The 72,089-nt window shown below is 38.8% G+C and overlaps 4 protein-coding genes across 10 annotated transcripts in view; all 4 read right to left on the reverse strand.

The window, feature by feature from the left end:
• Positions 1-10,638: 10,638 nt before the first annotated feature.
• On the reverse strand, positions 10,639-28,940 carry dhps (deoxyhypusine synthase). Of its 3 annotated transcripts, none has more exons than XM_053610318.1 (10): positions 28,834-28,940; positions 25,783-25,982; positions 25,140-25,292; positions 24,783-24,904; positions 21,911-22,007; positions 20,252-20,338; positions 17,733-17,838; positions 14,962-15,065; positions 14,734-14,859; positions 10,639-13,365 (listed from the first exon to the last, which is right to left on the reverse strand). In XM_053610318.1, the coding sequence occupies exons 2-10, from the start codon at positions 25,975-25,977 to the stop codon at positions 13,270-13,272; spliced, it is 1,086 nt and encodes a 361-aa protein (XP_053466293.1). In that variant the 5' UTR covers positions 25,978-25,982; positions 28,834-28,940; the 3' UTR covers positions 10,639-13,269. The 3 variants fall into 3 exon arrangements, 2 of the variants coding, with proteins under 2 accessions (XP_053466293.1, XP_053466283.1); XM_053610308.1 differs by having other exon boundaries at positions 25,783-28,329; XR_008384345.1 differs by lacking the exon at positions 10,639-13,365 and having other exon boundaries at positions 14,824-14,859; positions 17,641-17,838; positions 25,783-28,329.
• Positions 28,941-43,291: 14,351 nt separating this feature from the next.
• LOC128599016 (WAP, Kazal, immunoglobulin, Kunitz and NTR domain-containing protein 2-like) lies at positions 43,292-46,988 on the reverse strand. The gene is made up of 2 exons (XM_053610336.1): positions 46,222-46,988; positions 43,292-45,141 (listed from the first exon to the last, which is right to left on the reverse strand). Exons 1-2 carry the CDS (start codon positions 46,417-46,419, stop codon positions 43,630-43,632), a joined length of 1,710 nt encoding a protein of 569 aa, XP_053466311.1. The 5' UTR covers positions 46,420-46,988; the 3' UTR covers positions 43,292-43,629.
• A 7,360-nt stretch (positions 46,989-54,348) lies between these two features.
• Positions 54,349-62,916, reverse strand: ankrd40 (ankyrin repeat domain 40). 2 transcript variants are annotated; one of them, XM_053610358.1, is made up of 5 exons: positions 62,377-62,911; positions 59,790-59,938; positions 58,787-59,344; positions 58,485-58,666; positions 54,349-56,367 (listed from the first exon to the last, which is right to left on the reverse strand). In XM_053610358.1, the coding sequence occupies exons 1-5, from the start codon at positions 62,508-62,510 to the stop codon at positions 56,224-56,226; spliced, it is 1,167 nt and encodes a 388-aa protein (XP_053466333.1). In that variant the 5' UTR covers positions 62,511-62,911; the 3' UTR covers positions 54,349-56,223. The 2 variants fall into 2 exon arrangements, with proteins under 2 accessions (XP_053466333.1, XP_053466323.1); XM_053610348.1 differs by lacking the exon at positions 54,349-56,367 and having other exon boundaries at positions 56,391-58,666; positions 62,377-62,916.
• Positions 62,917-66,224: 3,308 nt separating this feature from the next.
• Positions 66,225-72,089, reverse strand: part of tom1 (target of myb1 membrane trafficking protein) — a 16,444-nt gene continuing 10,579 nt past the window's right edge. Inside the window, exons 13-17 of one of the 4 annotated variants that reach the window (XM_053610387.1) lie at positions 71,855-71,923; positions 71,376-71,435; positions 69,034-69,070; positions 68,692-68,757; positions 66,225-68,395 (exon numbers count right to left, since the gene is read on the reverse strand). In XM_053610387.1, the coding sequence (XP_053466362.1) occupies positions 68,388-68,395; positions 68,692-68,757; positions 69,034-69,070; positions 71,376-71,435; positions 71,855-71,923 (240 nt within the window). In that variant the 3' untranslated portion in view covers positions 66,225-68,387. The other 3 variants (XM_053610378.1, XM_053610368.1, XM_053610396.1) reach the window with 3 other exon arrangements.

The raw sequence follows: 72,089 nt of genomic DNA on the forward strand, positions 1-72,089 counted from the left end.
GATTTGATATTTTATTTTTTATATATGTATTTTATTGTGTGTGTGTGAGAGAGAGTGTGTCCATCAAATGTAATCTTCTATTGTGACAATAAAAAAGCAGGGGGGAAACAAATGCATAAAAATCTATATGTGTAAAAAATGAAATTAAGTATGAAGCTCAATAATTGTAATAATAATGATAGTTATTACTATTATTATTATAAAACTTCATACTTAATTGTATTTATTTATTTATTTATTTATTATAACATTACACACACACACACACACACACACACACACACACACACACACACACTTTCTCCTGTCAACACCATCTTTGTCATCTTATCTACCTATCTAACAAGACTGGCACACTGGCTTTCTATTTTCTATACATCACTAAACTAAAGAAATTTAAAGTACTAACCAAATCTCATTTAAATGTAAATATTTTAATTCTGGCTGCTTTATATTATAATATGGTTAATCTCTCAACACAACTACACAAAGAGACAGGAGTTGTTTCTCTGTAGTGCAGTGAATTTGGAAGCTCACAGATTCTCTCTCTCTCTCTCTCTCTCTCTCTCTCTCTCTCTCTCTCTCTCTGTTACAGTGTGTTCTGGTGCTCCTTTCTCTCTGGTCTGTATCAGTGGGCTGGTCTCCTGTGCCTGCTCTGCTGATAATCAGTGTCTCTCTTCAGCTGGCTCAGTTCAGCAGGAACAGGGGCCTGGTCTTGCCAACATAACACCTTAGAGACACACATCTACATCCACACACACACACACACACACACACACACACACACACACACACACACAGATGCACGCCACCAGACGTACATTCTGGGAAAATCCACACTCCCGCACCTTCCACAGCTGGGATCCAGAGCGTGATGGATATATACAGTTGATTTAAGTTATGAATGTGATAATGTGTGATAATAAGACTATAGCCTACCGATTATGGACTGGCGCCAGTGACATCAATAAAACTGAGACATCAATAAAAGCTAAGAGGCTCTGAGTCAAATTGAGTCTGTTGTGTGTGTTTCCTTGTGATCTGAGATTATGTGAAATGAGTCCAAAGCTTCAAGGCGTTCACTGTCTCTTCGGCTGCTACAGTGTGTCCGCTTGTCCTTTGTAGAGCTCTGTTTCCACCATGAAAGCAGTTAAAAACTGCTGTTTTTTAAAATAAATAAATAAATAAATAAAAAGAAAGAAACAGCGGTGTGGGTGACCATGGAAACCGAAATACATATACACTCATTTGTGCCGGCTTGGAAAACAAAGAGGAAGTGACGGCTGTGTTTGAAAATCAATCCACATCCAATAATGCCTTGGGCTGGTTATTCAAAGATCAAAAAATGTCCATGTATTCATGTATGTAGAGTAGTAATATAGGCTATTCATGGACCTACATAGCCATTCACACAGAATAAAACAATTCAGAAGGGATTACATGTGGTTCTACAGTAGAACAAAAGCCCACTGGCACCTTGAACACAATAAATAAATGATGCACAATAAAAGGGCTGTTTGAAATGAAAACTAAATATTCCGTAGCAACGTTGAAAAGGGAAACCCATCCTCTCACAATGATTAGACGCATTATTGCATTTTCAGTAAAACACACCAAATTACACACCCTGCTCAATAAATAAATATCAGTCAGTAGGATTACATTTAGTCAGCAGTTTTTTCTATAAAAGAGTCTGTTTTTAGTAGTGACAGGAAACGTTCCTAGGAAAACCATTAACGTGCAGGTGTGTTCCTGTGATAATATAAATGGTTAAGTGTGTACGTGTGTGTGTGTGTATGTGGAGGGGGGCTTCAGGTCCGGATGTTTGCTTACACCGCAGCCGTTGCCATAGTGACAGAGAAAAAAAACTGGCCCTCAGCATGAGCAGTGGCTGCGTCAATGTGGAGAGTGACATCACTAAACTTCCTGTTTCGAAGAAAGTCACCGGTTGCTTGCTCGCTGTCATTCACAAACGTTCGCCCTGTTTCTTTCATTTTCAATCATAGACACGCACTTCCCCTGTTACTGCTTTGTGATCTCTTTTTACACAACAAAGATAGCCGAGAAGCTACAACCACATAAAAATGTCAGTAGTTTTTTGCAGGTTTACTATTCACAAAAAGGATTTTGCATACATTACAAATGTCCTGTTATAAAACCATGGATACAAATATCACATTTCTAAATATGGAATATAACTAAGATTAAATAATATAAATAATAAAACAAGATCAATAACACAACACTGCTCTGCTTTTATCATTGCGTACTTTATTAAGCCAGTTAAATGAATATGATCAATTATTAGGGCTCATCTGACCAGGTCTTCCCAAAGCAGTTGTAGCTACATTTACAAAAAGCCTAAATAGATGACACAAAGATGGCTTTGAGTAGTAGAATATGTCAAATGCCACCTCTTTCATTTTACTGGATGCTATAGTAGTATGGGATGGATTCCAAACACTTTCCAAACACTTATTTGAAATCGTGCATGGGTTTGTCCCAGAAAAGAAAACACGGAAGAGTCAAATTGGTGAGTGAAGGGATCGTTTTTGAGGAATCTGAGTAGAAACAGATTTCAACCCTGGCACAAACACTACTGGACTTCTAACCTAATCTCTCTGGCTCATACACACCTGCTGACACCTTTTCAGGTCTGTGAAAAGGCGGGAATCACCATGGGAACACAACAGGTAAATACAAGCTGCGATAAGGGTGTGAGGACGTCGTTCTCTGAGCAACACACACACACACACACACACACACACACACACCAACAGACGCACCACACCCCACAGCTGGATAACGCTCTACTTTCCACCTTTGGCTCTCTCTGTTTCCGCCATTATGAGATATAATTGCCATTACTGATGCAGTGGCAGACGCTGTACTGCACGACATTATGATAGCGTGACAGCAACTCACTGCCTCAGGCATTCAGTCTCCAAACACAACACAAGTAAGCATATCTCTTACAGTTAAACACACACACACACACACACACACACACACACACACTGTGTATAACCTCAGTTCTGTGACACTCTGCTAAGCAAGTCGAAAGTGATTGTAGTTCCACTTCACGCTGTACTAAGACATACTCTCCTCCACTACTTTTAATAAAGTTTTCCACAAACACTGGCTCTATCATATGAAGGTTAGGAAAAATCCATCAGCCCGGGTCAGCAAGCTAAGGCCAGGCCCTGAGCAAACACACGTTACTGTAATGCAAACAGTGGCACTAGGAGAAGCGGCCCATTAGTGGTAAACTTGATGCAAAGCCACAGAGAGGGGGAGGAGGGCGGCAGCTTACTGGAAACAGGAGAGCTGGGAAAAAATGAGCCGAGCCCTCCATATGCAGAAAGAGCTTGGTTTCAAGGGAAAAGGCTGCTAGTCAGTGACACATCCTGCAAAATGGAATGGGATGATAAAGGTATGAATCCAGCAGCACTGCAGGCCATGTAGTAAATAAAGAGCAATATTGTAAGCCTTAAATTATTTGGTTAGAAATCTTTCTCTAGAATATTATAGATTGTTGTTTCAGACTTATTACCAGAATTTTCTCCTGGGATGTTTGTTTAAGGGGCATGCCATTTTATTTGCCATTGTCAATAATGATACATCATTACGGACAGTGAACCCACTATTAGAAATTTCCTAATAATGCTACAGTATACGGTTCATACAATTTAAGTACAATTTACATAAAGATGGTGGGGGAGATATTAGCGCCAGAGCTGTACAACTGCGTGCTTTAAAGGGTACACTTTGTACGTACAACTGCCATACTTGATCAACAAGAAAAACTGTGTCTACACAGTTCTGATGCAGGTCGGGTAAAACCGCGGTTAACTCAGGTAAGTAAGAAGATCCAAAGCTGAGACTCGCACAACAGCCACTTGATCCGGGCTCCTGGAAGATTGGAAGAACTCCACACTTACATTCCAGACAGAACACACACACGCACGCACACCACACACACACACACACACACACACTTTCTCCTGCCAACACCGTCTTTGTCATCTTATCTACCTATCTAACAAGACTGCCACCCAAACACTGGCTTTCTCTTTTCTATGCATCACTAGACAAAAATGCACACAAGCCCACAAACTGATAACCGTAAGACTCTTTAATTACAGTCCCATACCTACTGTGCATATCTCCAACCAGTATTACTGAACAAAGGAAATCAACATTTGCTTTCTGGATACACACACACACACACACACACACACACACACACACATTACATATATATAATTAGTCACTGAAATATGTTTCCCTTTTCCATGTAAAAAAGGAGGAAAATGGCATTTAAAAATTCCATTAGAATTCCACTGAAAGACGCCCGCCTACCTCTACAATAACACCCTAATTTACTTACGGAAAAACAGTATTTGATAACCACTATCTGATTACAAACCAAATTCATCAAGCTTATGCTCGTTTTTGCTATGCGATGCAATTATCAAAAAATTTGATCAAATCACGAGAAAAGCACAAATAGCTAGAAAGGTTTCAGACTGACTGCATTTCTGGCTGTGCTTGTTAAGCTGGCTTCTTACGCAACATGACCTTTGCAGGCAGATGCCAAGGCAAGGTAAGAAATAGCCTAATTAAAATATTTGGTAAAATATAATTCACTTACAGTATAGATGTCAACGTATATTCTTGGCAGAAAAACTCAATTTTGTTATTTTTTTTTTGGTACTTTTTGTTGTTTTCAAAAATTTTGCCTCAGGTTTTTGCAGACCGTCACACACACACACACACACACACACACACACACACACACACACACACATATATATATATATATATATATATATATATATATATATATATATATATATATATATATATATATATATGTAATGTACTGTACATATGCATAAACTTGGGTCAGCCTCACTTCTGAGCTGAGGGGGGGAAATGGGTTAAAATGAGGATGATACATTGCGCAGTTAGTGTTACTTACCTACAAGCTGCATCTATATGATAGGTTTACCAGATAACATGGCTAACCTGGAGTGTAGCTATACAACTGGCTGCTGAGTGCACATACTGTATAATCATTTGCTATACTGAAACTCTCAAAACTGTGAACAATAAATTATTTCCGTCATGATGTTTCATACTTCAGCCCACCACTGAAGTGCCTCTTCAGGAGACGTGTGTCATGTGTGTTGTGCTCTAGAATAACACCTGATGCCACTGGAGTCTGTGCCCTCGAGGGCTTCCCATGGCTCAGAACACAAAAGGAAGATCACTGCTGACATGTGAGACAGCACAAACTTGGGTCACTTCTCATAATTAGGCCAAACTGGTTGTTGTAAGAATTTGCTGATGTTCTATGTTTGACATTTGGATGTCAAATATTAGAAACAGTTAGTAATGTGGAGGCCACATGCCTGCTCAGGGTATGCCTTTAAACCCAAGTCAGTCACATCAGAGGAAACACTCAGCAGAAGTGCTTGAGCTTTAGGTGTGACAACTGATCGTACAATGTAAGGCGTGTGTGTGGTGCAAGACAGTCCCCTGGTGGCAAAACACAGACACAGCCGGCTGGAGAGGGTGGATAAGTATAGTACAACTGCAACAACACAGTGGCCAAAGTTGAAAATGCAAATTCAGAGAGAAAACGCCATGAATCATTTTAAAGAACTATTCGCAAATATTATTTACAGTCAGGTCCATAAGTATTCGGACCGTGACACAATTTTCCTAATTTTGCCTCTGTGCCACCACCCCAATAGATTTGAAATGAAGCAATCGAGATATGATTGAAGTGTAGACTTTCAGCTTCAATTCAACGGGTTTAACAAAAATACTGCATTAACCGTTTAAGCCAAAAAATTTCAGCCATTTGAAGTCCCTCCATTTTCACAAGTTCAAACGTAACTGGACAAACTAAAAATCATAAATATTAAGAAATGTTTAGTACAGCAGAAATGTTCAGCAGAAATGTTTAGTTCAGCAGAAATGTTCCGCAGAAATGTTTAGTTCAGCAGAAATGTTTAGTTCAGCAGAAATGTTCAGCAGAAATGTTCAATAAAAATGAAACTGGTAGTTAAGAACAAATAAATAAATAAATAAATAAATAAATATTAAGATTATGTTTAATTCTTGGATGCAAATCATTTGCAGTCAATGATTGTCTGAAGTCTGGAATCCATGGACATCACCAAATGCTGAGTTTCCTCTTTTGAGATGTATTGCCAGGCCTTTACTGCAGCCGCTTTCAGTTGTTGCTTGTTTGTTGGTATTTCTGCCTTCAGTTTTGTCTTCCGTACGTGAAAAGCATGCTCAGTTGGGTTGAGGTCATCGGACATTTAAGAACATTTCATTTCTTTGCCTTAAGAAGCTTTTGGGTTGCTTTTACGTTATGTTGTGGGTCATTATCCATCTGTACTGTGATGCTCTGGTCCTATCAGTTTTGCAGCATTTGACTGAATTTGAGCAGAAAGTATAGATATAGTATTGTATAGATATAGTATGCAATGCATCCTGCTACTTCTATCAGCAGTCACATCATCAATAAACACTAGTGACCCAGTTCCATTGGAAGCTATACATGCCCATGCCATAACACTCCCGTCACATGTTTGACAGATGATATGGTATGCTTTGGATCATAAGCCTTTCTTTTCATTCTCCATACACTTCTCTTCCCATCATTCTGCTACAAGATAAACTTGGATTCATCTGTCCATAAAATCTTGTTCCAGAACTTTTTTTAGCAAGTCTAAGCTAGCCTTTCTGCACTTGAGTGTTACCAGTGGTTTGCTTCTTGAGGTAAATCGTCTGTATTTGCATTTATGAAGGTGTCTCTTGATTGTAGATTTTGACAATGATACTCATACCTCCTCCAGCTTGTTCTTGACTTGGCTAGATGTTGTGAAGGAGTTTTTCTTCAACAAGGAAAGAATTCTGTGATCATCCACTTTAGCTGTCTTCTGTGGCATTCCAGGCCTGTTTGTGGTGCTGAGCTCACCAGTACATTCCTTTTTTTTTTTTAAAAGAATGTACCAAATTGTTGATTTAGCCACTCCTGATGTTTCTGCTATCTCTCTGATAGGTCTGGGGTTTTTTCATCCTAATGATGGCCTCCTTCACTTGCATCGACACCTCTTTCAACCGCATATTGAGAGTTCCCATGAACCGCTACCAAATGCAAATTCAACACTTAAATCAACTCCTGACCTTTTATCTCCTTAATTTGTCATGAAATAACAAGGAAAGAGGCCACACCTGGCCATGAAACTGCTTATCAGTTAATTTTCCAATTGTACAATCTACTTTTACTGACAGAACCAGAAGCAGGCAAATAAATATTCCAAGGCAGTAATCAGAAACAAGACTCAGGCGGAAAGCCAGGTGATCAGCAAACTCAGTAAAATATAATATCTATCAGTACCTCTGCAGTGAAACCATTACAGCTGAGCAATGCATTACATCATGAGGTCCCAATGATGGCGTAATAAGATTATACACAACAGTAGCGGCACATGAACATAAATTGTGGTCAGGCAGGATGGCATTAATAATGACATAGCCTCAAACAAAATGAAGCTGAGAGGCTATTAAACTTGACTTATTCTATAGATTACTATATAATGAATTTTTAGTATAACCCCTTAGTTGAAAATCGACAACATGCAGCCATCCAGAATACAGTCTAGTAGCTTGTTTTGAGTGGTTTTAGACAAACTATTCCTCAACTTTGTTCAATATGTCATCATTGTCACATCAACCTCACTGGAAAAGGGAGACACATTTGCACACGCATTTATAATGTACTGTACAGACACTACCCACTGCATCCCCCTTTCCCTCTTCAAATCTTTCAATATATCTTCCAGTAGAAATGGTTCTGTAGAACCATTACAGAACCATAGACACACTGTCTGCACTTAGATATGTAGTTGATCTCATTCAGATTATTTGGTATAAAATAAGATCTTGGCTGCTTCTCCCCCAATGAGTGTCTATCAGCACTTGTTGCAGTTCTCCATTTTGACCACTAGGTACAATAATAACTCTATGAAGCTAAGTGGGGCAAGAAAATGCTGCCCCACGATTGCACAACATCTAGAAAGGGGAGCAAATCAAAAGAACATTGACTTTTGGTCATGCAAAAGAAGTATTTAAAATGTATGGAGTTGTGAATGAGTATTTTATTAAGATTAACATTTGTTGAATATCTGATACACGACCTGCACGACCCTACCCCACGTACCCCTGTGGACAAAAACCCACTGATACACACACAAACACACACTACTAGACATTTTGAAATTTAGAAATCATGTTGAAATAGTCTTGTTCTTTTATCAGATCATTTTTCTAAGTATTAATTTCTAGAATGAAGCAAAATTGTCTTCCAATAAAAGAACATTTAATGCCTGAAATGAGTAAAAGACTAATCTTAAATCTGATTTATAATAATCTCTTGTTAAGAAATATTAGATATATTTGCCCATAGTCAACATAGTTTCACTTGCTAAGATATTACCAAAAACCAAATTATGCTAAACAGAAGAGCTGTAACACTTTGGTTAAAAAACAAAGAAAAAAAAAATCACTAAACTTACAGTTTGGATATCTGTTCAAAATATGGAGTAGATCATCCAATTTGCTCACCTTCATGGTCCGTGACTGTACGTCATGTGCACCTTCTCAATCTATTGATGTGTTATGGATGCATCCGCAAAATGGGCTGGAAAATATCAGCCAAACTGTACATGAAATCTACAGGATTTTTCATTCTGTGTAATCACCTGACATGACTGACATCACTGAGAGGTTGCATGAATCTACTGTCTGGGCTACAAAGAAATCAACCCCAGCCTTCCTTCTTCACACCAATCTGTGTTGCACTTGCTTCCACAAAAAATTAGAAATAATCCACTTTAAACCATTTGCTAAACAGCAAATAATCTGAAATGGAGCCCCAAAATGAATTGATCTCTTTTTGTCTTTGAAAGGTAAGGGCTTAACCTTGCTGGCTCATTTATACCACCTGCTCATGTCTATAAATGGAATATATGCTGATGACAGATTATCTTCTGCTGCACTCTAAAAATGCTGGGTTATTTTTTTTCTACCCAAACGCTGGGTTGAGCTTTTAGAGTCATTTTATTTGGTTACTTTCTCAGTCTTGGATAGTTCTGGGGTAGTTTTGTGTAACCCAACCACTGGGTAAGTGGCTAGGTCATTATCACTGACAGTTGAAGCAATGTACCCCTCCTCCTCCCTGACACCTCAGCCCAGCTCCTGGGGTCAAATCAACTCAGTTTGAATTCGCCTCAGGTAGAGGTAGAGGTTTTCACACGGACAGACTGATAGATTTATTTGGAGAAACAAAGTTCATGTCAGTATATTTATCCATAAAACCATTACTGTACACTAGAAAAAGCAAAAATGTGCAATAACAGTCCAGTTTATGACCTTAAATGCACCGCTGTCTTTGTTAGCTTTGGCTTACTTGTTTGTAATGCCCACTGGATCGTAAGGGGTTTTTTTTGGGATGTTTTAAACATCTCCTTTGATCAGAATATGATGTTTTTGTCTTAAATATATGACCTATTTGAGACATTTACTTCAAAGTCTATATATAATCACCACTTTAGCAGATCTAGCAATACATTTCTGAACACCTTGTGTATAAATAAAGGAGATACCATGTTTACATATTTGTTTATAATGTGGTATATTTTACATTTTCAAAGTAAAAATAACCCTCAAAATATTAACCCATTTATGAAATAAAATTAACCCAGCGTTTTTATAAAAATGAAACCATCCTTTTGGTTGGAAAACAACCCATTTACTGGGTTAAAGTTAACAAACCAACTTGATGGGTTAATTTAACCCAAAATGTGTTCTGTCCTATATTTACCCAGCCGTTGGGCTAAAAGTAACCCAATTTGGGTTGTTATTGACCCAGTGTTTAATTTAATGTGCAATACTGACCTACTCTGTCCACTCGGCTCTTCAGTAAACCGGTGATTCCATGATTTAAGTGCTATTTAACTTTTGTAAATCTTACAAATGAAACTTTTTTTTTTTTTTTTATCAAGCTCATCTAAGAAAACCTGTATTTACCAATTCTAAAAAGTTTACCCCAGGGTTGAGGTGTTTTTAAAGCATAGAATTAGCAAATACACAGAATGTGATTAACTAGCATCCATGCTAATAACATATGTACATTCAAATCATGTACTTAAAATTTATTTAGCATTCTGTCGATAATTTGAGTTGTAACAGTTGAGTTTGAGTTGTAACTAATTGTACTTTTGAAAATGATTTTTGTCAGTCAAGATCACTGAAAATAAGTAAAACAAAATAATAATTGGAGAACTTACTTTTCTTCCTCACGTGATCTTCAGGAAAATCGGGTGATGATGCTTCCTGAACACGTGACATGCGGAATATTTCGCGGGGTGAATATCCTCCGCTAACAGGATGGAGTAAATGTTGTGGGACATAACTAAAATGTAGATTTTTCATAACTCATAGAAAAGGATGATTCAAGTATAAGTTAAATAGATTGACACATTTATGCAAAAATAATTTGACATAGTAAAGTTTTAAAGTAAAGTGTAATGATAGGGCTGGGACAGGCAAAAATGCTGTAGATAGATTTTATTGTTATTTTTTTAAGTCATTTACATGAAATACAGATGATATGCATACAGTGGGTTTGGAAGGTATTGTCCCTTTCAGTTTTTACACATTTAATTGTACAATAGATTTAATTTAAAAAGGATGACATTTACTTTTTTGGCCATTACCTATACCTATAATAAAGCGAGAACACGTTTTCAGACATTTTTGCTAATTTATTTGGGGAAAAAAAACAAAAACAAAAAAACAACCTGAAATCTTTCATTTAGCCAAGTATTCATACCCTTGGCTAAGGCACTCCAAACTGAGCCCAGCCCCACATTTTGGTTTCCCAGAAACCGGAGAAGCAAGCATATAGTATGTGCTAACATTAAAGATAAAATGACAGTTTTGCCCCTGCTTTCCTGATTTTGAAAATATTATCTGTCGTGTGCAAGTCAATTAATCTGAATAGCAAAAAAGCACCTACTGAAGGTATGAGCAGTGAGTGAGATATCAAGGTGTGGACAAGCCACCAACAAATAAACCTTCCTTTGGTTGTTGGTAAGAAGGACAAAAAAAAAAAAAGAACACTAGTGATTGCTAGATCAGCATCCTTCTGAAAGTACTCCATCAGGCAACTACAAACAATACAACTAATAACCCAGACACATAGTCTTTTGGTATTCTGAGGAAACATATCTTGCATGTACCTAGTAGAGTGTCTTGAAAAACCTAACCTTGTATATATGAGTGTGTGTGTGTGTGTAAGTAATAGTCTGCTCCAGATCATTCTTATTACACCATGAGACCTGGCAATGTAATGCATTGATTTTACCCCTTCCATGTAATATCACAGAACACCACCATAATTAGTATGACAGCACAAACAGCACCAACGTGATTGCTGTTTTGGAACCACACACCTGATCACAGATATTTCACAAATGTTTAAAAGAAAATGCAAATGTTTATCCTTATTTGGATATATTTATTTCTTACTCCAATGTTTGTAATCAAATGAAATCTGTAATGTCTCCTCAATGAGCTCCTCCAAACTTGTCAGTGGGCTCGAATGCTTTCAACTGTTTTTTTTTTTTGATTTGTTTTTTTTTTGTCTATGAACCTGGATGTTTATATCATGACTGGGGCCTTAATCACATGATGACATGTCATGCAAATACAAAGCAATACATATTCACCATGTCCAACAAAAATTAGAGATGCACCAATGTATCGGCCGATAAAGGCAATTTTTCCCGCTATGTGCCATCGGTTTATGGGCCATAGTTTAAAAACATCCGATGATCAGGGCCCTGTCAAGATATCCTGTCAATCAAAAGAGTGTGTTAATGTGTTAATGTTAATTAGTGTAATGTGTTTTCTGTTTATGAGACCAGTTATTGTGAAACAACTTGCTGAAATGAAGAGAATAAAGTTTTTATTTGCATTTCTTTCAGAATTGTGGAATTAATTTTTATTAATTTAAAAGAAGGCATAAAAGGCAGAACTATCGGTATCAGCCGATATCACTCTGAATAATCGGTTACCGTAACGGCTGAGAAATTTAGTATCAGTGTATTTCTAACAGAAATGTCAAATTCACATAATACAGGTGAATGGCTGAAGCAATATAACGTCGGTCTGACCAGTTAAAAATGACACTTTGTTCATTTTTTCTATCATTAAAAGAATAACAAACTTCAACTTAACTTATTTATACAGCACATTTAAAAACAACAGAGTTGACCAAAATGTTTCACAAGCAGAAAATCAAAGAACGGTGACATGACAAAACACCAACACACCCATGTACACATAACAGCACTACATAGACAACCGGAAACTCCATATACAAACCCTGAGAAAGACCATATTCTATTTAGGTTGACGAAGAAGAACAGTTTTTAAATGTTCACAGAAAATGTTCCATCAAGTAAATAAGAATCAAATCATTTTAGTACAGTCCCTCGAATGCCGACTTCATACTCCGAACAGTCTAAGAGGATTGAGAGATCAGCAGTGTCGAACGCGGCATGAAGATCTAACATCATTAAAATTACACAGAGCCCAAAGTCAAAAGCTACTAACAGACCTTTTTCAAGAAGGTGGTCTCTGTGCTGTGACCGGCTCAAAATCCTAACTAAAAATTGTCAAGAATATCACTCGCTAGTAAGAAAGGGGTAATTTGAGATAAAACAACTTCTTTCTAGACCCTTTGCTAAAAAAGGTCATTCTGAGTGCAACTTCAGCGCAACAATCTAATGTAAGATTTTGCCAACTAGTAAACATGCACAAGCTGTTGCAGAAAAAATATACAACTCTATCTTATTTCAGCTTCTTTCAAAGTCTTTAATAAAAGCATTTATATTATACGTAACGTATCTTTTGGCATACAGACTAAATTTCTCTTAGCCAAAACAAAGAAGAAAACATGCTACTAAGTAAAGAAGGGAACACAAGGATACAGTTACCCAATAATATAAATAAAACTTCAATAAGAAGACAAATAGGTATAAAATAATCGGGTAGCTGTGAACAAGTAGGTGGAATCGGGACAAACAGAAACACACATAATAGAACACACAAAAAAGTAGAGATGAAGGAAAGAGGTGAAAAAGAATGAGAATCCACAGGAGAAAAGAGCAGGCAGTGTTAGACACTCTTTTTATCTGCTGTCAGTTTGCTGGCTTGTTGTGCAAATGTTTCAGCAACCAGCAGGGGGAAGACTATAGTGGCATCTGCATAGATCTGCGACAACAAACACACAGTCACTACACAATCAGAACCAATAGTTAGTGTTCATATTGCATCATTATTTATCACATATTCTTATTATTGCACTTAAGGAGCATACCAACAGAACCAGGTACCACAGATTAAACTTAACAGCCAATGTAGCTATACACCAGGAATTCAAATGTTCGTGTCTGATGACAAACAATTGTGACTGTATAGCATAACAATGAAATCTGTAACAATTCCATCACTGTATAATAATCAACTCCAGTATTATCAGCATCCTTAATGAGGAAAAACTTTATACATAAATAACTTATGAATATATATGATATATAACAACTTATAAATATCTTAACCTTGTTTTTCCACCATGTGGTAGAATGACAGATTTTTTTTATTACTTATGTATAAAATTTTATTTCATACAATTAATACATTACTAACAATAATGACAATTAGTTTTTTTATTTTCCACATTAAAGATGCAAATAATTCTGCACATTTATAATAGAAAATATAATTATACTTTAAGTTATTACAAGAACCATTCTTAGAGACAATTTAAGTAATTTCTACAATCGTTTGAGTGGAATTTTCACTCATTGTGTACAATGTTTAATGTATACATTAATGTTTGACCATTTTCTGGAAGGGTTCCAAAAACTCTGAAATTGCTTATAAAAATATTGCTTTTAAAAATAGTACAACCATCACACACATCTCACTACCATGTGTAAAAATGTCCCATGATGTATTGAAAACTATATTGGGCAAAAAGTATTGGCTTGCATCACTATCATTGCATAAATTCTACATACACTATATGGTCAAAGCTTTGTGGACACCGGACCATCACAACCATGTTTGCTTGTTGAATGTCCCATCCTAAAACAATAGGCATTATCCCCTCTTTGCTGCTATAACAGCCTCCACTCTTCTGAGAAATCTTCCCATTAGAATCTGGAATGTGGCTGTGGGAATTTCTGCCCAGTCAGACACAAGAGGATTAGTGAAGTTGGATGCTGACGTTGGGCGAGGAGGCCTGTGGTGTCGTCTGCATGCCATTTCAGACAACACAGAGGTGTTCAGTGGGGTTGAGGTCAGGGCTCTGTGCAAGCCACTCAGGTTCTTCTACACCAATGACAAACCATGTCTTCATGGACCTCTATTTGTGCACAGGCATTGTCATGCTGGAACAGGTTTGAGACCCTTAGTTCTAGTGGAGGAAATCTTAACAGACTTCCTTGACAGTTATGTGCTTCCAACATTGTGTCAACAGGGAAGACCCACATACGGGTGTGATGGTCAGGTTTCCACATACTTTTGGCCATAGAGTGCATCATTCCACTCCTAGTTAGAGGTAAAGTTAAACATTACTTTGACAGGTTTGGCATCCATGCGGATTTTTCCCCAAGACACAGCCTCATCTGGTCTGGCCCCTGAGTCTGAGCCATCAAACTCCTGCCCTGTGTTCACGTACACAGCAAAGTCCGCACCATTTCTCTAAGAACAAGATCAAAAGAGACTTTAGATTATAACAGTACTTTCAGTTCTAGTTTGTCCTAGTGCTAAAACATAGCATGTGCTAGTTTTTCCATTACACACCATAAGATTGGCATTGGCGATGTGGTGCTTCACAAGGCCTCCTCCCAGGATGATCATACCTGTGCTTTTGGCAAACACAGCTTTACAGTTCATCCTCCGGATATCTACGTTACAAAAATCAACAAGGAACATATATAGTGTGGATAAGTTCCAAATGTGAAAATTCTGCAAAATGCTCAGACAGGCAACGTCTGTCACATTTGGCATTTTATATTTGAACAGAAAACAGTTTCTTCAGTCTGAACGGCAAAAACATATGAAATCTGACTTTTTGGTATGTGTTTTCAAGCTCAACTAAAAACAGATTGGACTTCTGTGAATCAGTTAAATAGTATTAGGGCTTTTTTATATCATTTAGCACACTCAAAAAGTGCTATCTGCTCCCTTCTGCAAACAACCCTGTGATTAACAGGAGAAAAATTGTCACAGTACAGTTCTGAAATAGTAAATTCACAAATCACTTGTTTAAGGTAGAAACTGGAGTGTGCTTATGTGCAGGGCTTTGCACAAACCATAAGGTGCTTGTCTGTTTATTACTTACTTCCTATTCTAGGGGAAAAAATTACATCAAGCAATTATAGGACTAGCCTTACAATCCCTGTAGTGTTGCATGTAACTCAAATTTGCTGCCTCACAGCTTCTGATGAAATGGTGTTGGCATCTTGATGGTTATCAATGTATCACTGATGAACCCACTACACCTCCAGAGGGTTCAGCAGTGACACCTGGCATCCCAGGTTCATGCCCTTTGATGCCTGGGGTCCTTCCTTTTATATCCAGAGCCACTGATCTGCACTTTTCAGAGGCTTCTGAGAAGGCTTTGATGGCTTGCTGATGAGTCCATTCTCATACTCCCAAGTCTTTTTGAAGCCTAGTTGTTGACATGGCTGCAAATACTCTACAGCCTACCTCTACTCGACAGATCCTTTAGGATCCAGCCACGCCTTGTGCATATAGGCCTTGTCCATATAGGCCTTGTCCATGACATCTTCACAGATCACTGTAAGCTCCACGACGTGCACGAGAATCAGAGAGGATGACTACAGCACAAGATCTGGGCTGAGGTTTGTTTTGAGCTGCTAACCCAGATCAGCCAACATCTACTAGCAACATCTTGCCACACCCAGCTGTCCAGGCTCTGTTGAAGGTGGGAGGATCTTGGAATGTTTCTGGCCTTGCCTGGCAAATGTTTAATGAGGTGCCTACTGGGCACACTACAAGGCTTAAGAGTACACTGCTGCTAGGTATGTGAGCATCTTGTTCCAGGTGTTAGGCTTTTCTTGCACCTGACTAAAGTGTGTTTCAGTGTTGCCGGGGATGGGTATAGCGGGCATGTTGGATCTGTGCAATACCACTGGCTGAGGTTTTTGGGAAAGGGCAGGACATCATATGTAGCTCTAATAATGAAGCTTGATCTGAAGGCTTCCATGTCCCACAGTTCATTCCAAGAGATCTTTATTTTCGCTATTCCCTCTGATCTCATCCACTGCCCCTGCCTTGCCTAGGCAACAGCTTTTAGCGCCTTGTAGCCTATTCTTGTTGACCCACTTCCTCCACTACAAGAGTGGTTGATTGGCTACAAGGCCAAAGGCTCCCCTCCCTTGTTATCCTTGGCCAACATTGTCTTTGTGCTGGAGTGCCACATTTTCCTGCTGGGACGCCTCCACTGGTGCCATCCGAGTTGACAAGGTGGGGCAGCTGTGGCTACAAGTAGATCACAAATCTCTGTCAGCACTGTCTTCAGTCTTACATTGGTGCACTTACACTCTACAAGATTGTAAATGGGATCATTCTCCCCAGTTTGTCAACCTTGGTGATTGGGGCCTTGTACATCAGACAGGGCGGGAGCCCAAACTGCAGGCATCAGAACTTATTAGCTTCGTCAGAGCTTACCAGAGTCATATCAACCTGCAGTTCTGGCCTGGTGTCCCACTGAAGCTAAGCAGGGTTGAGCCTGGCCAGTAGCTAGATGGGAGACCTCCTGAGGAAAACTAAGGTTGCTTAAGCTGGAAGTGGTATTAGTGAGGCCAGCAGGGGGTGCTCACCCTGTGATCTTTTTGGGGCCTAATGCCCTGGTGATGGGGACACTATACTGTAAAAACAGCACTGTCTTTTGTATGAGACGTTAAACAGAGGTCCTGACTGTCTGTGGTCATCTCTGAATGGGTTACATCACTCTCTCCTCTCCACTAATAGGTGGTGTGTGGTGGGCCTTCTGGCTATGGCTGCCAATGCATCATCCAGGTGGATGCTACACACTAGTGGTAGGTTCACTCCTTTTGATGCCTAAGGCCCAAGAGGGGTCCTTCCTCTTTGTTCAGAGCCTCTGGTTCACTCCTTTTGATGCCTAGGGCCCAAGAGGGGTCCTTCCTGTTTGTTCAGAGCCAGTAGCTGCTCTTCTCATAAGCTTTGAAGAGGGCTTTTATGGCTTGTAGATGAGGCTGGTCTGGTACTCAAGTCTCTTAGAAGTCTAAAACAAACGAGTAGCGTATTTTTTTTTTCCCGAAGCACCTGGTAGTTGCCATAAAACCAAGTATATATGCACACTACTGTTTCTACTGTGATGGGCTTCCAGGGATCAGTTAATATTGGACAGCTCAAAACACCTACGCAACTGTCAATCATTTCAGATGCATATGTCGACCAGCTATTTTTGAATGATAACATCTAACAGCTTACTCCAACTGCAGAGCTCAAAGACAAAATTCGTAAAAGGTTTTCAGGTCTGGATTTGGTCACTTTGCAAAGTGTATGATCTATGAACTGCGCACCCTCAACAATGTCCAAAACCAGTCCCGGGTTCTTATAGGAATGGAAGTAGATCATATCACCCAATGAACCATCAGTGAGGGCGGGACTAAACACTGGGATGTCATTCTGAAACAAAAAAATAAGGTGGGAGGTCAAAACCTCTGACATTCAAGACACATCTCTCACTACATGCAACATTATATTATATTACTTACATAGATACATAGATACATACAAATAAAGGTCAGTCAGTGAGCTTACAATGAAGCTCACTGTAATCAGTACCATTGTACTGAATTGTTTCCTGTGATGTTACTGATTGCCTATCAGTACGTTTACATGGACAACAATATTCCCGAATATTAACCAGAATATTCCCGAATATTAATATAACAATATTAATCCGATTAAGAAAATACTCTGATTAAGAAACTACCATGAAAACAGCAATTACTGATTACCTTAATCTGATTAAAGTCATACTCGAAGTAAACACAAATCGAATCAAGACACGTGGAGTATTCCTGTTTTAATCGCATTATCGACGTGCATTACAGACATGTAAACACCTGAATCACATTATTAACGTCGTGTGGGAGTTTTCACCGCATTTTGCGACAGGACACGCTCACACACGGCAGTGCTCAACCGTTTGACAGTAAACAAGAGAGCATGGCTGCATCCCAAACCATGTACTTACCTACGATATACTCGGCGAAATACATGTACTTCAGCTACTATATAGTAGGTAGGTAAGTATGTGGTTTCGGACACAGCCCACGGCTTCAAGCTGTCGTCTATTTGCACGTACAGCATGACAAATAATTAATTGCACTTGAAACTTTCGTAAAATTAAAAATGAAACACCCAAAATACAATACAATAACAACTGTATGTTGATACGTGAAATTCTGGAGGGAACGTCGGACGGTGTGGCGTGGGGACGTAATGACGTGTGCCGTTAATCGCTCTGTGCTCTATAACATGTAAAACGGGAACATGAAATGGCTATTCTAAAAGCGACTCATGTAAACACCTTAAATCACAATATTGTCTTATCCAGAATAAGGTCAATAATTAGATTACTGTTGTCCATATAAATGTAGTCCCTAAGTGTTCCAATAAAACAGTAAAGAATTACAAACAAGGGACAGGAAAGTAGTTATATCATATAATTTCTGTCAAACTTTCAATCAAATTGATTGATGATTTATGACCCTCTGAGTTCCCCTGACTGACAGTTCTGTAGGCGCACCAAATTTATGGCCAGAGTTGGTGAGAGTTAGCCCTAAGTATGTAGGCGTATGTGGGTGCTACTGGACGTTTGTGTGTGTGTGTGTGTGTGTGTGTGTATGTGTGTGTGTGTGTGTGTGTGCGCGCGAGAGATAATGGGTATGTGTTTCATGGATTTGAACAGAAAATGCTTAGGACATGTTTTCGCTAAAGAGTTTGGTGTGAACCGTTCTTTTTACAGTTTTAACCCACACACAATGTATACATTTTGTGGTGCAAGTGATTATTTGTTTATTGTGTGAAGAAATAAAAAAAAATATTTATTACATACCTTCTAAACATGGTTCTTTAGGAGGTAAAAACGTTTAAAAGGTGATGTATTTAGCGACAGTTCTGTGTAAGTATCCTCATTGGCGAACCATTTTCCGAAAACTTGTTTATAGTTTAAACAATATGCACGATTCTTTTAAAACATCACCTTTTAAATGTTTTCACCTCCTAAAGAACCATGTTTAGAAGGTATCTAATAAATATTTTTTTCATTTCTTCAGACATATTGTCACCTCAGCTTCCACAAAGAAGAGCACGATGGTTTAAGTGTTTTGATTTTATTTCAGTAAAAGAACAACGGTATCACACAACATTGACGGACTCTAGAACTTTTATACACATCACACTGTTTTCTCAACAATATAATCAACAAATGTTTTAAATATTTCATAAACAACATTCTGTTCATTTATATCCACAATTCTAATACATCTACCACATGCTATCATCATCATGTATTTACTAACAGCACAGTTACACAAAACGGATCGACTGCATTAACATGTACACGTATCATAGCTAATACACCATCTCTTGATACACTTTCTTAAATTATCCAGATTCACCTAAACCACAATTGCGCTTCATAATCAAATAATACTTACCACAAAAAGTAATTTCAGAAACAAATAATCACTTATACCACAAAATGTATACATTGTGTATGGGTTAAAACTGTAAAAAAAAAAAAAAAAAAAAAAAAAAAAAACAGTTCACACCAAACTCTTTAGCAAAAACATGTCCTAAGCATTTTATGATCAACAAACCCATGACACACACACACACAAACACGCCTACATACTTGGGGCTAATCCCCACCAACCCTGGTCATAAATAGTGTGCCTACAGAACTGTCAGTCAGGGAAACTCGGAGAGTCATAAATCAATCAATTTGATTGACAATTTGACAGAAATGGTATGATATAACTACTCATGAATCAAAGTATGTGAAAATGTATTTTAATCAAAATTCTACCTTGTAAGCCCAGTAGTAAACAGAGTCAGGGTTGTTGATTTCTTTGCCTAGTCTGTGGATCATTTTTGAGGGTGTCCAACATGTGCCCTAAGTATGAAACAGCATACATTTAGACTCATCCAACACAGATTAGAGTACAACGCAGTACAAGCTTATAATAAGAAAAGACAAGCCAATACTGATATGGTTCATAAAATGCTGGCACACACTACAGTATTTGGGTTCCACAGAGAGTAGCATTGTTGGCTCACAGTTCCAGGGTGCCTGGTTCAATTTTGTGCTCAGATTACCGCCTGTGTGGAGTTTCACATGTTCTCTCTGTGTGGGTGGGTGGGTTTCCTCTCAGCTAAAAGAACATGCCCAAAGGTGGACAGACAACTTTAAACTGCCCCTTGTGATCTGCCTCCAAAATGATCTGAGGCAGTGGTTGCGAACCTGTTGCTCGCGAGCAATATATAGCTCTTTCAAAAGTAAATAAATAAAATAAATCACGAATCACAAAAGCTAGTGTCAATTTAATTAAAACTCTACATTTTTTAAAATATTACATAATTCATAATCGATGCTTGTTTGTCATGTATACACAAACCAATTGTGATGTGGCACAACAAGCTCAAATTTCATAAAATCGGTTAAAAACGACATAGAAAGTCTGTTTTGAAGGTGAAATGGCTAAAAGAAAAATAGACGCTTATATCATTCTTTCCAGTCCGAACGGACAGACGAATTTGCTGTCACTTGACGATTACGCCTACGTCTGATGGTGAGTGAGGTCATGTTGAGCATAACAGGTAACGGTGATATAAACAGTAAACTGAAGAAAGTAAATTTTTATTGACTCTGGGTATCTGCTAAAGCTAGCTGCATTGTATAACGTGTGTATGACGTCATGTACCAAGGTCTAGGAAGCAGCTTCCTAGTAAAAAAATCGCTAGTGTTCCATTTGAGACGATATTACCTTTCTAAAATTCATACACTAGACAGTAGAGTACACAGTGCACAGTGTAAGTGTATAGTATGTCATTTGGGACACAACTTTAGTATTTACTCTCCGATGCGTGTTTTTGGAACAGAAGTAACGCAGTGAATAAACTTACCGCGTGCAGACCAAATAATCGATAATGAGATTCGTTGACAACGATTTTCATAAACGATTTCCAACTGAAAATGTTCCTGACCTCTGATCTGAAGCCTTCCAATATTTTCAAACATACGCAATGGTCATTGATGTAATTGGACTACTGATGTATGTAAAAGCCAATGATATTTCTGCACATGCAGTGGAGCGTGGCAGTGGAAGATGAGCCTGTGGTTTTTAGAGAATGATGTCCGTTTTTTGGTATCCACTAAATGTCCAGCCATGGTTTGTGCATTTGACACTTAGTTTTCTGGCCTGTACATAGATGCAACGTGTCTACCGCTTGCGTCATGTGATAACAGAACTGTGTACAAATCTTGAACATTCAGGATTCTGAAATTTATTCACTACCTGTATGTTGACTCATTATGTGCAATACCCAATGTTTTACCTTAGTGGTATGCACATTTTTACAACCAAAATGCAAGCAAATTGATCAAAACTAAATCAATTACAAAGTCTAAAAACAACTGCAAGTTATGATGTGAAAATGGTCAAATTATAAACAAGACGTTTCTGACCTCTGTTTTCTGCTCCAACACCATCTGGTCCAGAATGGGCATAAGCCAGTCCTCAAACTTGCAGTAGTTGTTATTAGGGACCAACAGGTTGCCAATTCTAAAACAAGAAATTCAAACTAAAAACAGAGCTATTGTCACCAGGAACAATGAAGTGGCAATGCTTCCAGCTGCAAAATGGAAATACTGGAAAAACAAGTTGCTTGTAACTAGTGAAACTGTGCACTATGTGGAAGAGACAGACAACTGACAGGTCACTGATCAATTATTTGTGCTTTGGGGAGCACCATGAAGGGGCTTTGCTGTCTTAAGTCAGGTTAGCTCTTTTAGTAAAGGAAGTGACAACGCAAACAAGAGACCCCATCTTCCCTTAAATGCCATTAGACTATGGTTATGGCTGTCTCCTGGGAAAAGGAGTATCCCTTGCGGACACATGTAAAGCAGCAATATGGAATCCACTGTTCATCTTTGCCAGATTTTACAGACTGATTTTTTCTTTATTGCAACCCATGTGGTCAACATAGGGATGAAACTGTTACCGGTTTCACGATAAACCACGAGAAAATTCCCAGACGGTTAGTATTACTGCGTCACATTTAATTATCATTAAAACCGTGATTTGTAAAACTCACGGTAAATGCTGTCCACACACACCCAGCATGAGTCTGACACAGGTGCAGCATGTAACATTGTTGTTTTTTTTTTTTTTTTTAAGCATGAAAACATGGCGGAAGGCAGCGACGGAGCTCGGGAGATTTTCAAACCTTCCAAGAGGGCCAAATCCACAGTGTGGTCATATTTAGGATTTTATAAAAATGCTGAGGGAAACTTAATAGAAGATGGTAACCCTGTCTGCAGAGCTTGCCAGAAGAAAGTCGCTGAGAAAGGGGACAACACATCCAATCTGCCGAGTCATCTTCGTGACAACCAGCCATCACTCTATAGTGAATGCAAGGTAAGTTAACTTTAAGCTCAATACATGAGCTGGGGGAAAGTATGAGGAAAAGTAAACAGTAGGACACAAAATCTTGCATTGGGTTGAGATCATTTCTAATCTCACTTATAATAAACGCAAGCTTCCACGAAGAAAACGTTCCTAGCAAGTGCATGGCTTTGAGCCAAGACTAATGAACAGGTTCAAACAAGGCAGTAAAAAATAACAAGTGCGAAACTTAAGGGATAATGCACATTAATACCACTAATACATGACATTTCAAACAATTACAGGGACAGGAAATAGTGATTGGAGATGAATGTTTGAAAATTTTACCTGTTCTTTATTATTTTATAATCCATTGCCATCTACAAAACAATCGTACAATAGAAATACTGCAGTCCTCCGATTTCATTTTCAATATAATCAATAACTATAACAGAGATGCACAATGGCATCAGTTGTGTTTGTATGAAAGGAGAAAGCGTGAGACATTAAAGAAGCCGGAGTTTCAGGATGAGCACTGTATTGTACTGCGTTGCTATTGACGACGGTCATAAGCTGGTAATATCAGACTGCAACTGACAAGAATCAAGAATTTCAGAGAGCCATGTAATAACGTTATGTAGTTTAGTCACCCAATCAACAAATCGTGATCATTTAAAACGTGTAAGTTAATAATAAAAAATAATTGATATATTTTTATTTATTTTTTAAATATATTATTATAATTATTATTATTTATTTATTAAAAATTATTAATTATTATACTCCTGCATTTGCTATTCCCTTGTTTACAGAGTGGGCGTGCACCAGTGATGCTCCTGGTTCCTCATCGACTCACTCCTCACTCCAACTTTAACGTTAACGTTACGATGTTTATGCTGCCAATTTTGTTTGTTGTTTGTTGATTTTCACATATAAAACCTGTTCAAATGATTTCAGTGTGTGTATGGGTACTTTTTGTATATTTTCAGCACATTTTAACAATACCGTGATAATACTGATAACCGCGATAGTTTTGGTCACGATAATCGTGATATGAAACCTTCATATCGTTACATCTCTAGCTCAGTGGTGTGTTCAAGTGATTCTCATCCTCAAGAGAATACAGTATTAACACTGAGTAATTCTAATCCTCAAAAAAAGAGTACGATACCAGAAGTATAAGAGCAGAATCAGAAAGTTCTGTGATTGGCACTTAAGTGACTGGCACTATTTGAGTGCTGTCTGTTATTGTCCGATGAGGTATGATATCAGGATGTGCTCTACGATTAAGCGGAGAAATGCCAGGGCCACATGGGTCACTCAGGTTGAAGGTCCAGAGGACAAGCATGACAGCGCAGGAGGAATTTTACAGACTGCGCAAATCTGGTCACATAAATAGAGTGACAATTATGTGTTATGCGTTAAGTGACAATTAAGTGCTATTCCTATTCAGCAAGGAAATAAGCAAATGGTATTACTCCACTCATTATGAAGGAAACAGCCTGGTGGTCCTGTAGTCCCATGCAATCATCCTTACATTAAGCCAAAGCAAAATGGTCAACATTCTCACCCCAGCTTTTATTTACACAGATTCTGCCTTGAGGTTTACTGCTCGCCCACTCGTTTGACAGACAGCTAAGATATAGCCAACAGTTCTGAAAGATTATGAATGTTCTAAGCTTTCCAAAGTTTGTTTTGGACTCTTCTCAGATGCAGTTCTCATGAAGCATAAACCATTTTTGATTACATTAAATCTTGGAGAATATGAACAGATCTCTTTCCCATGCTTTAGGAGTATACCACCACCTGGAATACAGACACCCAGAGCAAGTCCTGAACATCCAGCCAGTCAGTCAGTCAGTCACACCCAGAAAACTTGTAACGGCTCATACGTAAACCAGAGCAACCAGGTAGGTACTGGCAAACAAATCTGGTATTCAGTTAGAGGCTCACCTGTTGATGCCTCTCTGTCGTAGCTCTTTTCCTGGAAGGCTAAACTCACCCAGATAGGTGGGAGCCAAACATTTAATGAGATCTTCCTCAATACCTCCTGCGGTTGTCACGATCACATCCACCTGCATTAACACAGTGAATAGCCAGGTGATGAACACAAGCATACTCTTTTTATTTATATTTATTTATATTTATATTTATATTTATATATATATATATATATATATATATATATATATATATATATATATATATATATATATATATATATATATATATATAAAATAAAAAAACTAAGCCCAAACACAGGAGAGTCAGCTACAAAAGGTGACATGACTTTTTCGAACTGTTTCCTACCATTTTGTGCTGGACAAGGTAGCGGATGGTCTCACGGACCCCGGCGCTGATGAGGTTGGATGTATAGCCTAAGAAGATGGTACATCCCGACTGACTCTGCTGAGAGTCACAGGCATTTTCCTGCTCCTCCACCGGCTCCAGTCGTCTGTCAATCTGAAAATAAGACAAGTATTGCAATGAAAACATTGATTAGCTCTTCCCAACCAACAACAACCCTCTGTTAAAACTAGGGCTGTGCGATATGGCGATACATACTGTAGGAGCAAAGAAAAAAGATTTTTATTTATTTGAAAGTCAATCTATTTTTTTCTAAGGGGTCTTTGGAATTATTACAGGCCTAGAAATAACCTCTCGGATGTTATCTTTCCTTGTAGAGCTGTATTTTTCATCAACAGGGAAATTAGTTTGGTTGTTCTGTACATTAACTTGCAAAATAGGATTTAAAAACTAACGTAAAATAAACGCAATAATATCTTTGATGGTGATCCAGCCTGCAAAAATTGTGATGAGACATTTTAACCTGCTCGCCCACCTCTTGGCTCATGCTTATTTTATAGTTATATTATACTTGATTATCAAAGATAGCTTTGCAAAGAGAAGATAAACAGAGCAGATGGAAAAACAAGAAGCTGTTTGAACTCACCATTTTATTGATCTCCTGTACAGCCATGGCAAAACTGCTAGCCTGGAAGCCAGTGGTGAGGAAGGAGTTCAGCAGAGCTCTGTGGTCTACTCCCTGATTAAAATCATAACCTCTGATCTCTGGCATGTCCTCTGGGAGAGTGCCACTCTGTTTCAGAACAGCATCTCGGGCCCCGGAGAGGATCTGATCTGCCATATTTACTATGAGGAAAGAAGAAATTCGACCATGTGGTTATTTGAAAGTAATTTCTTTGGATCCTGGGGTTTATTCTGTATAATTTATTGCTGTTGCACTCATTTCATTCTGATTGCAACTTGTTGGTGATATACAAGTTTATTAATGGCCTGAGGTCGAAGGGTGGTATCAGACATTCCGAGGTCTCAAAGTTTAATGCCCCTTTTGCAGCCATATCTGCCTTTTTATTTCCTGCCAGACCAATATGTTCCGGCACCCAACGGAGGATAATGTTGAAATCCTTCTTCTGTAATCGATGTATTTTAGTCAAAATGTTTATGATTATGGGATGATCGGTCTCCATGGATTCAAGTGCTTGAAGGCAAGACTGAGTCTGAAGCGATTAAGAAGTTTTGTCCTCGACCCTGCTCAATGTTTGCCAGTGCCAGTAGCAGCGCTCGGTCCTCAGCTGTGAAGATAGAGCTCTGTTCTGGAATATGAATGACAGATTGTTGATCTCCAATCACTACTGCTGTACACCTTGTTCTCTGATTGATATATCTTGCTTGTATTTTCTCATTTGTAAGTCGCTTTGGATAAAAGTGTCTGCTAAATGAATAAATGCAAATGTACTGCTGTTGATAAACTGTTATACGTTTTGGATCCATCCGTGACTACTGTACTATGTAGTGGGAAAGTACATTTCAGTTCCAAGAATTCCTGTTCATACGCAGAAGTGTTTCAGCCTTTTTAAGTTGTGCTAAGCCAATGCCTTAATAAAAGTTGGTTTGGTCCAGGTTGGAATATTTGGTCCAGGTGGGGTTTGGTAAAAGGCGAAAAATGATTCTATCTTATGTTGTCCAGCTTGATGTTCAAATTCTCCAAGTATAGTTTAATCCATACTCCAAAAGTTTTGATCGCTTTAGGTCTAGCTTCATAAAGATAAGAACATTCTTGTTAGAATACTGGTGTAAAGGCTGGATTACTTAGATAAGCTTTGAGTTTGGCTGCATATTGTAAGGCCAGTTTCAGACGCTTATCCTGGAGGGAAGTTTCACCGGCCTCTGTATAAAGGCTTTTAATGGGAATTGTTCTGAAGGCTCTAAGAGCTAGACGTATTCCCTGATGGTGTATTGAGGATACACAGTTCATTGTGGCTGATGAAGTCTTCGAGTATTTTTCCCTTCCTATTTGTGTGATTTCCTCCCCATAATGGTCTGGAACTGTTGAAGTCACGACGTTAATAGTGTGATTAAGGTGTGTACATGTTTATCAGTACGTTTGCATGGACAACAATATTCCAATATTAACCCAATTAAGACAATACTCTGATTAAGAAATGACCATGTAAACAGCAATTATTGATGACCTTAATCCGGTAGTTTAAGTCATACTCAAAGTAAACACAAATCGAATTAAGACATGTGGAGTACTCCTGTTTTAGTCGCATTATCGAAGTACATTACAAACAACATGTACACACCTTAATCACACTATTAACTCCGTGTGGGAGTTTTCACCGCATTTTGCGACAGGATACATACACACACAGCAGTGATCAAACGTTTGACGGCAAAGAAGAGAGCACGGTTGCGTCCCAAACCGCATACTTACCTACTGTATAGTAGGTGAAATACATGTACTTCAGCTACTACACAGTAGGTAAGTACGCGGTTTTGGACGCAGCCCACAGCTTCAAGCAGTCGTCTATTTACAGGTATAGCATGACTAATAATTAACTGCACTTGACGCTTTCATGAAATTAAACATAAAAAACACCCAAAACTGTATACGGTACAATAACGAAGATGAACTGTATGTTATTGCGTGAAATTATGGAAGGAACGTCAGACGGCGTGGGGACGTAATGACGTGCCGTTAATCAATCTATGTTCTATAACATGTAAAACGGGAACATGAAAGGAATATACTAAAAGCAAGTCATGTAAACACCTTAATCACAATATTATCTTATTCAGAACAAGGTCAATATTTAGGTTATTGCTGTCCATGTAAACGTAATCATAGTCTATAATGCACTTCGATAATGTGACTAAAATAGGAATACTCCACATGTCACATGACTTTAGCCACATCAGAAAGCTCTGTTTACATGCTAGTTTCATAATCAGAATATTGTCTTAATCAGGTTAATATCGGATTATTGTTGTCCATGTAAGTGTGCCCTGCGATGGACTGGCACCCTGTCCAGGGTGTACCCCGCCTTGTGCCTGATGCTCCCTGGGATAGGCTCCAGGTTCCCCTGCGACCCTGAAGAAGGAGTAAGCAGTAGAAGATGGATGGATGGATGGATGGATGGATGGATGTTGTCCATGTAAACGTACTGTCTGTGTTTATTCTCGCCTCTGCTCACTGCAACACACAACATTCATTACTATAATTCCCTGCAGATGTGGAATCCTTACCACTCACCTTCTCAGGCAACGCCATCCATTCACCACTCGGCGCTCGAGCACACCAAGGTCAAATGTGAGTTAACTCTTTATTTCCATTGAAAATGCGGGACATCATCTCAAGTTGCGGGATGCGGGACAAAGGACTAAAATGCCGTGCATTACAACACAAAGCCGGACGTCTGGTCACCCTTATACTGTGCACTATACACTCTGTAGTCTATTGTATGACTTTTAGAAGGGTAGTATCATCTCAAAACCGGAATATTGTTGGTTTTTTTAATTAAATACCAACACTGTTTCCCAGTCGAGGGCAAATTACTTCAAACGCACGCGATGCGATGGCGCTAGCATTATCGAAATAGCCAAACAGATAACTAGCGATAGATAACTAGAGATGAGAGCTGTTAAATAACAAAAACCCGGTACACACCCTATGAGTTACTATAAGAATTAAACTTACATTTGTAAGAGCTCTTGTCCAACCGGGTTTCTTCGGTAGTGATTGTACGTATGACACTGAAGCCTCGAGACACGCATCGAGCACGCAGTACATTCTCCAGTGCAGTGTATTGGTTTCACAGAGTCACGTGATCGACGACGAACTGTCCAATCACGTGCGCCAGTCGCTTTGCGTGTCGTGTCGTAACGCTCGAACCTCTTGGGGTATTATTCCAGAGAGCAGGTTATGCGACTATATGTTTACTCGGTTAGAGTAAACGGCAACTTTCGGTTCCCAAAAAGTAAGTAGAAATAATGAACTCTCGCTTAGTTTGTCAGGTGTACGAAGGTAAAAACGGACCCAGGTTATGTACAACAGTAAATATCTACAAACAACCTCAAGTCAGAGGACATGCGTGAAGTTTGACGGACTTCATTGCAGTAGAGTTTCCAGACTGGCATAAAGTTAGCTTGACGTTGGACGGTCTATATTCGCAAATATGCGGAAATTAAGGGATCTAAAGTCATATAGGTTAGTCCTAACCTGCCAACCCATCCATCTTCTATACCACTTATCCTTTATGGTCGCGGGGGAACCTGGAGAACAAAGCGGGGTACACCCTGGACAGGGTGCCAGTCCATCGCACAATCACACTCTACGGACACTTTAGACTATCAGCCTACCATGCATGTCTCTGGACTGGGGAGGAAACCGGAGCACGGGGAGAACATGCAAACTCCACACACACGGCCCCAGCGGGACTTGAACCCCCGACCCTGGAGGTGTGAGGCAAACATGCTAACCACTACGCCACCGTGCGCCCTAACCCCCACGTTATTTTAAAAAAATAATAAAGAACGAAAAAGGTCCTTTTAAAGACCTAAGAATGAGGTCTGTGCCTCACTCTTACAGACAGAGACCATGCCTTATCACTTGCCTAAGAATGGCAAGTGATAAGGCATGGTCTCAGTCTCTATTTTGTAGGTCTCTAGTCTTTGTTACTATGTTTCTGTACCAGGGCAGATAGAATTGTTTTGTGTTCTTGAAATGTGTTGTTTTGATCATTCCTAATCACCCTGCCTTTTGCCCTGACTCTCTCTCGGTTCTTGTTCTTGTTCTTGTTCTTCTTCTTCTTCTTGTTCTTCTTGTTCTTCTTCGCTTCTGGTAAAATAGATGCCTTAAGTTTTTATATCACTCAAACCTACGCAAGAGATGTTTGATTTTATCTGTGACTTGTTCCAATTGACATTTATCATTCTTTATCAATATGTGTGTATGTATACGTACTATGCTTTCTGAATATTAAAATTAAGGAGCTTTCGCTGAACGATGGTGTCGGTGTGACTTCTTCCTGGGCCCAGACAAGAGAAAATCAGCCAGAGCAGGGTTTAAATTTTGCTTCTGATTGGTATCGGACAAGAACTTAAAAATTACTTTGTTTTGTAGACTGGTGTGTGTGTGTTTGTCTAGTCCAAATATTATTTGATAAGATTTTGAAATGCTGCCTTTCTGAGTAATTAGGGAAGAACATGACAGCAACTAAAAGGCCTTTTAAAGGTGTTTTTTTCTCTCTCACTGGATTCCACTCCCCAGTGGAGATGTTTATTGAATACTCTCTCTCTCTCTCTCTCTCTCTCTCTCTCTGTCTCTCTGTGTGTGTGTGTGTGTGTGGCAAAAGCACAATGCAGAAAATCATGCGGATACAGGTCAAGAGCTTTGGTTAATGTTCACATCAAAAATCAGACTGGGGAAAAATGTGATCTCTTTGACTTTAACCATGGTTGTTGATGCAAGGTGGGTTGGATTGAGTATTTCAGGTGATTTTTTTTTTCCTAATCTTCAACTGTCCAGTTTGAATGAGACTGCCTGTGCCCATGGTATCATCAGACTGCGGTTCTTGCCTGACAGGAGTGGAACCCAATGTGATCTTCTGCTGTTGTAGCCCATCCATTGCAAGGTTCAATGTTTTGTGCATGCTGAGATGCTTTTCTGCTCATCATGGTTGTAAAGCGTGATTATATGACTTTCTATATCCTTCTTGGCAACTTGAACCAATCTGGCCATTTTCCTCTGACCTCTCTTATCAACAAGGCATTTCCACCCACAGAACTGTTGCTCACTCAATGTTTTTCCACACCATTCTATGTAAACTCTAGGGACTGTTGTGTGTGAAAATCCCAAGTGATCAGCAGTTTCTGAAATACTCATATTTCATTCTGATGTTTGATGTGAACATTAACTGAAGCTCTTGACATGTATCTGCATGAGTTTTTTTTTTTTTTGCATTGCACTGCTGACACATGATTGGCAGATTAGATAACTGCATGGATGAGCAGGTGTTCCTAATAAAGTGGACAGTGAGTGTATATGGAGATACTGTGCACATGATGAGTGGGAATGAAATAAAATGGGGAAATCCTAACGAATGACTATTGCTCTACAATATACAGAAGAGTGTACCTGAAGATCTTGTACAATAAAGTCATTCCACTGTTCACCAGAATGTAGTTCCACTGCCTTAACTGTGTATTATTTGCCATAGTATAACACTGTATTAAATATAGTCTACTTGGTAGTAAGGACTGACCACAGGTGTTCCTTGGGAAGGTGATGATATTTCCCAAGGCCCAGAGTATACAGGAAAAAATGCATTAACCTGTCAAACATATATACAGTCAGGGGTATGTATTTATGTGCTAAAAAAATCATCTTCATAGAGCAGAAATTCTTAAATAAGCCTTTTCCAAATTTCTCCAAGCTAACTGGTCCTGGCATGTTATTTATTGGCTTGCGTATAGAAACTGCAGGTCAGTTTCTACAGATGCCTTACTGCTGGACAGTAAGGCATCTTTCTATTTGGCATGTTGCTCTGCTGCCCCCGTGTGGTGTAACATTGAACATTCATCACTTTAAAAAAAAAGGAAAAAGAAAAAGAAATGTCAAAATGTATTTTAGTTTAATTCATTCAGTCAGTCATCCTACCCCAAGAGCAGAAAAGTGAGCCTACCCTAGGAACACTGGGTGAGAGGATGGAATACACCCTGGATTGGATGCCAGTCCAGCACAGGGCATCATGCACACACATTCACGTATATCCATTAACCCCTAGAGGCAAATTTAGCATAGCCAATCCACCTACTGGCAAGTTTTTGGAGGTAGGAGAAAACCAGAGAACCTTGAGGAAACCCATGGGGACATGGAGAAAGATGTGAAACTGTAGACAGTAAACCAAGCTCAGATTTAACTTGGGGATATAAGATCTATTATATCGAATTAAATCAAAGAACCAAAATGTTACAGCTAACCCCATGGGTATCATACTACATTTATCATGCCAGAAAAAAAGTCTTATTTTCTTACAGTTTTTGCACCAGCTGAATATTTCTTTGCTAAAAAACAATTCTTCATGGATGCGTAAACGTTGGGCACCAAAATGACACGAAGATAAACTGAGCAGATGAAAATGCCAAACACAGCCCTAAACTGCACAGGGATGCTTTTTTCATTCTCATAGCAACCATTCATAACAACCAGAAATGTGATGCAACAGTGTTTTTACGCATCACAAGATTATTCTTTAGAGTGACAGCGCTTGCTTCTTAGAATGGAACAAGAACGCTGAGATTTCAGACATTCATTGAACTTTGTGCGAGTACTTATTGAAGTTGCTCTTATCAAGAGAGAAAAATGAAGACGTTTTTGAGTGCACTTGGCGCTGGTGTAGCGGATATCCCCCTGCGCCCCCTATTGTACAGGGCCGGAGCTGCAGCCACGGCAGCCGCCATTTACTGTTATATTAAACGAGGCAATCGAGAGAAGTTGTGCTGCTGTAACCCTGTGGTGCTAAGTTTACTTCTGTCCTTTAAAAGAAATGAATTTAGTAGATTTGTTCAGTCCTTCATAAGCTAAGAGGCTTTAGTCCTATTTTGGTGAAAGATGAACTGATGGGTGATAGCACTCTCTCTGTCCAGGTTCATGGAGGAGTTTAGCTTCATGAATGTGTAATAAAATCTGTCAGTGTTTGTTCTTAGCCTCAGCCCACATTAGACATGTACATACTGAACATCAGTAAAGTGTATTTATTCCTGAGGCCAGTGAGAAAGGTGGAATACTTGTGCTGTGGAACTTCACCAGGATCAGAAGTGGAAAATCCTGCTGGTCTGGAATTCAAAACATAAATAATAGATGATGATGTCTGATGGATTTATTTCTTTATTTAGACCCAGTGTGTGAAAAGGCCACGGAACCGGCTCTGGTCCAACCCACAGAGGTTCCTCAGGACCAGGTCATGGTAAGTTTGTTCTGCTCCTAACTAGGGATGTCACAATACCAAAAATCTAGTAGTCGGTACCGATACCACCAAAAGTACATGATACTCGATACCAAAGTCTATACCACGGTGTTGTATATAAAAAAAGAAAGAAAGAAAAAATTAAAAATAAAATTTAAAACTTCTGGAGGACATGCTCCTCTGATTAATACTGGCAAAAAGAGAGCGAGAAAAGATTTATTAAAAGCATGAACATTTGAATAATTATTAGTGACATTAGGCTACATTTAGCTAACAGGACACGGGCTGAATGGCGATGCATGGTGGCCATTAGGAGGTAGTTTATAACATTACAATGCATTAGCGTCGTTAACAAATAACTGGCTATCGCAAACATTACATGGAGCATAACGGTAGCTGGTTTCATGGCCACAATGCCAGCTGCTTCATACAAACATAATATTTTCTTTCAGGTGCTTCGCCAAATTCCAGGTGTTTCCTCCCTTTGTTTGAAATGAACGATAGCATCCGTTGCATACCGGCAACCGATGCTAACTTTCCTCTCAACGAGCTTTCCTCTCTCTGCCTCTCAACAAGTCGGGCGAAGTTAAACTTCTGTAGTATTTCCTGTGTGCTTGTAGGCGTTTTTCTTCTTCTTCACCGCTTGTGGACTGACTAAAACACTTGTGCATCTTTGCTGCCCCATCAGGTCTGGAAGAACTGCAACCTCGTTACCTTCATTACCAACATTACCTACGCTACTGCAGAAAAACAAGTACCGTCACGTTTTAAGAACGTTGGTACCGACTTGGTACCGAAGTATCGGTTCTTGTGACATCCCTACTCCTAACAGCACCCCCTACCTCAACACTCTCCTTGAGGCTTACGTTCCCTCATGCAATCTGTGATTGGTTAACGACCGACAATTAGTAGAGCCTACTCAGCATGGCTCAAGGTCCCTTTGAGGAACCTTCAAACTAACTGTTCCTCAGTGGTGGAATGAACTTCCGACCTTGTCGTGACAAACAGTCTTTTCAGCCTAAGTTAAAAAACTTCAGAGACAGAGGGTTAGTAGATGTCAAAAAGTAAATAAACTTTATTGAAACAATAAAGTGAGACAGTGTGCAGAAAGTCTAAAATATGCAAACACACAGCCCTTTTTTTTTTTTATACCTTTCTCCACAGCGTACTCATCGTAGGCAGGGTTTTGCCTTTCATTAAAAACGGACCAATCTTCTTCGCCACAATTCATGTCTATATGTTATCTTGAATTTGTGGAGCATGCGCGGTTAGTTGTTTTTCTTGAAAACGTTGTATGAGGACAAGGTTTCTCCATCCATCCATCCATCTTCTATACCGCTTAATCCTTTTTCAGGGTCACAGGGAAACCTGGAGCCTAACCCAGGGAGCATGGGGCACAAGGCAGGGTACACCCTGGACAGGGTGCCAATCCATCGCAGGGCACAATCACATACACATTCACACACCCATTCATACACTACGGACACTTTAGACATGCCAATCAGCCTACCATACATGTCTTTGGACTGGGGGAGGAAACCGGAATAACAAGAGTCTTTGTTTTTGTTTTTTTTGTTTCTCCCTGACCTTGACCAACACTTCCTTCTTAGGTCTCAATGAGTTTCTGTTTGCTTCTACCTGCTGTCCTAGCTGAAACCTACCTCCCCTCCTAAGGCCTTATCCTAACTCGTTAATTGGTATCTGGCCTCAAAATTATTTGCTTCTGTGGAGGAAGATATAGGCTGGTACAGAAAAAACAATTATTGTACAGTAAAACACAGAATTCATCTAACTCAATACACACTTAGAATATAACTTGATCAAACATTGTTCAGTGAATTTATATTATGCTTCTAAATATTGTTTATACATATAGATTATGACATTATAACCAATTCTAAATGTTGGTTATACATATTGAATACTAGAGCTGCAACAACTGATCGATAAAATCGATAATAATCAATTATGAAAATCATTGTCAACGAATCTCATTATCGATTAGTTGGTCTCCGCATGACACGGGACATGTTTGCTCATTACGTTAATTCTGTTCCAAAAACACGCTTCGGAGAGTAAATACTAAAGCTGTGTCCCAAATGACGTACTGTACACTTACACTATGCACTCTGCACTACCATCTAGTGTGTGGATTTTAGAAAGGTAATATCATCTCAAATATATCACTAGCGGGTTTTTTTTACTAACCGGAAGTATAAGCCGCTTCCTAGTCGATGTCGCATAATGTCATACGCACGCTGGCATTAGCAGACACCCGAGTCACCGACAATGACTTTCTTCAGTTTATGTCAGCGTTACCTTTTATTCCCAACATGACCTCAGTCACCATCAGATGGAGGCGAAATAATCATGTGACTGAGCAGGAAAGTCCTCTAAGGCAAGGGTACAAAATAATGAATAAATACTTACATACAATATAAATTAAAATAAATTTATATTTATTTATTTATTTATTTATTTATTTATTTATTTAAGTTTAGTTTATATTGTATATAAGTATTTCTTCATAATTTTTTATGGATGCACAAAAAGCACCAAATTAAATTATAGTCCTAAATTAATAATATATATTCTGGTGTGTGTGTGTGTGTGTGTGTGTGTGTGTGTGTGTGTGTGTTTATTGGGTTCTTTTCTGTTTTGGACAAACAGTTGTGTAAAGTTTTAGTCTCAAGTTTATATTTGTAACACTCAGTTTGTGGATTTTGTATTAAAAAAAATGGTACTGAAAGTTTGCCCCGCCCCATCCGATTAATCAATTAATCAGAAAAATAAAAGAATAATAATCACTCAACTAATCGATTATGAAAATAATTGTTAGTTGCAGCTCTAGAATGATTGAGAATAGGAAATATCTGTACACTGGAGTTTGATGCAGTGAGCTTGAGCTGTGATGATGGCGAGATTAGATTAGATGGGAGGCTAAAATCTCATCTCTATCACGAGCTCAGAAATGAACCTATTAATTATAATAGTTATGTAATGCATTATATAATGAGGTTTATTATTAATTATTATCAGGTTTATTATTCTTGTTATCATCAAGGTATAATAAGAATGATGTTGGGACAACACACCATGGCTGTGTTTTAGGCATGTGAGCAAGTATGTGTGTGTGTGTGTGTGTGTGTGTGTGTGTGTGTGTGTTTGTGCTTGTCATGAGTAATGAGTCGGTTTTTAAAAGTGTCTGAATGTGTGTGTAGAAGTAAATAAAGCTAATAAGCTTTAATTGTTGTACTTTTTAGGTGTCCCTGGCTGAAGCAGTTGAGAAACAGCAGGAGGCTGTGGAGACCACTGATCCGCTGGAAGTGGAGAAGTCTAACCTGAACGTACAGGTGGAGATACTGCAAGGAAGAGTGCAGAAAATGGGGAACGTGCTCCATGAGTCTTACAGGTGGTCTGCTGATGAAATGAATGTAAGTGAGAAAAGTCTTGCATTAAGCAGCTCCTTTTAGAAATATGAAGACATTTCATGTTTCTACTGCATGATGAGATTAATTTAACCAAAATTAAAAAATGTATTTTCAAGTTGCTAATACAACAGAAGTGGCTCATTGCAGATGTGAACATTAAGCACTCGAGTTTAAGCATCTTTTGCTCTGTGTGTGTGTTTTAGGAGATTCATATGAAGGAGGATGAGATGAAGAAGAGTGTGATGCAAACAGTGAAGTTACTGAAGGTAAGCTTTCCTTCTCATGAAACTACAACTGCTATTGTGAAATCTCTCTCTCTCTCTCTCTCTCTCTCTCTGTCTCTCACGCGTGCTCTGTGTGTGTGTGTGTGTGTGTGTGCTTGCTCACTCACATTTTTTAAAAGTGTCTGAACGTGTGTGTAGAAGTGAATAAATTTTCATTGTTGTACTTTTTAGGTCTCCCTGGCTGAAGCAGAGGAGAAACATCAGATGGCTGTGGAGACCATTAATCAGCTAGAGGTAGAGAAGTCTGACCTGAAGCACCAGGTGGAGTAACTGCAAGGAACAGTGCAGGACATGGGGAACGTGCTAACTGAGACTGAAAGGGAGTGTGACAAGTTAATTAACGTAAGTGAGAAAAGTCTTGCATTAAGCAGCTCCTTTAGAAATATGAGGACTTCTGAATGTTTCTGCTGCATGATGAGTTTAAATGAACCAAAATAAAAATGGTATTATCAAGTTGCTAGATTTTTTAAGTAATAGAAAGGGCCCCTTGCAGATGTGGTCTCTCTACCCTGCTGAGGCCAGTACACTCAGGTTGTAGGAGATGATTGACAGCATATTTGGGAAATACAGCCATCCATCCATCCACTTGGCAGCCACATATGTGCCCTTCCATTGAAGAGATCAAGTACTGATTATTCTCTGCATGTGACAACAATCTCTCATATTCTTCACATGTCTGAGCTGTGGGGTAGGGTGGCTAGACAGAAGCCCTTTCTCACAAATAACATCCAAGCCTTCATAAACCATCCAAAAACATGTGGCAAAATGTGTTATGATCTGAAGAGAACAATTCAAAAAGATATAATAATTCCATAATTCCAAGATATGTTTGGCACCAAAAATTGCACATCACTAAAAGAACACCACACCCATGGTGAAACATTGTGGTGGAAGTGTCATGATTTAGGGCTTCTTTTCTTCATCCAGAACTGGGGCGAGGAGGGAATTGTGAATAGCTACAGATACCAGTTGATTTTTTTTTTTTTGGCAAAACATTCAGCTGTCTGCTAGTAAACTGAATATGAAAAGGAATTTCACCTTTCAGTGACTGTGACCCAAAGCACACATCCAAATCAACAAAGGAATGACTTAACCAAAAGAAGATCAAAGATTTTTAATGACCTAGCCAGAGCCCAGATCTGAATCCAACTAAAAATCTTTATGTCCTGGCGAAATTCAATTCCATTGGCCCTTCTCTGTCATGGCCCCCTAATAATCCCCATATCTGAATTGGCTACATCACTCTCCTCTCCACTAATAGCTGGTGTGTGGTGGGCGTTCTGGTGCACTATGGCTGCCGTCGCATCATCCAGGTGGATGCTACACACTAGTGGTGGTTGAGGAGCTTACATCCCCCCCCCCACAACAAACCCCCCCCCCACCCCCCCGCTATGTAAAGCACTTTGAATTCCTAAACTCCTAAAAAAAACTTGATTTTCTTCACTTTATTTGTATACTTTGCAACTTTACATTGACAGTAAGAAAAGATCTGGCGTGATTTTTACCTTAGTGTTATTCTTTTTTTTCCCAAGAACCTGCAATTTTAACAGGGGTGTGTAGACCTTTTTATATCCACTGTAGAGAGTCCTACATTGCCATGACCTAAAAGGCTGTCATACAAGGAAGAAGCCCCTACTTCAAGACTGGCATAAAGCAAGTTTGCATGTGATCACTAACCTTTTGGAGGAGTGTTCTCTGGTCTGGTCAGATGAAAGAAATATTTATATATTTGTAGGCCATAGTAATCAGCACTATGTATGCAGGAAAAAGAATTAAGCTTTTAATTTGAAGAACACCATCCCAACTGTGAAGCTTGGGGGTGGCAGCATTATGTTGTGGGGCCATTTTACTGGAAAGGGGATTAGTACACTTCCGAAAATAGATGGCATCATGAGGAAGGACGATTATCTAAAAATACTGAAGCAAAACCTCAAGACATTATCCAGAAATTAAAACTTGATCCTAAGCATACCTTCAAAGTTGTAATAAAATGACTTAAATACAACACTGAAAGTATTGAAAATGCATTCTGACCTGAATCCCATAAAACATTTGTGGACTGAAAAAAAAAAAACCTGACTGACTGACAACAATCCTGGCTGAATTACACCAGTTCTGGCCAGAGGAATAGGAAAAATCCTGGCAAAGTTTTTTGAGAAGCTTGTCGAAGGCTACCCACAGATTCTGAGTCAAGTTCAAGTAATTAAAAGGCAATGCCACTAAATTCTACAAAGTGTATGTAATCTTTGAACCACTGAAAAACTTATATAGTAAATAAAAGCTGAAATATATCTGTCTCTTAGCTATTATTTTGAAATACCCTCTTATGGAAATAATTGACTTAACAAAATAATTGTTTGGTAACATTTGTGTGGAGTTTAATTTAGATGAATGCAAACATTTGACCTCAACTGTATATGTAAAGGTTACATGAAAATATAATCAAGTTCTAGATATACATAGTACAGGAAATGTTTTTTTGCAAATTGCACATGGTGTCATTATAAACGATGCTGCCATTGGTTGAGAAAATTTCACTCAACAAGTAGCAATCGTGGTGAAGGTGCATGTGATATTATGCACGTGGAAAGTTTGTGGAACCACAACCAAATCGTCACCAAACAGGTGTGCCATGCAAGTTTTCACAATGTGCGATCTGACTAATGATAAAGAAAGTAAGATATAAGTCAGATGTCACTTAAAAAGGGTTGCAGGAGGAGCTGAAAGCAGAAAGAACAATAGTTACATAGAGAACAATTAGCAATGAACTGCATCACAGTCATCTCCATTCCTAAACTCTATGCAAAACCCCTCAGTTAAAAAAAGAACTGTAATGATTGTAATGTTGGAGAAAGAAGTGTTGCACGTATGTTCCCAATAACACCATACCCACAGTGAAGTACAGAGGTGGGAGCATTATGACATGGCATTACATTGAAGGAAAAATGAATAGATTGAAATATCGTGACATATCAGAGAAGAATTTAATATTGTCGGCCAAGAAGCTGAACCAGACAACAAACCCCAATCATACGGCCAAAATGACTCAAGAAGCCATTGTATGGCCTAACCAACCACCTAACTTGAATGCCATTGAAAATGCATGGAGGATTATAAAATTGCAAGTCCACCAGAGGGACCCTCCTAACCTTGAGAATTTGGATGATTTGGCAAGAGGAATAGGTTAATTAAACCAAAATTCTATAAAAAGTTAACTATTTCTTACCATAGACCTCTTGACGCTATAATTGTCAGCAATGGCTTCACAACAAAGTAGTAACGTTGTTCATTTGTGTTGTCCAAATTCTTTGTGGATGGTCCCACATAGATAGTTTAAAGAGCCCCAAAAACAGGTTATGCCGAAGTCTCATGCTTTCTTCAGTGGATAATCTGCATTTTGCAGATTTGTACCTTCTGAAACTGCTGCTGAATCCATAAAAACTTTCCTGTGCTTATCCCAGGACTCTTATTCACAGTATGCTCATACAGACGATCCTTTAAACACACTTAGTAGTGTTTGTGTTTACTCTTCTACAACTGTACACTTTAATGAATTATAATCCCACTACCTGGTATAACCCAGAAGAGGACAGGTTCCCTGGTTTCTCTCAAGGTTTCTTCTTTCGGTCATCGCTGAGTTTTTCCTTGTCACTGTCGTCTCTGGCTTGCTCATTTGGGATCTAAATCTACATTTAGATTTCTGTAAAGCTGCTTTGTGACAATATATATTATTAAAAGTGTTATGCAAATGCACTTTATTGAATAATTCAATTCAATAAAAGTGTATTAGCTTAAAGCTTAAAAAAAATTTCAAGTCACCTCAGCGTCACTGCTGTGCTAAAAATCGCTGACCACCCAAATAATATTCTGGCCAGCAGTGTTCCAGTGGTGGTCCCTTTTCCTTGCTGGATAGGGTAGAATGGGTCTGACAATAGATGCAACAGATGGATTACAATTAGTGATTGTACATCTACAAAACCATGCAGTGTATTTGCATGTTGATTTTAGTTAACACTAAGTGTACAGTTGTACTATAATAATGGAGTTTATGGAGTACATGCACAGAAACTCCATTGTTATAGTACAACTGTACACAACTGTCTGATAATAATAATAAACTTTATTTTATAAAGCGCCTTTAAAAGCAGCTTCTCAAAGGGCTGTACACAAAATAAGCAGTACACAGAAAAATAAAACATATAAAAGTTAATAAGAACAACAACGTTAATAATAATAATAATAATAATAATAATAATAATAATAAAGATCCATGTATCATTTCTGTATAAGGGGGGCACAGTGACTTAGTGGTTAGCACGTTTGCCTTGGGTTGGGGGATTTCCTCTAGGTACTCCAGTTTCTTCCCCCAGTCCCCAGACACACATTGTAGGTTGATTGGCATCTCTAAATTGTCCATAGTGTCTGAATGGGTGTGTGTGTGTGTGTTCACACAATTGTGCTCTGCGATGGGTTGCCACCCCATCCATGGTGTCTCCCCTGGCCCCTGGCATAGGCTCCAAGCTCCCAGTTTACGATTGGTATGGAAAATGAATGGTTGTTTGTGTATTCCAGATACACAGATCACCCATAACATTAAAACCACTGACAGGTGACATGAATAACATTGATTATCTTGTTACAATGGCACCTATCAAGCGGTGGGATATATTAAGCAGAAAGCAAGTGAACAGTCTGTTCTCGAAGTAGGAAAAATGGGCAAGCATAAAGCTCTTAACTTTGACAAGGTCCAAATTGTGATAACTAGACAACCGGGTCAGAGCATCTACAAAACAGCAGGTCTTGTGGGCTGTTTGCGGTATGCTGGGTTAGTACTGGTCTGATGATTCACGTTTTCTTTTACATCATGTCGATGGCCGGCTGAATGTCTTGCTTACCTGGGGTAGAGATGGCACCAAGATGCACTATGGGAAGAAGGCAAGCTGGCAGAGGCAGTGTGATGCTCTGGGCAATGTTTTACTGGGAAACCTTGCGTTCTGGCATTCATGTGGATGTTACATTGACACGCATTACCTACCAAAACATTGTTGCAGACCAAGTACACCCCTTCATGGCAAGAGTATTCCATAATGGAAGTGGCCTCTTTCAGCAGGATAATGCGCCTTGCCACACTGCAAAAATTGCTCAGGAATGGTTTGAGGAACATGACAAAAGATTTCCACGTGTTGACTTTGCCTCCAAATGCCAGATGATATCGATAATAATGTGTATGTGTAGTGCTAGGGATCATAATGCAAAGAAGTTGATTAGGTGTAATTAATTCCTAAACTGAACATGACATATCAAATAAACTGGTAACTTGGTGTTAACATGACTTGTGTCTCTTTTTTATTTGCATTGTACTTTTGAAAAGGTTTGTAATTAGTGAAAATAAGTGAGCCAAGTGAGCCAGTGAACCTGAGCCTGACTGTTGTACTTGACACTTGTCAGCAACTTTAATGAATTCTCTCCCTCATACTCTCCCCCTTTCTCTTTCTTTCTCCCTCCTTTTCATTAGCCTCTTACAGGGTCATGGACCGGGGCCCCATTGGACAGCCCGAGGGAGCCATCAGAGGCCCACCTTGGGGAAAACAAGTATGTACTGGCCCTCTGTCTCACATCCAGCTCAAGTCAAGAGTTCAAAGAATGGACTTTAAACCAGAATGCAGTGTATGTGTATATGTGTGTGTACACATGTGTACAGAGAAGGTTCCCTACCAGCACAATGTCACGGCAGGGCTGGAGTCGGGCTGAGAAGATGAGAGGGTCAGGCAGCGGGGTGCTCGGCCAACAGAGCCCCGTTGCTCACATGAAAGGTCAGCAGGAGAGCAGAGAACCCCAGACCCAGACATAACACACGGATCAGACTGCCCCCCGTGTCCCCTGAGAACTCCACCTCACCCCCACCACCGTCCAGCTGGAATGTGCCTGCTCAAGTACAAGGGCCAGCATTGACTAACAGTGGAGGAAAGGAACAAGTAAACTAACATAAAATACGCCCCCCCACACACACACTCACAAAAACCACTAAGCTGAGGTATTCAATGTTTGTACTCCTTAGTGGTGTGAAGAAATGAAGGCGTTAAGAAAAAAAGTTAGGGATACATTTCTTTAATCATCATTCATTTAGTTGATTAATAGTTATCTCATGAATATATTGCCTGCCATACCTTTAGACAAAATACAAAAATTGTGAAGCATGTATAGGACTATGTAGTAATTCAGTTCATGGTAGGTATGAAAAGTTAAGTTCGTAAAATAAATAATAAGCATAAAATAAAATAAGGCTTAGATCAAGGTGGGGGCAAATATATTAAAATGTAAATACAAGGTGCAAAGACAAACTGGACAGGCCATTTATTGATTCAAACTGACATGGTGATAAATAGAAGGGATGAAGTTAGTCAGCAGATTTGAGCCCTTTTCATACTTGACTAAGTTAAAGGCCATGGGATTTAGCTTAAGTAATTGCCTATAAGGTGTTCTGTCATTAAAGTTCAGATTTAAGAGCACACACAATTTGTGTAACTAAAATATGAAAAGATTTTTTTTGGCAATTTTTACAAAATAAGTGCTTAAAAACAGTTACGTTCAAAGTAAATAAGTAACAATGATAATTTGTACATGGAGATAACTGTCTATGAATTAATTGTAGTTTTTCTTGTTTGAAAGCTTCAAACACTGGAATGGAACTGAAAGCTTTGATGTAATATGATAATGCTGGTGGCTCATTACAATGCCTAGAAAAAGGTTGGTGGGTACGGGTACATATGGTGTTTCAAAGAGTCCACTGCATTTCATTGTGAGCTTATTGCTATTGTGTGTTGCCAGTCTCCTTGAGAAAAGCACATGCCTTCTTGTTGATGACTTCGCGGAGCTTGCGTATGCGACGGCTGCTGGAGCCTCCCACAAAGCTGTCAGGCTGCAGTACTGCCATCCCATTGTGCACCTCCCCCATGATAATCAGCTGGCCCTCAGCATTAGTGATGTTGGGACATGGACAACTCCAGTCTATGTTGAGCAGTGTCACTTCCAAGGGCTCCTGTCCAAAGAACTTCAACCCCATCTTTTCATCCTTTAGGATCTCATCTACTGTAATGAGTGCATGGCCTGAATCTTGGTCTTCTGTCAGTTCTGTAATGCGACCCAAGATCACAAAGTCACTCTTGCAGAAGCTGGTAATCATCCTCTGTTTTGGCTTGCACAGCTTGCAGTTGTGGTTCTTGGGGAAGGGGCACATGTCCTCACAGGCCTCCTTACTTTCATAGTTGTTCTCATTGCCACCACAGCCACCATAGACAAAAGACTGGCACTTCTTGAGGAGATGATTGTATGCCCACCGTGGCTCATAAGATTTGCAGGGTCCCTGGACACTAGGGAGGGAGCAAGGGGCAGCTAGTTCAGCTCCACAGGATAGCATGCATGACTTGTACGTGTCAAAGTGGTTTCTGTTCTTGTTGCACTGGCTATAGGTGAAGGTGAAGCAGTTGTTCCTCTTGGCTTCATAGTACCAGCTGATGGTTTCCTCTCCACAGTCGCCCATATCAGGTGCTTTCAGACACTCCTCAGCAGGAAGACGTGTGGAATTCACTAAGCTCTCATTCATGGCTTGATCCTGACGTATGACAGACAGCACAAAGTGGGTCTGTATAGATCCACCCACGTTTTTAGCAGTGCAGGTATAAATACCCGCATCTTGGAGCTGAGCATTGTAGATGACAAGTTGAGCAATGTTAGTCACTACTATGTTACCTTGTACGTAGTTTGACCTCATGACTGTGTTCTCTTTTCCCTCTACCTGTTTCTCCCATGTGATCTCTGGTTTGGGTTTGCCAGTGACTTCACACAGGAAACTTGCTGTCTCACCCACAAACACAATGTTTTGCACTGGATTGCTGATCACTGTAGGAACCCGGATGTCCATAGGGGTAGTTTCCAGGTAAACAGTAGTAGGAAGCATAGTCGTCTCCTCAGGAGGAGGGCTGGTGTTGGGCCACAACAGGTGGAACCGGCAAGTAACTTCAGTAAGGGTGACACCCTTAGAACAGGCCTCTGCATCCATGTAGCACTTGTTGTAGTAGGTCATACCGTCTGAGGCACAGGTGAAACGAGGCTCCCGCTCACAGCGGTCACGACACTTGCACACAGGCTGCCCATCCCAGATGTCACACTCTGAACCCTGCTGGGTGCACATGAACTTGTCACAGGTGGCCTCTTTTGGCATTCCCACTGGTCCTTTATTTCCCTTCATGTCCCTATAGCGGGCAGCCACACAGCTCTTGCTTCCACACACATTTAAACAGCACTTCTCAAATGTCTCACAGTCCTAAGGGATGAGAAAAATAGCAAGAATGTCCATCAGCAAATGTTATAAGAATGTCATAGAAAAAAGATCATATATGTATAGAAAATGAAAAGACTAACTATTTTTAAGATTGGCTAATAAATAGAATGAACACTAAACCAGCAAATTTAATTAATTTGTTTATAGTTGGTAACTGACAAAATTCAGAAGAGAGACTGATTAGCAAGTTACAATATTTACACCAGAAGAGGAGTATTCAGTTAGTTATCAACATTTAGGAACATGCTGTAATTTAATATATGGATTGAATAAACATTAAACGTTAATCTATAATCTATATTAAAAATCTATTTCATTAACGTTTAAACAAATTACATAACATTACTCAGCTTATTACCGCTGAAGGTTTCTAACGTTATCTAATGCAGTAAATAATGTTAGTTTAGGGAACCTTAATGTAAAGCACTGACAAAAGCTTATTTCTATGGGTTTATGGAAAACAGAGTTCATCTACCTGTTGATCTACCACAAATTTATGAAGGAAGCAGTATGCAAGTATCCAGAAAAAAATAATGAAAACCTTGCTGGGGGAAAAACAAACAAACAAACAAACAAAAAACCCCAGAAACTATCACAGAAATTCTAATGGTTTCCACTACAAATACCATCACAAGCTATCAGCTAACCATTAAAACCATTACCATAACGATTATTGGTCCTTAATGGTATCCACTAGACATAACATGCCACCAATAGAAGGCAACAAATTACCAATAGAGACCTACAGGGACCATTACCGTTTCCATTAAAACCATTACAAATTCTATGAGGGTTTCTGGATTGTTTTGTGGGTTTTTTTTCAGCAGGGAAGGATGCAATTTACAAAATATTTGACACCACAGTCTAACGTACAGTGTAGATAATCTAGACTGAATTATGTGAAAGTATGGGAGTGAGACGCCTACATATACAAAACACTCAGAAAGTCAGATTTTGGTAGTGAGTGTAAATGAATAAATGTAAATGTAGTAGGACCGCACTCTGCAATTTAAAAACTACATACACTGAGCGCGGGGCGCGTGCCACCGAAACCATCCTCACCTGATCTGACTGGCACTCGCGCATGCAGGTACTCATAGCGTCCACCCAGAGATTCGGGTTCATCTCATTAGGACACATTCCGGCGTGAGAATACACCACCTTGGACACAGTCATTGCCCGGACCCGAAGATGCAAGCGCAAAACGCAGACGTGCCCAAGGAAAAACCAGATCCATCGGGGAAACAACATCCACCACATCTTCTAGTGTTCAGTTCAATAGAGCAAACCCTTTCCTGGAGTGAAACGCTTAGAGATGTCCTGCACTAACGATGCGATGGAAAAAGCTCGATATATAGTCACATATAGGTTTGCTCCGAGAGAACACGAACGTGTAGGTCCGTACAAAGATCTAGCGAAGTGGAGAGAGAAGTCGATGCACCACGCCACCTTTAATAGTCCTTGGAGATTAGGTAGCGGTGCATGAACCCTGTTGCTTAAGATCCAGCACAGGATTTAGAAAGGCAGTCTACAGATTCCAGCAAATGCCAGGCACCACTGAAGTTAATTTTGAAGTGACCTGAACTTAAAGCAGGATTTACACGTTGGATATAGTTGGAGTGGTACCCATATGACGCTCAGAAACATCTTTTAACCCTTTAATAGCCTTACATGTATTTGCACAAAGGAATTGATATAGATCTATCTATATATCTATACATATCTATCTATCTATCTATATCTATCTCTCTATCCATCTATATCTCTATATAGCTCTCTCTCTCTATATATATATATCTCTATCTCTCTATATCTCTGTCTATCTATCCATCCATCCATCTCTCTCTCTCACTTATATATATATATATATATATATATATATATATATATATATATATATATATATATATATATGACAGTATCTCACAAAAGTGAGTACACCCCTCACATTTTTGTAAATATTTGATTATACTTTTTAATGTGACAACACTGAAGAAATGACACTTTGCTACAATGTAAAGTAGTGAGTGTACAGCTTGTGTAACAGTGTAAATTTGCTGTCCCCTCAAAATAACTCAATGGTCTGAGCATATGATCTGAGCACTGACAGGCTGACCCCACACCCCTTCAACCTCTGCAGCAATGCTGGTAGCACTCATATGTCTATTTCCCAAAGAAAACCTCTGAATATGACGCTGAACACGTGCACTCAACTTCTTTGGTCGACCATGGCGAGGCCTGTTCTGACTGGAACCTGTCCTGTTAAACCGCTGTATGGTCTTGGCCACCGTGCTGCAGCTCAGTGTCAGGGTCTTGGCAATCTTCTTATAGCCTTTATGTAGAGCAACAATATTTTTTTCAGATCCTCAGAGTTTTCTTTGCCATGAGGTGCCATGTTGAACTTCCAGTGACCAGTATGAGGGAGTGTGAGAGCGATGACACCAAATTTAACACACCTGCTCCCCATTCACACCTGAGACCTTGTAACACTAACAAGTCACATGACACTGGGGAGGGAAAATGGCTAATTGGGCCCAATTTGGACATTTTCACTTAGGGGTGTACTCACTTTTGTTGCCAGCGGTTTAGACATTAATGGCTGTGTGTTGAGTTATTTTGAGGGGACAGCAAATTTACACTGTTACACAAGCTGTACACTCACTACTTTACATTGTAGCAAAGTGTCATTTCTTTAGTGTTGTCCCATGAAAAGATATAATCAAATATTTACAAAAATGTGATGGGTGTACTCACTTTTGTGAGATACTGTATATCTATCTATCTATCTATCTATCTATCCATTTATCTCTACACACACACACACACACACACACACACCTACCCACACATACACATATATATACACACCTACCCACACACACATGCATTATTGTGTGGTAAAAACATCTTCCCTCAAGAAGTATTATTACAAACTATTACTTTTTCAAGTATTAAAGTAAAAGCACAAGGTTTCACAGAAGCAAAAAAAGTCTCCCTCGACTCCAAGTAATGTGCAAAAACGTCAGCTAAGGCTAGTTAAGAACAGTTTTATTCCTAATCTCTCAAATGTTAGCTAGCATGATAACTCATCATCATAAATACAACGTATGAAGCAACATTTGGTCTCATTCTTACGGTTACTTCTGTTAAAGCTGAGATTATTAGAAATTTAGATCAACGCTTTGAAGCTGTTTGATGTTAAAACGTCACATTATGCATTTTGTATGAGATATTATTGTGATTATTATGTATGTATTGTTCTTTTTGATATGACCAAACATGTGGAAATGAACTTCAGGCTGTGAGCTCTGAGTATGGGGTCATCTGGTTAAAAGATACAGACAAAGGGGTATTAGGTCACATGAATTTGGTCTTTGCTCACTATTAGCTTTGACATTGAAGTGGTAAGTTGTGGCATACATGCCTAAGAAAAGAGCTAAAGAAATAGTTATTCATTTATTCATGAATGAATTCATCTTTAGCAACTGCTTTATCCTGGCCAGGGTGGACATTGGGAGTGAGGCAGGAACACACTTTGAATGGGATACCAATCCATGTACACATATACAGACACACTCATTCACACCTAGGAGGAATTGAGCAGTCAATACATACCTGCAGGTTTTAACTTGGGGGAAACGGACATGGACAGAAAATGCACAGAAGCTCCACACAGACAGTAAACTGAGCTCAGGCTTAAAACAGATCCTGGAGCTGTGAGGTATCCATGCTACCCCCTGCACAAACATGCCACCCAGAACAATTCTTATCTTAATTATAATCATACAATTTTCTTTTAAATATAAAGAAGAAATTAAGGCAATGCTAAGTAGATATACTTTCTACTTTTACCAATTTTTTTGGTGGGTCTTGCATTTCAGGCACAGACTTTTTCAGTATGAAGAGAGCATTTGTCTTAATCATCACAAAAGGAAACATTTTCAATTATTGAGGATACTATGCCCAGTGTAATATATGTAAAACCTGTCTGCTCTTCCCAGGCTCAGCACATGCTGGGTTACTGAGGCCCAGAGTCCCCTGTCCTTAACCTCTTTCAGAGACCCACTGTGTCTGTTCTCTGCACATGCACATACTTCCCTCAACACACAAACACAGCGAGAGAAAGAGGCAGTGAAAGGGCACTAGAGCTGAACATGCCACATTTCATTTACATTTCACATAATCATCAAAGATATCTGATCAACCAAAAACTAGTTTTAATCAATTTTCTTGTTTCTCTGAAAAATATACGGAAACATGGCTGATTTAATGATACAGATACCATGACACAGTAACAAATGCTCATAATATATTGCAGAGTTCTTCCACACTGTATACCATTGTACATAAATCTATCTAAAGCAATTGCAACTTTGTTTTCAATAGTGTGGCCCCTAAGCCTTAAGACCCTTGAACCCCTGGAAAGCAAAGAGCTAACATTCCTCACATAGCGCCTACACCATATTGAATGTGTGTTAGATATTGCTTCTGCAGGAGGAAAAGAAAGAGAGAGAGAGAGAGAGAGAGAGAGAGAGAGAGAGAGCTCACTACAAGTACTGTTTGCAGATGGACCTTGACTTTGACCATCATCGCAGCTCCACCACTAAGTATTGTTGTAGTCCCTTTCCTTGTTACCAGGTTACACTGTATGTCACCACAAAAACATTTGATCCACTCTTTCTTTATCTTTGGGAAAGCTGAAACAGCTTTCTCTCTCTCTCTCTCTCTCCTTAAATCAAATTATTTTCCTTCTACAAACCCTTCCAAATATACAGTATATACACTCACTGTCCACTTTATTAGGAACACCTGTACATTTATGCAGTCATTTAATCAACATCATGTGGCAGTAGCATAGTACAAAAAATCATGCAGATATAGGTCAGTAACTTAAGTTAATGTTCAAACAAACAAACAAACAAATAAATAAATAAATAAATAAATAAATAAATAAATGATTAAATGAATGTACTGGCACCCTGTCCAGGGTGTACCCAGCCTTGTGCTTGATGCTCCCTGGGATAGGCTCCAGGTTCCCTGTGACCCTGAAAAGGAGTAAGCGGTAGAAGATGGATGGATAAATTAATGTGCAGGTGTTGCTAATAAAGTGGACAGTGAGTGTATACATAGAAAGTAAATCATAACACTTACACTAAACACATTTTGGTGTTAGGATAAGATAAATTGGATTAGAGTTAAAACTCGATGCCCTATAGCAAGTGTCATATTCTTTAGATGATTAACTATTCTAGCTTTCTAAAGGGGATCTACTTGGTAGATTTCTGAAATAGAAACCCTCTGTTGTAAAGCTGACCCAAAGGGCCAAGCCAAATAACTTTTTAGGGTGCTAGATTGAGTGCCCTACATACCAAGTGATCACTCACCATAAACTGTGCAATCCATTGAAATTTGTTTAATGACCCTGTGTAATTAGTAATTATCATCAGATATGTTCCACTTCCACATATTAATTATGTTAAGCTTCATTAGTAACAATTCTTCACTCAGACTCTTGATAACAATGGCAGTGCAGATTACTGCAAACTTCTTGAATTGTCTCTTCTAGGAAAACCAAGAGACAGTCCAGTATGAAGAAATGTTTTAGACATTTAGAGAGAAAGCTAAAATTCAGTCACCTGCCTCCAGAATTTCTATAAAATGCATAAAAGTATGAAAGGAAGAAAATCTTACAAAATGGTATGAATTAAAATTCTTTTTAAAAGTTAGCAAATACCAACCACCTGCTGGAATAAAACAGTGTGTACTGTGTAAAACTCCTACACAATTAAAAGTAAAAGGCCCTGACCCAAAAATTTACTTGCGTGAAAGTCAAGCTAGTACAGAGTCAAAAACTTCAAAATTTAAACATATTCAAGTGTTCAAGTAAACATGAATATTGCTAACTGATCCAAAATGAACAGTTTTGAACAGAAATTGGTTTATTTACCTCTAACTTACCTGGGCTAACTTACCTCAATATGCATCTTAAGACTTAATGCCAAATTTTGATTTCGTTTTTATGAAGTAGGCAAAGAAGACATATCATCTTATAGGAATCATTAGTAAATCCAGGCAAGAGAATACCAGCTCAAAGACCAGTTAGCACAGTTGTGCAAAGTTTCATTTGGCAGTAATGCAAATTTGATTGGATGGCTGTAAATATGTCTTAAACACATCTTAGTAAGTGAGAACATGAAGCAACTGGGCAAGAAAAATCATCTCATGGCATTTTTAACAAGTATTTTGAAGGTAAAAATGAAAATTCAAGAAGTAGAAAATGTTTTTTCTCTTGTAAATTATCTTCTACAAATGCCGAGTTTCAATAATACTTGAGTAATATTTAACAGTAACATTTTTGTTCATTCAGGTCTGTGTAAACCCACAATATTGCCCTTTCTGGAATTTAATGAAAAATCAAGTGCAAAACAATAGATACGTTGCTTAATTTGAGAAAAAACTTATGATCTCATTAACTGTGTGAGATCATCTATTTACTGTTCAGTGAAATGTTTTAGGTCCCTTAAAATGGCAATTTTGCAATAGTTGACTTTATTCCAACACATGTTGGCAAAAGCTGCTAAAAGGCCAAGGAATGAATAGAGATGACTTGGCAGCCAAGCCAACTCAGACACAAGTAGCACTCTGGCCTAGTTGCTATATTCTGTCTAACATGGGAAGAATCAGCAGTAGACGCGGAAAGGCTTACAGTAGATAGAGCGGCCAGACGTGGGCCAGTGCATCCTGTTCCAGTGGGAAGTCCAGCTTTGCTTTAGGGAGAACCATGATAGGCAATAAGTTGACTTGGACCCACTCTCTCAGGCATATGAGCGGTCCACCTCACCATTGTACAATCTCAGCAGGTGAGTCGCTCTCATTGAGAATAGCAACAGTTGGACCCACCCAATGAGCTTCCATGAAAAGTGAAGATAGCCATTCGACCTTGTGCTGCCTTCATCATTGATTCATCTGACTTTCACAACATTGTCCGAGTGGACTAGCACATCATTTTAGGCCAGATGGACTGCTTGTTAGGTTCTGATCTCACACTGGAGGGAGCCACATGGCTCTTGTGCCCATAGATGCTGGACGTGCAGGGCTGTTGGGGCTGCAGCTTCCTTAAGTGCCTATACCATGCAAAAAAAGCCCCCAACAACATTGTACTTTTGAATCCAGTTGCAGGCTGATAACTAACTAACTCTAGTTCTTCCACACCAACCTTGGCAAATCGTGTCTTTATGGAGATCACTTTGTGCATAGGGGTATTGTCATGCTGGAACATGTTTTTGCCCCATAATTGCAGTAAAGGGAAATCTTAATGCTACAGCATACAAAGACATTCTAGACAATTCTGTTCTTACAACTTTCTGACAACAGTTTGGGGAAGGCTCATACATGATTGTGATGGATAGGTGTCAACATACTTTTGGCCATATAGTCTATCAGAAATCCTAGCAACCTCAGTACCACACGTAATGACCTGGCTGAATCTGACTAGTGAGTGCACGTTTGGTGTTGAGTGCAGAAATAGCTAAGATTCTTAATAAATAAAGCTTCACGCGATTAATTATGTGGCATAGGGAATTCCATAATGACAGCAAACAGCACAGTAAGGCTGGCGATGTTAACAAGGAAAACCAACACAGTGCTTGCAGGCAGGATAGAGTTCCTCAGCGTTCTCAAGAAATGGCGCTAGAATGTAAGGGGAATAAAAATGCACTCAATGTGCCCAAATGTAAGAGATGGAAGGAGACTGTCCACAGCTTTGGAGGACAGGATACCTGTATCTCTGACCTTAGTCTCAGTCTGTTGATTGAGTTGATATTGTACATGTGGTCCAACATGTGTACAATACAAGAAGAAAGGGAAATATGGCAAGGTGCACACTTTTGGACTAGGTGGACTATTAGAGGGAAAACTACACTCACCAGCCACTTAACAGCACAGGATACCTGTAGCCCTGTTCATTCATGCAGTTATCCAGTCAGCCAATCATGAGTCAGCAGCACAATGCATAAAATCATGTAGATCTATGTCAAGAGCATCAATTGATGTTTACATCACACATGGAAAATTTTTAACATGGTATGGTCATCAGTTCCAGACATGCTGGTTTGAATATTTAATAAATGGCTGATTTCCTGGGAGTTTACCCAGAATGCTGCAAAAACAAACAAACAAACAAAAAAAACATCAAGTGGAAAACCAGCCATTATGCCAACATTAACCGAAGCTCTTGACCTGTATGTGAACGATTTATGGATTGCACTGCTGCCACATGATTAACTGATTACATAATTGCTTGAATGAGCAGCTGTTCCTATTAAAATGGCCGGTGAGTGTAGACTACCTTCAGTGGTATTCTTAGCTTCTATAAGTTTCCCCACAAATTGCATATCTCTCTGTATTTAAGAATAGGTATAAATAATCATTTATTTTTATGAAATAAATAAACTGTCCATTCTTTTTTAGAAGAATTTTCCAAATTGCTTTTCAGTTTCCTGTGACTGACGATATATTCTATGAGATTGCTGGCACCCAAACTAAACCTAAAAATAACTTGCAGTTTAAATTTTGTCACCTGAACATGAAAATATCCATCTTTTCAGAACAGGAAATGTGTACAGCACCTCAAAGTGTCACTCTACTAAAGAGCAAGTATATGGTCCCTTCCGAAAGTATTGGAATAGCAAAGCTAATTTTATTGTTTTTGCTATACATTATAGAAGTCAGAGATCAAAAGATAGGAGATGATAGATCAGAATTTCAGCTTTCATTTCCTCATATTTACATCTGGATCTGTTAAACAACTTATAACATTGCACATGTTGTTTGAACTCACTTATTTCTTCAAGTGATCAAAAATATAGGAACATGTGACTGATTGCATGTCCTAATAAACCAGTTTAATAGCTCTAAATGTCTACTCTTGGTTTGAGCCCTAGGTTTTGCCTGTGAACATGGTATTGGTTGTTAAATAGTATAAACTAACATGAAGACCAGGGAGCTGTCTATGGGGGAAAAGCAATCTATTCTGAAACTGAGAAAGAGGAAAACCCAAATGTCTTCAATGTATAACAAAAACAATAGAACTGGCCTTTCTGTTTCAATACTTTCAGAGGGGACTGTATATTCATTTGAGTAAAGACAAGAAAATCCACAGAGGACACATATACAATATTAGACAGTGGGTGCATAGGTTCAGTCAAACTGTATTCATCATCCCGAACATGACCAGTTAGTACACTGAGTTTTCCACAGAGAATTTTGATGCCTTACATGAGTCAGAAATGTTGCAGCTTTCTCAACCTTGTGAATGGACAGCATTTTTATGAGCATACAGAACATAACTGATACATAGACAGACAGACATACAGACAGACAGACAGACAGACAGACAAGCAGGCAGGCAGGCAGACAAATGCTTGGCTCCATTTCAGCTGTAGTGTGCTCTGGATCCTCCTTTCTAGTCAAATTTATAAATTAATATATTTAAACAATCAGTACAGAACAATACAATGTGTAGAGGGACTAAAGTTAAAGGTGAACAGTTTCTGCATTTTATATTAGAACACACTTTCATATTAGGACATTGTTAGACACCCTTTTAAAACAAAAGACAAAAGAGTTTTCAATTAGTGTGAATAAAAGAAGAAGAAAAAATAAATCAGAAGCTATGCCTACTTTTGAATTTCCTACTTTCATACTTCCTGATCATCTACAAAAACAAAAGTTGTCAAAACAACAACTCAAAGAAATGAAGCACATCCCCTGGTCTACATGTGCACTGTGTCTTTTGGCATATATACAAATTTTATTTAAACAAAAATTATAAAGAAGTATTGCACGTTTTATCTCAGGAACTGGGACCGCAATACAGACCGTTATTGAATAACTTAACGGCACTGCTCCTAAATGAATCCTGCTTCCTAAGTATAAAACATGTGCAGCAATTAGGTCCAGAGAACAATATCCATTATAGTAACTTTATCCCTCAAATTATAACTATTAAACCTAAAGTGTTCATGGAAGCTCACAGTCATTAAACCCTGTTCTTGAATCTTTCGTTCCTTTAAAAATGAAGATTTAAATAAAATAACGGCAATCGTTGCTACATTGTTCAGTGCAGAATGAAAATTGATTATTAGGCCTTGATACAAGATCATGAGGATAGATAGTTTTGCAGTGACTGAAGGAGCAGCAATAATCACCAAAACACACCATTGATATATTCAAAAATCAATGAAATTAGAAAAAGCCCCATGCATTTTTAAAAGTACCTCCTACTTGCCATTTTGTTCAAGTGCACTGGGGATTATCTGGCAAACACACATACACAGAACATGAAAAACACCCCTCCGTTTTAGTTTCTGAAGCTGCTGTATTTTAGTACATCAAACTACAATGGGTTTCCCAAGTGGAACTAAAAAAAAGCTAACACACTTTAAAGAGGATGTTAGCAATCAAGCAAATTTGCTGTGTGCTTTGCCAGTGCAAATTAAAATAGCCTGTATTGGGAAAGGAGTGCATATATGTTGACCATAACTGACAATAAGAAGTGCTGGTACCGGTCACAACTGTCCCTGTGAGCTGTGCTCAAAACCACACAGTGGCCTCATAGCAAACACAGCGGCGAGGCAGATCTGAAAACTTCACATAGGCCAGCAGCATGAGAGGTGACAGATTTGGATACACGACCCAAAGGCGAGTGAGAAAATTTTGTATACTGAAAAACAGTGGCTCCTAAAACATGATGTCATGACCAGGAAAGACGTTTTAAACCCAAAGACGTGTGACAAAACGAATAAGGATTACAGTGGAGGAGGAGAAGGAGGAGGAAGAAGAGGATGAGGGCCTCACGGGCAAACTATAGGCTGGGGAGAAAAAGGCATATGGCTAACATTGTATACAGACTGAGGAGGAAAATGGAAGAATGGCATCTGATCTATAGAATGGCCAAAAAAACAAACAAAAAAACATAACATAGGTATGAATTAGGCATTTTGAACTACAGTCCCAGATGGGGCAGCGAGTCAGTCCACCTTGTGCTGGGTCTGGAGGCAGGAGCTAGTAGGTGAGCCTCGAGGCCTTCATGTTATAGCAGGGCCTGTCGTTCAGCGCTCCTGGGCCAGAGAACATAGACAAACTCTCTGCCTTCTCCAACACCACCTCCAGTTCCTGGAAGTCCTGAAGTCGAGCCACGTCTTTGTCCTGACTCATCAAGACAAGCATAATAATAATAATAATAATAATAATAATAATAATAATAATAATAACAACAACAACAACAACAACAACAACATCAAACAGCACTAATGTTTGGACTGTAAATTCCAACAATACCACATTAGAAGAGAAAATGAAAAGTGCTGCAGCCTGTATTAAACAACCTCTAAAATGTGCAGTGCTTTGCTGCATCCCAATTCATCGACTATCCGCCCTAAATAGTACCCGAGATTAGAATTAGTGTATCCCAAATCATAGTTTTTGAAATGAGTATCCCAAAGGTACCCGTATGGTCTACTATTTCCGGTAGGTTTTCCAAGTGCGGATCAGTGGACACTTTTTCAACAAATATTGCCCACAGCTCCTTGCACGGTGGAGGAGGAATTTTGTGACCGTTTGCTTCACTGAATTCAAGGACACATTTTAAAGAGGTGTAAATGAAATGTGGAAATATAAATCAAGGGAAAGGTGAATTCAGTTATATAGTATAAATTATATAATGTATAATGAATGAAGAATAGCTGAAACGCAATGAGGAATTTACATGACGCTCATGTAGATAATATTACTAGGCCAGCCTCCTTTCATCTCAGAAATATTGCTAAGATAATTAATATGATGTCACTACATGATGCAGAAATATTAGATCATGCTTTCGTCACCTCTAGACTAGATTATTGTAATGCCTTATTGTCTGGATGTTCCAGTAGGAACATAAACAAGCTCCAGTTAGTCTAGAAGGCAGCTGCTAGATTCCTTACTAGAACCAGAAGATATGAGCACATCACCCCGATCTCATCAACACTGCATTGGCTCCCAGTGAAATCTTGCATTGATTATAAAATACTATTATTAATCTATAAAGTATTCAACTAGTTTCGCGCCACAGTATATAAGCGAACTTTTGGTCTTTTATGATCCGCCACGCCTACTTAGATCAAAAGGTGCAGGCTATTAGTTGGTATCTCAAATAACGAAGGCTACAGCAGGGGGAGGAGTTTTCTCTTACAACGCCCCACAGTTATAGAACAGCCTTCCAGTTAGTGTTCAGGACTCAGACACAGTCTCAGTGTTTAAGTCCAGGCTGAAAACATATTTGTTTACTCAAGCCTACCATGAATAGACTTTCTTTTACGCAAAGCACAGTCTTACCTAACAATCTCTCCCTCTCTCCTTCTGTCAAGCCACACATGATTTTATGGAGATACTAGTGATCCTGGCCCTTTCTTCTCTCAGGACCTGCCTGATCTGTTCGGATGCCCTATCTCTGGATGGAGCTCTCATCAACTCGAATTCCCACATGGACATTCTCTCTGTGGTTGCTGGGACTACGGTTGCTACTATGGCCCTGGGACTGCAATTACCACATGCAGTTTTGTACTCAGGTCTCCTTTGAACAGTGGATTAGTTCAACAAAAAGACTTTATATAAAAAACATTATTAACTTTCCTTTACTTTTACACTATCCGTTGTTACCCAGATGAGGATGGGTTCCCTTCTGAGTCTGGTTCCTCTGAAGGTTTCTTCCTCATATCATCTTAGGGAGTTTTTCCTTGCCACATTGCTCAATTGGGATTAATCCACACACTTAAAATCTGTATCCTGTGTTTATATATTTCTGTAAAGCTGCTTTGAGACAATGACCACTGTAAAAAGCGTTATACAAATAAAATTGAATTGAATTTGTTTACAATGACAGTGTGCGTAACTAGGCAACAACGTTCTCTTCCTTTTCATGACGTGTTAGTACGTCCCAGTACTTGCATACTCTTACTACACACTCAAATGTATGTGGTCACAAAAAGAGTACATACTTGTAGTGCATAGTATAAGTAGGCGAATTGAGACTCAGCACTTCTCCCTTTGTTTCTTTTGTATAATCAGTTAATTCATTCACTAATCATTGCCAAAGCAGAAGTAAATGTCAAGCAGTGAGATCCTGTTCAGTCAAATCGTAATCTGACAAAAGCAGCAGATATATTAAAACATGGAATTGGGATCACACAATCAACTACACATTCAGACATGTAAACAGAAGCCGTTAATGCAAGCAACTGGGTTTTAAAAGCCTTAAAAGAAGTTAAAAAGGAAAGCGCACGCACCTTTCTGAGCATAGTGTTAGGGAGCTTGCGTATTTTCTCCACATGCTCAGCGCTAATGTCCAGCTCACGGCAGCAGACCCGCAGCAATGCACGGTACGTCAGCTCCTGTCTATCCAGCTCCACCTCGATGAAATCATTTTCTCTGGCATGTGGGTTCTGGATTCGCACCTTCAGAACGAGCTCTGGGAGACAGAGAAAGAGAGGAAGAGCAAGAAAGAGAAAGAAGAAAAAAAAATTGTTTCAAGACACTATGCCACAACAGCTACTGAGCTACCGGATTTGCACATCTCTGTGCTACATACCCCGCACGTTTACAGGGAAGGTGCTGGTGAAGAAGAAGGGCTGGAAGGCAGGCATAGAGCCCCCAGGCTGAGAGCCGTTCAGCTGATGGGTGAGAGACTGTTGCCGGGTAATGGTGGGATTAGAGCCTGCGCTTGCTGAAGGGAGCGGGGGACAAACAGGGCTGTTCTGGGCAATGCTGTGATTGTGAGTGTACTCATTATGGTTGCTGTGATGCACCTCCGGGGAGACCTCCATGGACAGGGTCCCATTAGTCACCTGGTTTTGCACAATGCTGCTCGACTCTACCATGGAGACGTAGGACAATGCCGGTTGGGTTTGGCTGTCCGAGTAGACACGCTGCTGCTGCTGCTGCTGCTGCTCCTTTATGGGGGATAATGTGGCCGGCTCGGAGACTACAGAATCCAAATGGTCACTGGTGCCATTTTGAGAAACGTGTCGTGCTATACTCAGATCGCTCTTATCCATCTTGCAATACAAGAAGGGCGGGTTAGATAGGTAGTTTGCAATAATCGGCAGCTCTGTTTGCTTTCCTTCAGGCTCATCCTCCTCTTCCTCCACTACAGGAAAAAATTAACACAGATATGCAGCTCCATTAAAAACGTGAACAGATTGTCTTAATAACACAAAATAGTTGGTTAGATAATACTATGCAAGCCTCGTTTCGCACATCTATGATTTAGGAAAGGAATATAAAATACGATTTTGTCAAACACAAGAGCTCCCTCTGTAACAGCAATCCTGCATCACTGGAATGGAATAACTAAATCAAGTAAAAACTTGCCTCTGAGCCATGTATTTATTGGAGTGGAATGCCTGTTGCATAACACCGACACGTGTTACGTGTCAACTCCAGCTATATGTAGTAATTTCGGCAAATTACAGACACGTGGTACGAGTGTCCAATATGAATAACCAGTCAAATCCCTTAAATATTACATTACTAAACCTCCTCATGTAAAACTATTCCAGCACAAATGTAGGCATTTAGATTTGACAACATACCTCCAAGCAGTCTTCTGATCTCGGGTTTGGAGGTCAACTGAACCGCTAACTCATCTTTTGCAGTGAGAATTTCTTTGTCAGCCCCAGAGTTCAGAAGATATGCCACTACGTGTTTTTGGTTTCTCTTGCATGCCCAGTGTAAACATGTCCTGGTTAGAAAAACATACAAAAGTTTACCACAAGTTTTGGCGCACTTTAAATTCAGCATGCGGCAGCAGATGTTTAAAGCACACCTATTATGGTTTTGAAAAGTTAAATGATCCGTCCTAATGGATTCATTCTAAACTCCTCATTTCATACTCTGCTCTGATTGGTCAGATGTTCCAGTCTGTTTTGATTGGTCTACCGTGATCAGCGAGCAGCCAATGAAGACCAGAGGACGGGCTTTTTGTTACAAACCTACGTAGGTTTGTGCAGGAAGTAAGTCTGGAATTACTAACGACTCATTTCAGCTGTTCAGAACCAGTTCAATAACTCCACTTGTGATGCACTTTGATTTTTTTAAACTTTGCAGACTTTTTACATTCACAAACAGCCACAGAACACACTACATGAAAGGTAACATTTGAAAAACCATAATAGGTGCACTTTAAGGTCCAGTGTTGTCAATCTAGAGATCTTGTTACTAGATTTAATGACATTATATACCCTTTCAGTGGCTTCATTTTAAATAAAAGAGCCTAGCGACAAAGAGCGACTTTTTGAGCAGATGTTAGCGACTGTCCTGCACTCGACATGGCTCTCCAGGTTGCACAACAGCTGTTGGTTACATGAACTGAGAGAGCAAGTTGGGTCAACTCACCATCAGTGTGTAAAATCTGACTAATCATACATCTCAATTCACCTACTTATACTATGCACTAAATGTATGCACTCTTTTTCTGAAGTAAAAGTACATACTTTTGAGGGTGTAGCAAAAAAGCTGAGTACAGAGACATACTAAGACGTCATGTAACAGAAGACAACGTTGATGCCTAGTTACGCACAGTCACTGTAAACACACTCATCGTTGAATTTCAGCTTTTCTTCATTAATTATTCCTTATACGATTTATACTATAGAATTTAATTTACCATTCCCTTGATTTATTTTTCCACATTTCATTTACACCTCTCTAAAATGCCTCCTTGAATTCAGAAAAGCAAACTGTCACAAAGCTCCTCCTCCTTCGTGCAAGGAGTTGTGGGCAATATTGGCTGAAAAAAGTGAACACGGATCCCCACTTTGAAAATCTACCGGAAATTGTAGACAATCCGGGTATCTTTGGGATACTAATTTCAATATAATACGATTTGGGACACACTAATTCTAATCTCGGACACTACTTAAGACGGATAGTAGGTGAATTGAGATGCAGGGTCGGTTGTGCTTGTGTGAGCTGACATTCCCAACACCCAATCCCTGATCACCATTATTTGACCTACATGTGCACCACGCCTTCATTTTAAACTCTCGTTTTGCCTACATTTACAAGTAAAAAACAAAACAAAACTAGTTATTCCTTCCAAAACCATTTCCTTCACATCTCTTTTCCACAACTACTCACTACTTCATTCTGCCTGCACCTCTTGAAGATAACTAATTTAGCGAGAAAACTTATTGGTATTCCCACACCTAATTTATCAGACTGTGTGATTTCATATACGCTCTGGAAGGCACATAAAATTTTAAATGATCCAGACCACCCACTTTATCAATATTTCAACTCCCTTCCTTCTGGCCACAGGTATAGACTACCCATGTGCAGAAAGACAAGCTATGGTACGAGTTTTGTTCCTATGGCTATACGAACATTAAACACATAGATAATCAGCCATTGTGATGCCATCTTATGCTCTGGCATTTGTTGTATGATCCTGATGTTTTCTTTTTATTCCCTTCTCCCCTCTATGCCTGTGATTGTTTATGATGGTTTATATGTATGGTGTTGTTTTGTTTATGTTTTTCTACGCACCCACGGTGGAAACATCTATGCTTGTTAGAAATGAGTATTTAGCAAACATGTAAATAAGTTTGACTAATTTGGAAATACATCAACACTTAATACTAAACACACACAGCTATTCTTTTTATATTCTGATGAAACTCTAATGCCACGTGAATTGTCCAGAAAATCTTCCTTATTTACATAACAAGTCTGATATGCAAATGATCACGAGGAAACTATGAATATGTAAATTAGTCTGTGACGTCATCTAGCGACTTTTTTTTCCTGGCTTGCATTAGCTACCAATTCTGGCAGCAGTGTTAAGATCTTTATCTGTAGTTATGGAAGCAAAATAAGTGTACTACAAGTACAAACAACTCGTCTACCCAATATATCACAACGTCAGTGGCAAAAAAAGCACTGTTTTGTTCCATAAATTAGCAAAGTATGAAGTGGAATCCAGGTTAAATGGATAAGCACAGAACCGGGTTAGTTAGCCGGTGAGCTAGCTTGCTAGTCCTAGAGTGTAGCTCGTATTGATTGTATTTCCAGCGCAACAAGCTTTAAGCTAACGGAAGGAGGTGGCAAATCTGTTTGTTGAATCGCATGAACAATATCAGCACACAAATTCCCCACATGGATGTTAACCACAGAACCTACCATCCATTGATTTCATTTTGGGAGTTGATGTTCACTCCGCTCTCGACTAGAGTCCGCACTTCGTCAAGGTCTCCAATAGCACTCGCCTCTCTCAAGCGCTCTTGCAGTTCTTTATCCAAAGACAACGTGGACATAATTCAAATCAGCACTTGAATTTCATACGTTAAAGTCCTTCTGTGCAGAAGGTGTTATTCCCAAACAGCAGCGAAACACGATGCTCGCCGTCATCCGATTACAGCGCGATGTTGTTGTTGTTGTTGTTGTTTACGGCTAGCAATAATGCTAAAAAAAATCCTAAATGTGTTCTATGAAATGCTTCAGACAGGCTAATCTCTAGACCGCAGTAAAGCAGTAACTAGATAAATTTACTTGTGACAGCTGAAGATTAAAACGTACTGCTTCGCCGACTAAAGAAGTCCTCTATCGGTAGTAAGCACTCGTTTCATTATGGGGGTCACTTTTAACTGTAACAACAGAGGACAAGACATTAGGTTCCTACATGGACAACGTTGTTTCCTTTTGCTTATAAAACGTTTAAGCTGATTTTTTTTTATTTACAGCTGGGGTGGAATAATAAGGAAAATGCACATGGTATTCAAACAAGCAAATATCACGCCTTACAATATTATTTATTTTTGAATAGTATTAATGACATGCAGCAACTGTGCTTGTAGAGATGTTCAAAATGCACGCGCCTAATTATTCACATCTGGAACAGGTGGAAATGGCATCTGAGACGTGTTGAGTAATTCATGGCATAATTATTTTATTTTGAAAGGATTTTTTTGTTTTGTTTTGTTTAAATTCTGCATATTTCAGGGGTGTATGCATCAAAGTGCCTATTAAGCTCATGGTTATTACATGAGAACACAGTCCAACCCTGGTCCTGGAATACCCCTGTAAAATGTCCTGTCCGTTTTAGTGTTTTCCCTGCTCTAACACACCCAGGTAATTAGCTCATTAGTTAGATCAGGTGTGTTGGGAGAAGAAGAAAAAAAAAACTCACTAAAATATGCAGGACCTGGCCCAGGACAAGAGAAGCCGTGTTTTAGAGAGGTGCATCCATGCTGGGTGTATGAACAAAACAAATTGTGGTGTAGCAGGTGGTTTTTACTTTCTTGTGGGTGGGAGCAGGCGGTCAGATATGAAGCTTGTAGGAGAAAAATGTAAAGTCCAATAACATGGGGTTGTATTGGGTCCTTGCGCATTCATTCATTCACTATTAATAACTTTATCACTATTTCCACAAAAACAGGAGGCTTTTCAGAGGCTCTGCTTACTCTGATTAGCAGCTCAAAAAATATGTGGATATAAAAGATACACAATTTATATTAATGTAACCTGTCAACAGTGATTTAAGAGTCTACAAACCCCTATTAAACTGGCAGGTTTTTGTGAAGTAAAAAAGAAAACCAAGATCGGATCTTTACTCACCTTTAATGTTATAGCAACCAACAAAATTCAAGTGAAAACCAATAGAAATGTTTTGTGCAGGGGGAAAAAATGTAGCACTCAGTCCTTTTGGGTAAGAGTCTATCAACTTAGCACCTCTTGATTTGGCAATCTTATTCCACTCTTCATTCAAAAATGCTCCAGATCTATTCAGTTGTGAGGGGAACTCCTGTGTACTGCCCTCTTCAAGTCATTCCACAGGTTTTGATCACAGGATCTGACTGGGCCATTCCAAAATCATCATCTTCTGAATCTACCCTTTGTTGACATGGATTTGCAAATTGTGTTGCTATCTTGTTGGAATGTGAAATTTCTCTTCATCTTCAGCTGTCTAACAGAGGCCTGAAGGTTTTCTGCCAAAATAGATTGGTATTTGGATCAGTCTATTGTTCCCTCTGTCTTGACTAGAGCCCCAATCCCAGCTGAAGATAAGCAGCCACATAGCATGATGCTACCACCACCATGCTTCACTATGGGTATGGTGTTCTTTGGGTGATAAGCTGTCTTTTCCACCAAGCATATGTTTCAGAACAGTGGTCACCAACCCTGTTCCTGGAGCTCTACCTTCTTGAAGATTTTATCTACAACCATAATCATGCCCACCTACCATCTATTCATCGTCTTAAGAAGTTCTTGATCAACTAAAACAGGTGTGTTAGATTTTGGTTGGAGCTGAAACCACCCTACCCAATAGCCCAGACATCTTGTCCTTCAATCAATTGTGGAGGGACGTCCTATTCTTGGTAATGTCACGGTGGTGCCCCATTTTACCCACGTGTTGTTGATGGCCTTAATGGTGTTCCATGGTACATCTAATGTTTTGGAAATTCTTTTGCACTGCTCTGCTGATTGACACCTTTCGATAGTGAGATCTCATACATGCTTTGTAAGCTCTTTGCCGTTAGGTGAAGCCAAAATGTCAAGAATATTCAACAGAAACAGCTGATCTTTGTTTGGGATCACTTCATTGATGACAGGTGTATGATAAATACTTTTGAACGAGTTTGAACCTGATTGATTCATTCTCAGCACAGCCACATGCCCCATTTTAAAAGGTTATGCACACTTATGCAATCATGTTATTGGAAGTCTTTTTCTTACTTTTTTTTAATGAATTAATTTATTTTCCCCTAAAATGTTTCTATTTGTTTTTTACTTGAATTGTTAGTTGTTATATCGTTTTAAAAGGTGGAAAATGATTTGACATGATTTATCTTGGTTTCGTTTTTTTTACATCACAAAAACCTGCAAGTGTGCATGAACACGTTTTATATCCACTGTAGCTAAATTGCTCTTTTGGCTAGTTGTCACCCAGATAGGCAGGTTGTTGCATGTAACATTTTTAATGTATCTTGCTACAAACTTGAATTGAGGGTCTTCTTTCTACTCAGTTATAATTGAAAAGACCTGTTTATGGTATACATTTGAAATCCAGTGATGCAGAGACAGCTACATCACTGGATCATCACTAGGGGAATAAAATAAATATTTGAAACATTAAGGCCTCAAAGTGGACATAATCCTCAAAAACAGGCAATATCTACTGTAAGGTATGGGTGTGATTATTAAACTTTCGCTTGTGGATTTTGATAGTATTTTGTGAATGTTGCCTGATTAATTGTTCAATCACTTAGAAAGGGAATATGTGAATAAAAATAATTCACTCCTTTATTTACCATTGTATTGAAGTTAATTCTATAATTGTTAGTGTTATATGAACAACATACCTCTTGTCTTCTCCCATCTATTCATCGTTAGGCAACCTCTTTTGCATTCAGAGGAAGTTGTGCAGAGTAATATGTCTTTTGGAAGTGTTCATATTCACATACCCGAGTTCTACATACTATTGTTGGGTTTAGTACAAGTGGTGTGCAAGAGCAGAGCCCTAATCCTAATCAATATGTACAGATACAAAACACACATTCCAAGAGCCCTAGTCTGTTAAAACATCCATGTACCTGGGCTCATGGCTCAGATATTTTCTGATTGTATGTTTTTATAACAAATATCTTGATCAGGGTAATCAGGTTTTCTCTCATAAAAACACTGTTCTAAATTGCTTGACAATTTGTTGAACATTTTCCTCTGGAGGGCCAGGTTTTGTATAAAATATGTTGTCAATGCCACCTGGTGGACAGTACTGTCAAGAAGCACTATGATACATATTTGGGAACATGTTTTACCTAAATCAGGGTACTGACCAGCTAGTTACCCGAGAAATTCAAAGGTGAGAGTTCGAGCTCAAGTGGTGCTATTCAGTATTCAGACAGTTGTAGAGATTCCAGCAGTCAATGGGAAACATGGTAAAAACTTAATAATAATAATAATAATAATAATAATAATAATCAATAATCACACAACTGGGCACAGATCAACATTGCAATTTAACATGGGTATTTTACTGTCCAGTTTTGTATAAGAGGACAGACATCAGAAAAAAACTAAGCTTTTAATATAATAATATACTAACTCAGAAAAATAGTGCAGGGATTTTCAGATATTTTATTAACGTAATAGACAATATTTTATAACATTGTACAAATCCAAGCCATCGAAACTATAAACCATTCACTACAACAACAACAAAAAAATATACACTCACCACAGTTGAACTCTTCATCTCCACTTTGCTTGACTAAATTTCGCCCATATGGAGTCTTGGTCCATAATTACCAATTAGTTAAAAGTTTTAAAACTACCTTAACTTCAATAACACTTGAAAGTGCAAGACTGAAGGACTGCAGTGTTGGGGAGATTACTGGGAAAATGTGTTACTGGTTACAAGTGATTATTTAGGAAGTGTAGTATAATCTGAGAAATCTTGGATTTATTTTGGACAGCCTTGAATCGAACATAACTCTGTGTAATGAGGAGTACATGCCTATTACGTGTCTACATGCATTTATTAAAACCTGCTCAACTTTTTTTTAGGTAATGTAACATTAAGTACTGAGAATGTCAAATAACACTCCTTTCATTAGAAGAAAATAAAATAAAATAAATGACAGGTTTCATCGAAAATCACTGTGATACAACTGACTGCTTACTGACATCCCACTTTTTGGTTTGTTTTTTTAACTATAACCACAAATTCTAAAAAGTAACATGGTACATGATATACATGGTATATTAACATTGTATAATGTTCTATATCTCACAATATCATCATAACAAAGGGAGACATCAGGACATACTCATTATTTCTTAGCCGAAACTAACATTAAAGGACTCATGAACATGTACTTTTAAACCATTAAAATAACCTATAGTTTGAAAAATAATTTATTTAATATGGCTTTAATGTAAAATACACAAAATAAGTCCAGGGTCTATTAATAAATATGTAATATGCAAACCAGCTAGTTGGCTAGTTAAGTGTTAGTAAACTGTCGAAGATTTGTCATAGGTGGACACAAGTGGGACTTCAATATCAGAATCTTGAGATCTAAACTTTATCTTATATGTAACACTCCCTGAATTTTTATTTTGTAAATCTTTTTTTTTAAAAAGATTTTTACAGAAAAGCGAACACAGTGTACATTTTTAAACTGAAGAATGTACACTTTGCACTTTGTTAACAGATTTGACCTAAACAGCAATCGACATAATAGGCATCAGCTTAAAACGTTACAGTCTGGTATACAGGGGTACAAACTCTCTGATGCAACATGTCTGGTGTTTAACAACTAGCATACATTATAACCTAAGCTAGCTAAATAGGTTTAGAGTTTCATTGCCTTCTGCTATCAACAGTTAGCTGAGATTACTAGATGTATTGCAAATAAAAGAGTACAGTGAAATCAAAAAGGCTCACAAAGTCATTTAGACACTAGCCTAGTACAAAAAAAAAAAGTATATAACAGTTCATAGGGAGTCAAAATAAATAGCAAAGCAATATGTGACAATAAATTAACATTGCAGTAGATAGCTACTGTAGAAGCTATCTAGGGAACCCTTTCTCTGATTTTAGCTCAGTTGTAATAAGAGCTATTATGCAGTTTATGGGCACTCAATAAATTACAGATTAACAGACATTCACTTTTTTGTGTAACCAAAAAGTAACCAAAAAGTAACTAGTTTGATCATGTGTATTCGATAATATAATCCAGACTGCATGCAGTCTGTTACACAACACTCCTTGGCAGATATGGCCACCTACACTGAGCCTGGATGTGCTTTAGAGCACCATTTGCAGATGCCAATGACTATAGTTGGCAGCCATTCTCATAGACATGTTCATTCATCCATCCATCCATCCATCCATCCATTTATTGATTCATCCATTTATCTTCAGTAATAGTTTTATCCGGACCCTATCCCAGGAATACTGGACACGAGGCAGGAACGCACCCTGAATGGGTCACCAGTACATTGCAGGGCACCACATACACACCTGAGGCAATTTAGCATAGCCAATCCAGTATGTTTTCTGGGTGGTGAGAGGAAATCTGAGAACCAGGAGGAAACTCACCAACAGTAACCCGAGCTTAAGATTGAACCGAGGACCCTGGAGCTCTGAGGTGGCAATGCTATTTATGCTTGTCCTGCCTTAATCAGTGCTACAAACCTGAAACCACAGTCAGTGAAAAATTTCAAATTCATGTTACACACTACACAGTACCCCTGTGGGGGGTGGAGCCCCAGTATAAACTAGATTACAACAATGATATAACCCCATCGTTTAAAAATGTGCAAGAAGTACAGATGATACAGCACCATATAAATAAAATATAAATCCCCTTCCATAAAGCATAATGGCACAAACCAATCCACCTTATGCTACAGATCGTCAATGGTAGATATTAGCTGTGGATGGTTGTGCTCCTGTTAAGAACTATGGTTGTGAGGGCGTGTGGTCATTACGTGAGGGTTTCACGGAGGGAAGACGCTCAGCTGCTTTTGCTCTTCCAGCCAAAAACCTATCAAACTCTGCAGGAAAGAGAAGGAGAGAAACAAGGCTCTATTCTGTGAAGAACCGTTTTTGTGTAATTGCAGCTGTGGTCATGGAAAATGAGAATATTGCCAGTACCGGTTATGGAAAAATGATACTCTTTTGACTCTTGTCTACTACACATGTACTACAGTCACTCTGTGAACCCTATTTTATTGCCAGATAACACTGCTCCGCTGACTTTTTACTGTTTTGTATTAATTGGAAAGCAAAATCTAAAAATACTTTAATTAATACTTTGGAGAAAATCATACCTTCGCTAGTGACACCCTCATCTACCAAGTCATCATCCTGCATCACAGAAACAAGCAGCAGTTTTACACACTCCAAATACCCAAGACATTATTACATTCTGAAAACACATACTGTATAAGGTCTAGTAAAACATCAGAAAGAGAATGCTCGCTCTCATTTCCTGTTGGCGAATATGAAAGATTCTGTGATAAAAAAATAAAAAGATCAAACGGATGGAATGGATTTCCAACATACTTACATGTCTATATTTGTGTCGATCTGATACTATAAGAACATAATAGTACTACATAATAAAAACTCATAATAAAGATCGATTAAAAATATCCTTAGAAATTCCACACAACACAGTTTAGGTTTTTACTATAGGATTAGATCTTACCCCAATAACTTTAATCACAGATGCATGTACAAGCATATCTATTAGCAAGGTTCATGGTCATTAATATGAACCCTAAAACCCACTTTCTGTACAGGCAGAATAACTAATGCTGTCCTTCAGTATACTGAGAAACAATCAGTACGTTTACATGGATAACAATAATCCGATATTAACCAGATTAAAACAATACCATGATTAAAGAAACTACCATGTAAACAGCAATTTTTAATTACCTTAATCTGACTAAAGTCATACTCGAAGTAAACACAAATTGAATTAAGATGTGTGGAGTATTCCTGTTTTATTCGCATTATCGACATGCATTACAGACATGTAAACACCTTAATCACACTATTAACATCGTGTGGGAGTTTTCACCGCATTTTGTGAGAGGACACGTACATACAGGGCAGTGCTCAACCGTTTCACGGCAAACTAGAGAGCATGGCTGCGTCCCAAACCGCGTACTTGCCTACTATATAGTAGGCGAAATACATGTATCTAAGCTACTACACAGTAGGTAAGTACGCGGTTTGGGACGCAGCCCACAGCTTCAAGAAGTCGTCTATTTGCAAGTATAGCACAACAAATAATTAACTGCACTTGAAGCTTTCATAAATTAAAAATAAAACACCCAAATCTGTATATGGCACAATAACGAAGACGAACTGTATGTTGATACGTGAAATTCTGGAGGGACGTCAGATGGCAAGGCGTGGTGACGTAATGATGTGTGCTGTTAATCGATCTATGTTCTATAACATGTAAAACAGGAACATGAAAGGAATATCCTAAAAGTAACTCATGTAAACACCTTAATCACAATACTGTCTTATTCAGAATAAGGTCAATAATTAGATTATCACTGTCCATGTAAACATAGTCGGTGTAATCAACCAAACAATTATTCTGCATGTGCAAGGTCAGTCCATGCAAGAGCAAGGTATAACTAAAAAAGCGGTGAAGTACTAGATTAATGGAGTATAAATTTTAGTTTAATTTAACATTATAAGGTTTAATACACAATTGGCAAGTGTTTAGCTTAACGTGCCCTTTGCTTGAATGTTGTGGATATAAAATTTTGACCAAATCTAGCAGTTGCATATCTCGCCAATTCTACATGTTGAGTGTTAACATTGCTAGGTTTGCATGATCTGGAATCTGGTGTTTAAATAAACAACTTGTCAAATACAGTTGTGCCCAGAAGTTTGCATACCCCTTGCAGAAGCTGCTAAATCTTACTGTTAACAAAATAAGACGGATCATAAAAATCCCATGTTTTTTATTTAGTACTGTCCTGAACCAGCTATTTCACAATCCAGATGTTTACATATAGTATCCATAAAACAAGATAATAGCTGAATTTATAAAAAATTACCCTGTTCAAAAGTTTACATACCCTTAATTCTTAATACTGTACGTCATTACCTGGATGATCCACGACTGTGTTTATGTTTTGTGATAGTTATTCATGAGTCCCTTGTTTGTCCTGAGCAGTTAAACTGTCCACTGTTATTCAGAAAAATCCTCCAGGCCCTGCACATTCTTTGCTTTTCCATCATATTCTGCATATTTGACCCCTTTCCAGCAATGACTATATGATGTTGAGATTCATCTTTTCACACTGAGGACAAGTTAGGGACTTGTACACAACTATTACAAAAGGTGCAAACATTCACTGATGCTCAAGAAGGCAACACAATACATTAAGGGCCGGGGTGGGGGGGTTTGTAAACTTTTGAACAGGGTGATCGATGTAAACTGTTAATATTTTGTTTATAGATCTTTTTTATATGTATATGCGCTTGTGTCCTGCCTCTCGCTCCTACACGTTACATATTCATCTTAAAGCATATTATCCAGTAAATACAATGAAACTAATAAGGAATACGATCTCTCAAAACAATCCAAGTATATATAGTGATATGTGGTATAGTGAACAGCTAGAAATCTAACACTCACATCATCCGCATCAAGCCACTGCTCAATATTGTCCATCACGTCACTCTGATTGACAGGAATCTATAGAAAAAGCACAAACAAATTAGCTGTTACCGCTAGGTGGTGAAAAATAATGGGATCATTTCCCTCAGGTTTACAAAGAAAAGAGAAGAAAGACACCCATCATGCACAGAAGTTAGGTGCTACTACGCAAGGAATACAGCACATTGTCTTGCATTACCTTTAAAAAAACAAAAAACAAAAAAACAAAAGGCAATTATGTGATCTGTTCAGCAAATGCAATAATTATTAAAGGAGAGAACTGCCACCTGAGAAAAGCACTCACAGCACATCAGGGAATGATCTGTACAGCTCCACTTTACATATTAGAATGAAACAGATTTAGCCACTCCTAAAAGAAACCACACACTAAATACCCCTTTTGCAAAAAGCATGCAGGCTCAGCAATTCCAAAAGCACACTGCATGCTAAAGACCCACCATTCCCTTTTCCACCATCCAATACAATTGTGGTGAGGAGCCGAGGAGGGCGGAGTCTGAGCTGTCATCCTTCACATAGACAGACAGGTTTTTCAGTTTTTCACAGATAATACGAGACTCGGCTAGACAGTCAAATTATAGTTATACTAAAGAATGCTGCATTCCTGCAATAAATTGGTTTGAATTCAGTTGTGTTGCAAATGCAAATATGCAAAAGCACTTACACTACAAACTT

This window comes from Ictalurus furcatus, chromosome 2 (genome assembly GCF_023375685.1).
Source record: "Ictalurus furcatus strain D&B chromosome 2, Billie_1.0, whole genome shotgun sequence".
Lineage (NCBI taxonomy): Eukaryota > Metazoa > Chordata > Actinopteri > Siluriformes > Ictaluridae > Ictalurus > Ictalurus furcatus.

What these genes read in the sequence shown, in the direction of transcription:
- dhps (XM_053610318.1), bottom strand. Translation starts at nt 25,977, where the DNA reads ATGGCAGATCAGATCCTCTCCGGGGCCCGAGATGCTGTTCTGAAACAG. An exon ending in CGACAGAGAGGCATCAACAG is followed by an intron (nt 22,008 to 24,782) that starts GTGAGCCTCTAA and finishes TTCTTGTTTTAG; the next exon opens with AATTGGCAACCTGTTGGTCC. An exon ending in GGTTTTGGACATTGTTGAGG is followed by an intron (nt 15,066 to 17,732) that starts GTGCGCAGTTCA and finishes TTTGTAACGTAG; the next exon opens with ATATCCGGAGGATGAACTGT.
- LOC128599016 (XM_053610336.1), bottom strand. Translation starts at nt 46,419, where the DNA reads ATGTGGTGGATGTTGTTTCCCCGATGGATCTGGTTTTTCCTTGGGCAC. An exon ending in GCGAGTGCCAGTCAGATCAG is followed by an intron (nt 45,142 to 46,221) that starts GTGAGGATGGTT and finishes CTCATCCCTTAG; the next exon opens with GACTGTGAGACATTTGAGAA.
- ankrd40 (XM_053610348.1), bottom strand. Translation starts at nt 62,510, where the DNA reads ATGTCCACGTTGTCTTTGGATAAAGAACTGCAAGAGCGCTTGAGAGAG. An exon ending in CAAAATGAAATCAATGGATG is followed by an intron (nt 59,939 to 62,376) that starts GTAGGTTCTGTG and finishes TTTTCTAACCAG; the next exon opens with GACATGTTTACACTGGGCAT. An exon ending in GATCAGAAGACTGCTTGGAG is followed by an intron (nt 59,345 to 59,789) that starts GTATGTTGTCAA and finishes TTTTTCCTGTAG; the next exon opens with TGGAGGAAGAGGAGGATGAG.